The sequence below is a fragment of the Haliotis cracherodii genome, unplaced genomic scaffold (genome assembly GCF_022045235.1).
Source record: "Haliotis cracherodii isolate W230 unplaced genomic scaffold, xgHalCrac1.p SCAF_7, whole genome shotgun sequence".
Taxonomy (NCBI): Eukaryota; Metazoa; Mollusca; class Gastropoda; order Lepetellida; family Haliotidae; genus Haliotis; species Haliotis cracherodii.
The window spans coordinates 22,228,792-22,300,880 of NW_027266330.1; the positions used below are offsets into that span (position 1 = coordinate 22,228,792).

Below are 72,089 nucleotides of genomic sequence, written 5' to 3' on the forward strand. Positions count from 1 at the left end.
GCTTCACGGGTCTTATTTATTATTTATGGGTACTAAGTTACTTCAGCCCGTCATGGTTACAATGCCCCTGGTTTTAATGCCATGCCTTTCTCAAAACGTATTTCCGCAGTAACCTTTCCTGGTGACAAATGTCACCCTTGTCATAATGCCAATGCCAAGAGTTTTCAGACCAAATGTTTCAATTATCTGGATATAATTCTAATTTCTTTTTTTATAATTTTCACAACCAATTGGCAATGAAGTCATTCTTTTGCTGATAATTCCCGTTGCTAATACCCACTTGTTGCAATGTTCTCAGGTTTTTTTCACGGTCAATCCTCACACGGTCTAATCCCTAAGCAGTTGTCACATGTTTAAATTCATTTCCTGCCACCTGCATCAAGGCACCTAGTATCTACAGCCTTTGATGCTGTTATCTGTCAATCGTCCCAAGTACCTATACCGTAAACTCAGGCTTTATCATCTGACAGGGTACACGGGTGTACCTGTCGTCTAAGACGCCGCGATTCGCTGTGCAGAGTTGCGCTCTTGGGCACGCCAGAATCCCGGTTCGCCCTGATTATGTGTCTAGGTTTGTCAGCACCATGCCCGTGCTCGTTGGTTTCACCGAAGAGGAAAACGTCTGAGACCTGCATCAGTTCGGGCTTTCTTCCACATTAAGATGACACGCCGTTATATAACTGTAATCATTTTAAAAGCGGCGTTAAACCCAACTCACTCACTCATCTGACAGACTGCATTGACAATATCCTGACCAATATGAAGTTGATGCCATATTGCCTACGTGAAAACGCTATATCATGGAGGCGTCTTGAGGCACAAGCGAGGCCTTCTCAGTAGCGATCATACTTGATTGACATACGACACAATTATCAGCGGACTCACGTAACGTATTTAATCTTCCATATATCATGCCAGTAAGGTCTGGTTTTCACCTGTCTGGTTATAATGCTACTCCGGTTATTATGCATAGTTCCAAATGAGAACAACGGTCTCACCCAAAAGGATATGCAAAGGAATTGGGACATATTCTTATTGAGTGATTAAAGTCTAAATCTTTGTAGGGATAAGTTATATGGATGAACAGTTGCTTTATTATATTTGAGAGCGACGTTTCGGTGTACAAAGTGCAAGTGATGTGATTGGGGTGTATTCAGAATAAAGTGGAGAAGCCTGTTCTGTACACAAGGCGGGTGATATAGTATAAACAAAATTAGTATAACTGATTGGAGCCTTAGGTGCGTTTATGTACGGAGGGTTGGTTGGTTGGTTGGTTGTTTTACGCCGCACTCAGCAATATTCCAGCTATATGACGGCGGTCTGTAAATAATCGAGTCTGCAGCAGACAATCCAGTGATTGATATCATGAACATCGATCCACGAAATTGCGATCGATGACATGCATCAACCAAGTCAGCGAGCCTGACCACCCGATCCCGTTAGTCGCCTCTTACGACAAGCATAGTCGCCTTTTACGGCAAGCATAGCCTTGATCACTGTTTTTATTATTGATTGATGTTGATTACCTCTTGCTGTTTTTGAAGTTTGTAAGGTTGCTTGGAATGGTTTTGATTTATCCCACTGGATGTTGTTGATGGGTTGTCACGGATGTTGTCTGATAGAGCTGACTTGGAGTTAACTTTGGAAACTCATCTTAGATGTTTGTTTAACATTATGATCTCGTCTTGCTAGGGTTGAGATGATTCCTATCTTGACTTGAGATGGATGGTTAGGGACAGTGTTCTGTGTGGGTTAGTTTGTGGTAAACCGTCGTCTGAAGCTTGTCGATATTGGTTTCTCTACAAGTACCTCAAGGATGGGTAGTTGTCGATTAGATTCTTCTTCCATGGTGAACTGCCACACTGCCAGAGTGAGGCACCTAATCGCCAGCACACAAAGTCAGCGATCTAACCCACTCAGCCACATAGGCTTCCACAAAAATGGAAGTCCGACAACTGTAGTCTAGACCACGTACTTTGAGTACCCCTCTGACAAGTGTAAATTGGCACGGCTCTCATGACCGAAAGCGGGACTCAACCCCCCAAAACGTACGAGAATCTGTACTTTACTAAGAACGTGTTATCCTAAATATAACATTTGTTACATTAATTTTGAACACTTTCTAAATGGCATTGTGTATTCATATAGCTTGGATGTTGCTGAGTGCAGCGGTAAGCAACAAATAACTAGCTTTATATATACTATACTGGTATACTAGTATGGTTGTCGTGGTCGGCATATCGACCTTGTTTTTTTCCTTATCGCAGCTGCCGCATGCAACTATAGCAACATATTTAGAGTTTGATCGCATTTATGGTAGATAGTCAATAGTCGCAACACACCTTATGGTCCAGATTACTGTAACACACGATGTTTTTCATATTTCATGTGGTTTACATTCGTGTGCTTTACTTTTTTGTTCAAGAGCTACACGTATGAGTATTAACAGCATTGTGCAAAAAAAATGTGATTATTGAAGACATGTCTTGAGTATAAATGGAGGCTATGATATATGGCTGGAGGCTATGATATATGGCCTGTGCCTTTTTTCACTGCTGAACTGATACATTGTCTGATTAGGGTACTCTTTAACTGCTACAAAGTGTCATACACATCATATGTTTTAAGTTTACATATACTCACACGCAAAAGAAACGCAAGTGGTTTTAAGCAAATAGAGAACAAACGCGGAACCATAAATTGATACGAGTTTTAGCATGTAGTGAAGCCTGATAGTGTTATCAATATTTTTGGTTGCATTTTTGAAGCCCCGAGTAAAACCGCAACATAAAAAACGAACCGCAAAAAAACAAATCATTTCAATGAGTATGGGTATCATGCACCCATTTCGAAAATGCACGAACTGTAGTGGGTATAAAACTGTGGCCGATTCTTGGACCTACCTCTCCTTGGTCAACAATGCCACGCCTAACTCAAATATTCATTCTCCATATCACACGGTCATGCGTGAGTAGTGTACAGTATGGACGGGATTAGCAAACAACCAAATCACTGTTTATAGAAACACTTCTCCATATAATTTGAAATAACATAATACAAAGAAGGAAAATAAAATAAAATGAAAATAACAAGAAATATGATGTCCGTTTATTATTCCACATATGGCACTAATAATAAATATAATACACTAATTAACATGCGCTTATCACACACTCACTACTCATACATGATACTGTGACTAACAGTGAAATCAACAGTTAGCAGCAGCGTTCAAGAGGCAACGTGGCCTGTGACACAGGATATGTAAATAAGGGGGCACGGGTGGCCAAGTCGCCGCGATTCGCTTTGCAGAGTTGCGTCCCTTGGACACGCCAGAAACCTATGATTGTGGGTTCGAATCCGGTTTGACCCGATTATGTGTCTAGGTTCGTCAGCACCTAGTAAACGTCTGAGACCTGCATCACTTCGCGCTTCCCTCACACATTAAGCTGACACGCCACGATATGACTGGAACACTGTTAAAAGCGGCGTTAAACCCAACTCACTCACTCACTCACGAATATGCATAATAATTATGTAGTATCCAGTTAACTGATCAAATCAAAACTCCAACATTGTGTTAAGAACACATACATCTAATCTCCAAGCAAACACCACCTTATTTACCTGCCCCCCTCGTGTCTTACATGGGTAAATTAAAATAACATATAGTTTATTACAGTGTCAAATATTGGACATAATAAAAATACATAACATGCTATTTAAGCATGCATGCTATGTAAGGAAAACTACGACGACGTATACATATAAACGTGGTGTCATACAAACATAATACCACATTTACAGAAATCTACTACATATGATAAGATTAAAAGTATCTTAACATGATAGTGTCAACGTACACAGCCGTAAGTACGTATGATTATCTACAGTGGTGACATCATTCATACACCTTGAAATGCTTTAAATGACCTGATGTTTCACAATTGAAAGAGAAGTTTAAAATTACAACGTTTTGGGAAATAGAAAGATAGTTATCAATTTACAGGATAAGAGTTTATAATATTCTCCACAGTACAATTGGCATAACACCAAGTCATAAAGTTAAACATCATGACCGCTTTATGCTCAAGTGGCCAGTGCTAACGTTGCTTTATCCATTATTCATTTGATGGCAGTCACAGTTAGTCTAGGACGATTCTAAGAGTCTCACAATGTCACTGAACTCCTTCTCTCTCGCAATATCCACAGCAGTTTCATTGTTCAAGTTCCTGAGATTGCGATCAGCGTCTGAATTCAACAAAAGCCGCACCATGTCGGTGTAACCCATATCGACAGCCACATGGAGCGCAGATCCACCATCATATCTTCTCAAATTGATATCCTTCCCAGGTGTGCTTTTGCACCATTTCTCCACATGCTTCGTTATGATAGATTTCTGCTTTGGTGATATCCCTTCAAACAGTTTCAGGTTTGGATTTGCATGATTCTCAAGAAGACATTTTAGGACATCCATTGCCCCCATGTAGGCAGCTCCATGTAAGGCGCTTACTCCAACTGCACTTACATGATTTACCCTTGCACCTCTCTGAAATAAATTGTTCGCAGCCTCAGGATGCCCCAGGAGAGCAACACCTAGAAGAGGGTGATATGACATGCCTCTTGGATGTAAGTCAGCTCCATGAGCTAACAATATATCTACTATCTTCATATTGTTCAGATATGAAGCAAATAGAAGGGGTGTTGAGAGATCTTCTGATAAAGCTTCTACGTTGGCATTGTGTTTCAGTAAAAGCAGCACAATGTCGGGTTGGTTGTGGATACTTGCCACATGAAGTGGGCTCCACTGATGATAACCTTTCATCTTGATATCTGCTTGATGTTGTATCAAAACCCTTGCTACATTTGCCTGTCCATACATTGATGCAAAGTGAAGAGGACTGAAACCATTCGCAAGCTGGTCAACATCTGCCCCCCTACTGATGAGCTTTTCAACGACTGAAGAGGCGCCAGTAATAGATGACCCATGTAAGGCTGTGAATCCGCCTTCAGAAGATTTGTTCACTTCGATCCTTCTTTGTAGGAGCTCGTCCACAATGTCTTCATGGTTTAAAATTGCTGCTAGATGGAGAAGTGTATATCCTTCGACATTTGAGGTTAAACTTTTCTCATTGTCCTCAAGCAATTGCTTCACAGTTTCCAGCTCTCCCTGCAATGTTGCTATTATAATAGCATTAGTTTCTGACCGTTTATGGAGAACAACCTCTTTCAGCATTTCAGTACGGCCATATTCATATGCTGCAGTGATAACGTCACTGAAATCTACTCTCACATCATTTAGGAACAGCTGAAAGATACACAATTCATTTGCTTTTGCAGCAAAAGCTACAGGAGGTCCCAATTCAGCCTTCAAGTTGACGTCAGCTCCTTCAGTTATCAGAAGGTTTACAATGTCATAATTTCCTTCATAACTTGCCACATGAAGAGGAGTAAAACCTTCATCTGATACATTAAGCTGCTTAACCAATGCACGACCTTCGTTTCTGGGATTTGTTAATGACACAATTCTGCTTTTAATTTGTTTATTCATAGCAGCACCCTTCTCAAGCAAAAGTTTAAACACTTTCATGTGCCCATTTTCTGCAGCCACAAACAAAGGCGTAACTCCCCCATTGCTTTCACGTTCAATTGATATGTGGTTTGACAGCAGATTCACAACTGCAAGGTGACCAGCTGCAGCAGCCCAATGAAGTGCATTTGCCCCCATGCGTGGATCTGGGGTGTATACATCCACTTGGTGTTTGATCAGAACTTTACACACTTCAATGTGATTCTGATTGGCTGCTATAATTAGGCATGGCAACCCTTCTTCAGTGATTTCCCCAATGTCCCGTGAAGTCAGTTTCAAACTGGTAACAATGAACTCCAGTGCAGAATGATTGCCCCATCTGCTGCAGCCCACAACTGCATGGTGATACATTTCCCGTGTCATTGGGTACTTCTGCAACAACGCTTTCATCATCACATCTGAACCATTGCTAGATGCCCAGTACAATAGTTTCTCGACAGCTAAGTCATCTGTGGATGTTGGGAGTCGACACATAACTTGATCAACAAAGCTTTGAATTCGTAGCAGTTGATGTGGGCAGCAGCTTTCAAATAAACCAAGTTTTATTTCCTGTGAAAACCGTTCTGCTAGTATAATGAAATGACTGTCTTCAGAAATACTGATGCTGTATTTTTCTTCTCTCATATTTCTTGCCTTTTCAAATAGTTCAAGGGGTCCATACTTTATGATGAACTCAGTGTCAGATGCTGCTATGATGTTTGATGATACTTCAAGAAAGGATGGATGAGAAAACTTTACACAACCTTCTGTTGTAAACAGGTATGGATCCTCTGCAGCAGCGGTGAAAACCTCAGACATAGATGTTTCCCTCAAGCTGAATTGACTCATTACCATCCGCCGTTTTTCATTTGAATCACTGGAAGGATCTTTCAAATCAAGTGTGCCTTTGAATGCTGTTAAGAGATAGAGGAGGCACTTCATGGTCGAATTCTTCAAAAGATGTTGAATACTTTCTCCAGCAAAAAACAACGGATTGTCAAAGAACTGTTCGGCGTTTGTGTTCTCCTTTCCTAAAGTGACGAACAACTGACATGAGTGTGCAAATCCATGAATATTTCGCTTCCAGATTATGCTGTGTTTTTCTTCATCAGAAATATGCCTGTTTGTGGCTTCTAAGTATCTGTCTAACATTTTAGTCTTCTCACTTGTCACAGTTTTCTCGGTAAGATTCACTTCCCTGGAACCTGCAAAATGTGACTGAAGCTTCCCTAAACGCAAGAGTGCGTCTGCGTAAACATCACATCTGCTAGTGAATAACGTTTTAATGTTTGTCTTAGTTTGGAGCCGACTGAATATGTTTTCCAAATCGGGTGTTAACGTAAATGTGCACCTGAACCTCCCAAACACGTCATCACAAAGGATAAACGTTTCTTCAGAGTTTTGAATAGCGCTTTCCATCTCCACGGCACTGGTCGCATGTACTACTCGTATTCCTTTTGATCTGTAGTGTTCCAGAAGAAGAATGCCTATGACTGTCTTTCCTTCACCTGCTGATCCGAGAAGAAGTACATGGCGATGTGTTCCAAAGAGGACAAGTATGTCATCCATAATTCGTGGTCTGATGAACTCTGTGGTATATAGAAAGTGACCATAAGAAACCCCAGATGTGACATTTGTATATGTAGGCAATGACTGAATTTGAAGTTACATATTTGAGAAAGCAAATCAGAGAAATAACACCGTCCTTACATACCCAGGTTTAAAATCTACTGTCCGTGACAAATGCAGGTGCTACTGCTTTATCTGTACTAGAACGCGCTGTAGTCTTTGGTGAAATTAGCTTTCAAATTGAAACTCTCTTAAGACTGAACGTGTATATGTTGTCATGCGGCAAGGAAAAATCGTTTACAAAACGATACCTTTCTTTTATATTTGTGATTTTGCTAATCAGAAGTGCATGTTTATTTATTGGTACAATTGTGCTGCAAATATTTTTTTTCGAGTTGCATTGTGAAACATTTCTGAAACATACCTGAACAGAAGGTCCATGTGATTTTGTTGGTTTTAATTGTTTCTGTGACAGCTGCTTTTTCGCACCATTCAACTGTCATATTGGCAGGACATTCAGGATGCAAGGTCGTTGTAACACTCTCACATACTTTTCTGAAACAAATGTACGATATAAGGAGCCCAATAGTAATATACTCACACACACACACACACACACACACACACACACACACACACACACACACACACACACACACGCACACACGCACACACACGCACACACACACATGTACAAAGACAAATTCGCTACATAGACTGTACGTTCATTTTAACATTACTGTAAAAAAAAAGAAATGATCTGCTAACCTGTGTTTGAAAATGTCATTCTCTGATTTGACAATGAGATGAGTTGGTAGAAAATTCTGAAGTCTTCTGGCCACTTCCAACATCAGAGTAGTCCCACCACTTTTTGGAAGGGTTGACACAAAAACATAGTTGAAATTCATATTTTCTACCAACACTGTGCACTGTTCTCTTGTTAAGAAATTAATCACGTCAGTGTCGGGAAACTGATCTCCAGGCTCTACCTTTGCAACCACAGCCCAAAAGGAAGTGATAACTTTAAAATATTTCCTTTCTGACATATAAAGGGAGTCAAGCGTAACAAACTTGCTACATGATTCTACAAGTGTCTTTAAATGAGACTGCAATGTATCATGGGAGTCTAGATGGGACATGCACACAACACCAAACACTGCTGAAAAGTCATCATCAATGAACTTATTGAGGGAGGTTGTCACCCCTCTAGCAACACTGACGTTGTATTTCCTTGCTTCTGGTGTGTCCTTATCCACTAAAGTCAGTACAAATGCTGGTTGAGAAGGTAACATCAGGACAATATCGCAGTGAATATCAGATGGTAATTCCCTGCATGGGATATTTAAGGGAAAACACAAGGTCTGTGCAATGAAGATGAAACCCTCTGTTCCTTGATGAAGTGTTGGTTCTAGCAAACTATTTTGTGACATGACATGATATTTGCCTTTTTGAAGAAACAGTTGAAGTTTCTCAGTGATCCTTTTAAGATTGGTAGGTAGGATGTTAGGTACAACGTTGAGTTTACCTGTAAGTATAAATAATAAAATATAACCATTTTACAATAACCCTCAGGACTAAGGCTTTACATGTGACATCTACATCAGATACATTAGCTCTATATTTATGTGTCTGTGTCGAGGGACATGCCACATTGCCTTCATAATATAATATATATGTATACATATATGGTGATAACTTACTGTGCATTTTGCAATCCGGAGATTGCAGGAGAATATGAATCAAAAACATTTTTTTTAAATTATATGCCTCGAAGAAAAAGAGAATATACCTCGAGGGGAGTAGAACTCTTGTATGTCGTGAATACTGTCTCCTATCTGTTGTAGTGTTGGTAGAAAAAAGTCTCTTGTTTGAATGGTGAATTTGTGATTTTGGTCCGGGAAGATTCTTGTCTGAAAACATGTACAATTAATCATTTACACCAATACATGCGTGCAGTAACGTGTACACATTTGTGAAAATGTTTATGTGGCACAAACAAAGCTTTCATAACAACTCCTGATAAACTTTATCAGTGTGTTTCAGTAACGACCAGTATTGATGTCACCAACAGACTACACATTCACAACATCAGTTACACTAAAAACTGGCCACAACACCGCAACTACATGTGTAAAACAACTGATATAATTAAGCACACTATAAGGTATGAATGATATTTTTGATCAGAGTATCCTAAGGATCAAAACCTACCTTAAGCTCAGTTGGGGCCAATGCAAAGTTTTGGGTGTCAAATTTTCTTGTCCTGAAGAAGAAGAAATAAGGGTCCAATATAGGAAACCATAATCTATGTCATGACAATATTGATGTTTTGATGATGATCATGATGCTGATGATGACAGGTTACATCGATGTAATATATAGGCTGTCATTGTGATTTGCAGAAAAGGAAATATATTTCCAGCAGGTCATGTCTACTAGTGACTGAGTTAAGCATAACATAACTGCATTACCGCAACCGTGTTTTAAGTGAAAGATGAAGAAAATTGACACAGGATGTATTTTACATCCCTTGTGGTTAAGCTCAAAACATTTCAGACACTCCTCTGCGTGCTCTTTTCACTGCTGTTTAAAGCATCGTTACAATTCATCTTTAGCATTTACAGATTCGCCTGTGATTAAAATAGACACCATTATGATAAGAGAGATGTGTATACAATGATTCATACTTGACTTGTCCAATTTCCCCCTCTCCGTCTTTACGTTTTTCACCAATGTGTTTAAGTTTTTCGCCTGTAAGGAGTGACATCTGGAAATGAAATAATCAAGAGTTACATATATCTAGTATTACCATGACCATTTGAGACCTGAAAAAGATTAAGATAATAATTTCAATACATAGCTATAACACGATCTGTTTTGACTTTTGTAAGCACACAGTATGTCCTTGTTTGTATGTCAGTACCTGTGAAGATCCGGGGTAGAATAGGTCTTCAACAACCCATGCTTGCCGTAAAAGGCGACTATGCTTGTCGTAAGAGGCGACAAACGGTGGTCAGGCTCGCTGACTTGGTTGATGCATGTCATTGTATCGCAACTGCATGGATCGATGCTCGTGTCAATCACTGGATTGTCTGGTCCAGACTCGATTATTTACAGAGTGCGGCGTTGAACAACAAACAAACGAACAAACAAATTGTACGTCAGTAGTCAGTTAAGACAAGACATGCTTTATTCTCTTGCCGCCTTATGAGTCAACCATGGTGCTTGGTTCGTTTGAAACGTGGAATGACGTGTTTTGAATACTAACATAGAGTTCCTTCATCGGAGAATTTCAAGCCTATCTGAAAACAATATCCCTGGACAATCCAATGTGAATTAAGCCAGAACTCATAGGCAATCTCAAAAGTGTTGTGTACCAATGCGTTCCTTTTATTAAAGTTGTCCAGTTAAAAAACAGAGTGGAACTAAACAAAGATAAAGTTTATTGATCACTTGGAGGTCACGTGAAAAGAACAGTTTACATACTTTAATTTTGAGATATTGAACCACCAGTAAATATTTTTCCTCTTTCTGTATTCTAGATGTAGCAACAGTGTACGAGGCAAGGACTTTGATGCGTTCATAGTCGGATCCCTTGGAGGATCGAAAATCTTGTGATCATTATTTCTAACAATGATTAGATCAAAACAGCCTTCATGAAAATAGTGTGTTACATTTCGAATCATGATGAACAATCGAATGGATGCCATAAACTGTATTTGTTTCTTTATAAACCTGTCAGATGTTAGGGCTACTAAAATCATCCTTGTCACTGTCCACTTTCCTTCGTTTTTTTTTCCAAGTTACGTTCTAATAAACAAACCAAAAATGAATCTCAGCTTTAACATGATATTGGCCAATAACAAGCAGGCCCTTTGTTGCCCATTAGATAAACAGGAAAGTGAGTGAGTGAGTTTGGTTTGACGCCGCCTTTAACATTATTCCAGTTATATCACGGCGTGGCAGCTTAATTATGGAGGAAAGCCCGAAGTGATGCAGGTCTCAGACGTTTACCACTTCGGTGAAACCCACGAGCCAGGGTATGGTGCTGACAAACCTAGAAAATTAGAAAATCAGGGTGACCCGGGTTTCGAACCCACAATCATAGGTTTCCGGCGTGTCCAGGGGACGCAACTCTGCACAGCGAACTGCCTTAGACAACTGGGCCACCCGTGTCCCCTTCAAAGGCTTCAGGACGGTTTGTCTTTCCTGGTATCTACTTTACGCTTGGCAAATACCCAAAGTTCCACTGCGTTTCACTTATTCATTTCCACCCACCTGTGACGACTGCACACACTTTGTTATCCTATCTGTATGACTCGCCCCGCTTACCAGCTTTTAATATTAAACGAAATCCTATCTCGACTTTTTGCACTGCACTCTGTACCCACAATACAACAATGAGAAAGCGAAGAAGGAAGGTGATCGTCGTTCAGAACAAGAAAACAGCGTTATCACTATCCCCCGTGTCGGGGCACTTAAGAATATTGTTTGTTAAGTGTACTAAAAATCCTTAAGAAGAGATAGGCACTAGGCTAGCTTTATCTCATCAGAATTTGTTTTATTAAAAGTGAAATTAATACTCACAAAAGGCCCCTTCTCAGGGAATAATAATGTATAATCCCATTTCACGAAGCTGAGCATGCAAAGCTTTATTCATGCGACGTCATTAGTTTCAGAGAAACGTTGTCCACATTTGTGACACTACACAATAAGTTGAAAAGCATGAAGCAAGGACCATAACTCTGTACAAAAACAATTTTGGCAACAATTTTCGAGATCAGTACAGACAAGTATCTCTAATATAAGCACATTCATGAAATTTCAGTAGTTTCTGAGGAAACCTGTCCCCATTTCACGCAGTATGAATTATGTTGAAAAGCTGGGAGCAAGGGCCACAACTCTGTAAGAAAATAATTTAAGACACCCTTTTTCGAACTCATTTAAGAACATGGCCAGTAATATTTCTTTTCCCTAACTTAAATAGAAAATGCGGTTCCTTTGAAAAGCGGACGGAAGGACAGACGGAAGGATGGAAGGATGGGAGAACGAACACCGTTCCCATAATCCCTGCCCCGCTTCTTGGCGGGGGATAATAACATCACTTGTGACTCATTGTTGTAAAATCTTAATGTCACATAACACCAATAGCTAGGCGGGAAAATCTACACATAATGACGTGCACAAACTGTGAGATATCCGTTGATATGAAATGCACATTTTATAACCCCCACACGTGCATGTACAACGACTGTAGCTAAAATATACACTCTGTAATATACACACAATGAAAAGAGATTTGACTGAGGAAGAGAATAGGTACTCACTGTCTGAATGTGGTCAGTATATGTGTTGAGGCGATGTTTGTGCCTCTGTGGGCACTCTCCATGTGTTATGAAAGACGGCTATTAGTGCAGCGTACCTTAGCGCGTACATGTAACGCAAGGCTGCACAGCGACAACGATACATTATAACAGCAGCAGTGTGTCGTAGTGTCTATCCGTTTCAAATCCGTCGACGTAAAACGACAGTAGCAAAGTGCTTCACACACGTTGAACTGATATGCAGGCTACATACGATGCAACCAAATACATGTATATGTATGTAATCCATTCAGCAATCTGATACTAAATTGACACATAATGTATGTTTGGGCTCTGATTATTGAACAGTACTTTGTGTACTGATGTGAGAACAGAGACGAACAGCAAGCTGACAAACGGGTGTCCCTTATCACAACTCTATTTTAAATGATACAAAGAGACGAAGGAAAGTCACTGTTGATTATGTGGCGCTTTGCGGTTTAGTTTTTTAGTTTTGGACAAGGACGATAACTGCTGTTGAGGGATATCAGACAGAGCATGTGTTTGGACATGAAATTTGAAAATGTGCATCGGTGAGAATATTAAACTGATGTACTACTGAAATTTGTAAGTACGTGTTATGCATAGCGTTTAGATGTCTCACATATGTATGAAAGAAAGTGTAGAAAATATATCCATTTATATAATTACCAACCTGTTGATGTTCTGTGTGCCTGTTATTACCATCTATACCTTATTTTGGACTTCCTCGGAGTGAGTTGGTAATTTAACAAATTGTGTTTCGTACATGAGTACATGAAAGTCAGTTGTTTCTTTTTTGTATAGTTGCATCTTGAACCTGCTTCTTGTTCTATACTGATGAGTATTTACCAACCCAACAGTGCGAATTCATGTGAGGATAAGCTATATGGTTTAACAACATTACTTCTTTATTGAAAATTAGGTGCGACGTTTCGGTGTGTAGGTTCTAACACCGTTATCAAGCAAGTGACGTACATGGTTGAGAAGTAGATATACATGTAAGAGGTAGTTTTTTTACACTTGAGTAGATGGTGTGTGGTGATAATAGCGTGCGAAAGCATGTTATGTAGACATCGAGGGTGATATAACGTGAGACCAGTAGTATAAACAGAACGATTATGACTGACTGGACTCTTTGATGAACACGTTCTTATATCTGTACAAGTTCCGCAACCATAGTCTGTAATCAATTGCTTGATAGCAGTGTTAGAACATAAACCCAAACGTCGCTCCTAATTTGTAATAAAAAAGTGTTCCTCCATATGAGGTATCTTTACTTAGTCAAGTTTCTAAATGCCTCTCAAAGATGTACGAATTTATGCAAAGAGTTTCATTTCTAAAACTGACCGTGTATGCATCATGTTACAGAATTAATCAGTGTGACCAGTGGGAGTCCAATATTTATTGACTTTTAAAATTACAGTTTGCAATATTAATAATATGAAATATGCTTAAGATGTTTACAAGATTGTACAAGAGAATGATCATGATTCCGAACGAGTTAGATATCCTTGTGGAACGACAAAAGCAATCATACATTTGTATCCTGCGCATCAACAAGAGAATGAATTATTGACGAGTGATGCAAAATATTCAGTTTGTTTAGTGTCGAGGCATGTGTATACGATGCTAAATTCAGTATTTGTCAGTTATATTTTGTGAATGTACTTAAGTCATGTACTTAAGTTCACATTGCAGCTATTTGTAAATGGAAACATCACTGGTCCGGTGTATATGTAGAATAAAGAGACATGATGATCAATGTTTACGCACAATACTTAAGCATACTTTTACAGTGCCCAAGGCAATGTGACAGAGTTATTTTGATATATGTGTCTGCAATATGGGACACCATGCTGTTATCTTGGTTGTCAACATGGTGGAAGGAAGTAATCAGTCGAAACAGGTGCGATGTTGATCGTCTTAGCCAAGACATAGATAACCCTTCAGGAAACCACAATAACTTTGACTCATTATCTTGTGCAAATCCCAACTCAGCAACTAAAACCCTTACATGTACCTCTTCAAACCGACCTCAAACCATATACAAGATTACCCTTTCTATACCCTTAATTTACCTGCGTATTCCCAACCACACTTAGGAATACCAAGTACCGCAACTTACACACCACATCTGACACATATACACAAGATCACCCACTGCATATTCTTACATAACCCATTTTTCCCAGGTTTACACATGATCACAAACAAGCGCATTCAAAGGGAAATTTTTTTTTTAACACCAAATGATGTATTAGTTGTAAGGTCAAAGGTAATGCATGGTGTTGTTTACATAATCTGAGGAATAAAAACACAATACCAATCGCTGCTTATTGAAACAAAGACTTGGTTTTGAATTATGTGGTCTGATGAACAAACAGGTAATATTTATATTGATATTATTATATTTATATTTAGAAATTTCATATTGTGAAAATGACAACACATGTACATGTATGTCAATTTATTTTGTGTCTTTATATCAATGAAACTTGTCAAGTTGTGTTAGTCATCAAAACGATGTTTGTGTGGGCATGGCAATCTTTTCGAACCATGTTTTCACATCAACAGGGGTACAAATGTTGTTGATGATTCGGCATGATACAGGGCCATGTTTGTCATAAAATGCTACTCCTTTGATTGGGCGAACCAGTACCTCGACAATGTAGTACTGCCTGGTTTGCGAACCATGTGTAGTACTTGATTGCACATATTCAGAGGGTACAAGGGTGCATTTTACGTTCATTATGTCCAACTTACGATCAGTGTGCCCCTTAAAGTCACACACCAGGCTCTCGTCATGGACAAGTTCTTTGAGGTAGCCTCTGAACTCATTTTCGTCCTCAAGTGGCACTCCTTGTACAATGAGATCTTTTGACTTATACACACCATTGCTCTTATCTTTTTCCCCAATTCCTAGCAGGAAGGATCCACCCTGCTTGTTCTTGGTGAAGGCACTGACATACTCCCTCAGTCGAAAATCATCCCAAACTGTTCGGGCTTTGTTATAGCCCGATAATGACTTCCAGTCAACTCCAAGTTTATTTTCAATGAAGCCCTTTAGTTGTAAATCACGTTTCTCTTGCAATTGTGAAATCGTTTCAAAGTCACCATTAAATTTGAAATCAATTTCTTCATGGTGAATGGGATTCCAATTGTTTTGTTCGACAACAAACCTTTTCATTGTGATAGGTAAAGGGTTTATAATTTCCCAGTCTAAAGATATTTTAGTTTTAAAATCAGCTGTTGAAAATTCTGTGCCTTTTGTAACAAAAATACTGATGAAATCATGGAACTGATTGCATCCTTCAGCCTCGCAAAGCCTTGCTTTCTTATACACGCTTTCAAACATTCTTCCATCTTCTATCATTTTGTAAAGGGTGTCATCTGCAAACTCGTCAAAAGCACCAATGTAATTTTCATTTTGAGTTAAGCCTACAATGTGAACAAGTAAGTAGCCACCATTAGAATTTCTTAGCGCTGAGATATGCCTTGTGAGCTCGAAAAGCTTCAAACTCCGTTTCTTCTTTTTCTCGATTTTTTCTCGATCAGTTAAGTTCCTGTCGATGCCATACAGATAGCGGACGTGAATACCCATAAATTGTATGGGTGTGTCAGGCCCGCTGACTTGGTTATTACATGTCATCGTGTCCCAAATTCGTGGATCGATGCTCATGATGTTAATCATTGGATTGTCTGGTCCAGATTCGATTATTTACAGACCGCCGTTACATAGCTGGAATATTGCTGACTGTTGTGTTAAACAACAAACAAACAAAGCGCTACAACAAATTGGCCGGAATAATTACATCAATAGAATATCACATCTGATGCCCATTAACTCACACAAAAGAAATACTGGGTGATAGTAAATATAGAATATTGCAACTGTGTCACGGCAGCCTGCAAATATTCGAGTTTAAACCTGCCAACGACTTGCTCTTATGGCAATCATTGAGTATTGTCACCCATGCTACCCCGAACCACACAGCAGGCAGAAAGTTATGGAGGTTTCTATGTATCTAAAAGAAAACATACATACTCTGTGCAAGCTAAATGGATATCCTTTTCAGTGGATTCAAGTTTCTCTCCACAATGTCTGCATACTTCCAAAGTATTCATTCCTCTGTGAAAAAAAGATTGGATGTCCATTTACAGTATTCCAGTCAAATCGCGGCGTGTCAGCTTAATGTGTGAGGAAAGCCCGAAGTGATACAGGTCTCAGACGTGTACCACTTCGGTGAAACCCACGAGCAAGGGTATGGTGACGAAAAACCTAGAAACATTAATCGGGACGAACCGGGATTCGAACCCACAATCATAGGTTTCAAGCGTTCCCAAGGGATGCAACTCTGCACAGAGAATCGCGGCACCTTAGACGACTGGGGCACCCGTGCCCACGACAAGGCACGAAGTACATACATACATATGTCATCCACACCATGTAAGCAACAGAGTGGAGTGAGTGAGTGAGTTAAAATGTAACGTCACATCGGCAATATTACAACCATATCGTGACGAAATAAAAGCATACATTTGATTACAAAGAAATTCCTACTTGTAAAATACCTGTCGCCAAAGGACATTACAATAACTAGAATATCACACACACAGATTTAAAACTAGTGGAGAATATATAAAGCAGGAAGTATTCGTTAACAACATAATGTAAAAGTGGTCTAGAGATCGTCAATCACTGAAAGGTGATCACCATACTAGGGACCATGGGGACTTATTCAACAGAGTGGAAACAGTATGTAAACATGTTTCTGTATGACGAAAATAGATTAACGCACCAATTACCTTCCTATCAAACAGTATATCAGAGTGGCATCTTACTAAGCGGGTCTCTTAAATCTAATCACTTCAGTGTTGGTCTATCACAGCATGAGCAGGGTGTTGCCACGTATCAACATATCAACTCTTTTTTATCCTCAACATGTACAGTGTCATGGTACGTCAGTCAAGTTGTTCCTTTCATAAAGAATCATTCACTGCACGGCTACACATTCTTACATGACATGTAAAGAATGCACAAACCTGGTTTAAAAAGGTCCCAATTATGAAACGGGTATGTGAATTCAAAAGCTACGAGTGATTTGTATAAAGTAAGCCATGCATTAATTGTAATTTGATGCAGCCATTTTTTATGATTATTGTATGCCCTAATGCCGTGCGTCAGGCATATTATTATGTAGTTAAATGTGTGTCATCTTACCGCGACTGTAGTAGATCGTTCGTCATGCTGTCAATGACTCGTCTGTTTCTAATATTTACAAATTACAAGCTGTCGTAATAAACCTGGCTATTGCAAACTGTCACAAAATACAACATTCTATCACCCAACAATATACAGTAACGTTTCGTCATTCAGTGAAACATGCGGCCTAGAAATTACTCACCAGCAAAGACTTCATTCAGAACATAGATGGCAATGCAAGACAACTCTGTGACGTGGTTACTGACAACCACTCCTGAGATGCTGTACCTTATGTTGCGTGACAACAAGTGATATCGATCGAGGTGTAATTTAAACCGAGTTGTGTTTGGACTCCTGTTGTTTTTAATAACATTACAATGCAGACAGGAAGTTTCTGGCCGCCTTAGGTAAACAGTCAATTCAGTAATGTTACGATTGTATAAGAATGACACATAAACTATGTGCATTAACTAGCATGTTGAATAACATGACAGAGATATGGGTAGACGGCATTATGCAATCTTAACAGACCACTTTATATTTCATTCAAATTTTGGCACCTGGAGTATTTAACTCATTACCTCTGAACGTTATTTTTGAATTTATATAAAAATATATATGTTTTAAATTGTTTGATAGGCATTACTTAGAAGTTGACGGATGACAAAGTAGACACAATTTATGGATAACAACTTATTTAATACTGTGAAGGAGACGTTTCAGTGTAGGTCCTTATACCGTTGTCAAGCAAGACTGTCTACTGTGTTTATCAATAACTCGATTATAATATCGTATAACACATATCACTAGTTTGAAATATTGTATCCAACATCCGTATCCACCTTGTATGCCTTGGTATTCCAAAAGCAATTATCACCTGTTTGGAACGTCCATATTGAACGGGTAAATATAGCTTCGCAATAAGCAGCACAGTTCACTGCAGGCGAGGGGAACCCATGGGACAATTGATGCATTGTTATTTGATTGCATTTGCAAAAAAAAACTTTTCTTGTCTGTCTTATAAATGCAGTTACCATTGGCTACTGGCAAAACCTTAACATAATGACAAGGGAACAAAGGAAGTTACTATTGATTTACTCACAACTTCAATAAGATAATTATGTTGTTTTGAATGAACACTGCATGTGGAGAATTGCACAATGAAGCGCATGGCTGAATAAGCAATTACTTAATCCATAAATCAAAACACGCAACGGTCGGGTAATGGCTGTAAATAATATATACTACGTCGAACTTGGTGTAGGCTGTCACGTGTGTGCACAGTGTTTCAATCGATTACCTTATACATAATTCAATACATAAAAATGATCTGACAACGGCTGTAAATACACTTTAGAAACCATGTCCAACAAAAGTCCTGTATGAGGAGATGGCAGGTAATTTACCGTCATTCTCTGTAAACGTTCGTTCGTCGTGGTGTACCTTTGTATAAGAAGAGCGACAGAATTTCTATCCCAATGGAAACTTGTTTCAAATCACTTGATCATATAACCATAGCTTTTAAAAAGAAACAATGGCGTATGAGGTCACATATCTGAAAATCTCATGTCGTTTCTAACAAAAAAAACAATCAAACAAGAACTCAAATTTCTTGTGATCGAACGATACTCTTGTGAGTCAAACACTGTGAGGGATTGTTCTGGCAGACCGCCCATAGTCTACATCAGACTGAGATATGTATTAAAGCCTTTTTATCCGAAATACATTTACACTATCAACAATGAATCCATACTCAGATAAGGTGGCATAATTGACGAGTCTCTCTGTTACCCTCCTCACTTTTAAGGTATTTAATATGATGTTAAAAAGGAGTTGTGGCAAGAAACAAGGTTTTATCTCACCGGTAACCATGATAGGAACGTCATCTTAGGGACTTTCCCTATTTTCAAATTACCATTGTCCTTTACTTTTAACAAATTAAATGTAAGACCATTTTTTACAACACCATGGGTAACAAAACCCAATAAACTTGACATGTTTATTCTAACATCTACTGGAGGAATGTACTTTTCAATAACTAAGATTGTGGATGATGGCCATGAGTAGCATAACTTTGTAAACTGACGAAAAAAAGAAACTGTACCAAACTGAAAGTTGGAAACGTTGGGTCTTAACCCCGAATAGTGTCACAAAATGTTTGAAAATCAAACAAACACAACCATAACAGTTTGCTGAGTAATGCACATGTTACAAAAGTTTGAAGTAAAACTTTTGCTACATTTGCTGCATGCCAGCCTACAAAGATATGAATATATAATAAACTATGTACTGGTCATTCACACCCAAACCGTTGGACAGTGACAAATAACATGCTAAGATTAATGGTACTGAAGAAACAGGCCATAGGTATGATACACCAAGAAGCAACGCATGACCAGGTTGCAAGGAGTTTTGGCTGTAGCCAAATGACAGTCAGCAGGGTGATGGTCCATTATAGGCACACTGTATGGATGGGAGACAGGCGATACGTCAAAGTCCACATCGTTGGTGAGGCCAAAGCCATGACTAGCCATGCAGCATAACAATACCCCTGAAAGTCGTGGAGCTTTTGTGTCCAAGAGCATTTTAAAAATATTGAAAGTCCAAGTATTCACAATCACAAAGACCAGTTTTTGCCTTATATTACAAAAGGTGACACCAGACCAATTAGATTCCCTTTTTATGAGCAAAACACCACCCAATAGGAAATAATATTCCAGACAGGTGCAAGGAATGTTTGAAGCCAACACCACACTTTTCTATAGCTCTTACCGCTTTGCCACAGATTATAGACACCTCAATGCAGTTACCAAACCTATCTGTTTTTCCTCTACCACCACTGCCAATATCTTTGGTGTGCTTGATTGTAATAGTGGCTTTTGGCAAATGGAATCTGCTTCATTCTTGCCTCCAAAATGCCCCTATGGCATTTCTGCAAACCATTTCAGATGCAATAAAGAAATTAATTGGCGTTACATACTAATATATGTAGATGATATAATACTTTCTAAAACACATGAAGGCAGTTTTCAAAAAGATGAAAGAAGCAGGACTCACTCTAAGACCAAGCAAATGTAAATTGGAAAGGATTTTCTCACTTCTATTTAATGTACCATGACTTATTTAAATGAGTGAGTTAAGTTTTATGCCACTTTTAGCAATATTCCAGCAATATTTCAGCATTATCACAGCCCCCAGAGATAGGCTTCACACATTGTACACGTCAGGAATCGAACACAGGTCTTCAGCGTGACAAATAAACACTTAACTACTAGGCTACCCGACAGCCCCGACTTCTGTAAGTGGCATTTAGAAGCTGATATTATGACCAATAGTTCTATGGATATACCACCTCTTCATTACAAAGAATGCAACGTTTCGGGTTAGATACTAACACCGTTATCATATGCAACCTCTTTATAACCATGAATGTGACGTTTCGGGTAAGATACTAAAGTACACACAGAAATGCTAGAAAACTGCTTTTCTGGCTTCATTTATTAACCCCCTGGGTGCCACAGGGACATATATGTCCCTCCTCTACAACCCTCACTTTGAAGTCGAATATGGAAATACATCACCCACACAACTACACTTTACAGTTTTGAATAAGATGGGAAATTCGCTGTTCTGTGATATCATCCTCTGGCATTTAAGGCCAAGCAAAAGTACTGAACATGACCTCTGAAAATTAGGTACATCGTAAATTTCGCCATTTTTTACACAGTACTAAATCACCACTCTTGGCGTTATTTACAGCATGTTTTGATTATAAAAAGAGCATATATCAAAATAACGTGAATTGACCTAATCTAGCCTGTCCTAACTGACATTGTGATTACCCTTAAAATGTACTTTAACAGGTAAAATGATGATAAACTTATTCATTTCATGCATGTATGAAATGTAATTACCTAACACCTGTCCCGAGGTGATGACCTCACAACGTCAGGTGCATTCTCACAGGTGTAAATGTCACTGTGTTGGGGTTGGTCTCACAATATTGCTGTTATTGTACTTAATTGACATGTGTTGAGTATTGGAAGGTTGCGGTTTTGGAATCCAGAAGTATTTGTTGTTCTTGATGGTTTCTTGAGTCAGGGTTACCTTCTGCTCATAAAGCTTGTACACTATACGCCTTATTACACTGTTTCAAAGCTGTCTAGTATCCTTTAACGTCACAGTTTTGTGTTTGAGACGACCCCTATACCTGTTTTGTTTTCTTGTCATACCGAAGACTTGGTGATATGAATGGAAAACCCTATAGCTTGGGCTATTCGGTTATAGATAAAAAAAATGTCTTTCTCTCTAAAGTGTAAAGAACTTGTGTACATTTCCCAGTACAGACTCCATATCGTGTACAGGCAAAAAGCATTTCCTACAGTACTTTAACGCCGTTATCTTATACAACCTCTTTATTACAATGAATGCAACGTTTCAGTGTACTGAAAAGTCGGAACTACAAAATCCATTTCATCACCACATGCTTGTTTGTATTGTTTTGTGACAATGCTGATGATGTTATCGATTTCAAATGAACGTCCTGTTGCTTCATTTCTGTCAATGTTGATGAAGTCATTGGCAGTTTTGGTTTTATTTTTGTGAAAATGCAGCATATGTTCTCATGGCATCTCTCAAATCAGAAAGTGGAATTCATGTTCCTGGGTCAGTAATTTCAGCTGCAGTCAGTTATAATTGGATGACGTCAAACGAGATGTAAACTGTTCCTGATGGTGGTGGCTGAAACGACATTCCATGCTGGCTTCATCATTGGTAGAGATTGCCTCATATTTACCTGTTGCGCCTCGTTGTTCTTAGTACTGTCTGGGAGAGGTCTCACACGATTCTTTCGATTATAAGCCTTGAATGCACTAATAATGCCCGCATCTATCGGCTAAATATGTGCAGTAGGTTTTGGTTGTAGGAAATGTAGGTTCACATTTGTCTGTTTTAGATTTGTATAACTCGCAGCATTGTGCACAATATAAACACATGTTTGGCACCTGATCGCATCTGTGTCTCAAAGGCAATCAACCAATCATGGAAGAGGTCAGAGGTCATTCACGCTTTTGTGTTTTTTCTTTAGTGGGTGAACACTTCTTGATAACAATCTCTAACAACACAGCGTGGTGCTTCGGATTTTATGTTGACTGTATTCCGTTTCCGTTTCCGGATATCTGGGGTCTGGACAAGCGGGGTTCTACTGCATTATTTGAAATACATTATTGGAATTTTAGACATTTGGTGACAGTTTTCATATTTCAAGTGTTGTTTGCATTAACTATTCTTGTGTAGACTGGGCCGGTGGATTAACCTTTGGTGAAACCCACAAACACAAAGCCAGAAACATAATCGTGGCGAACCAGAATTCGAACCCAGAACAAAGATGGAAGACAAATACTAAAAGACTAAAGACATAAACATTTGAGTCCATGATACATACCAAATAACAGACATGGTGCTGTTTTTGCCCGCAACATTTGGTACCGTTTTTGCAAGGTAACTTTCTTGCCGTTTGTGCGGAGTGCAGTTTTAGCCTGCACCCGTAGACTATTACTTCAAAATGTCATGAATGATATAATAACTTCCATGACAAACGTTGACAGTCCACTATATACAAACTGCTAACCACAAAGCATACAAAAATTAAACTCTATTTAAACTCTGAAAACGGTTCCAGCAAATATGCAGAAAGAACAAGAATTGAGAATTGAAACAGGAATTCATTGCTGTAAAACTGGAATACCTTTTCAACCCCAGAGAGCAATAATGAAAAGTGTTATTTCAAATTATTGGGAAGCTTGAGATGTTAACGTGGTGATAGTTGACTCAATGACATAAACCTTAAATAATCCCATGTGATTGTGTATTGGTTTCAGCATACTGTAAACATAATATCGCTATCCAGCAAACAGCGTTTAGAGAATTCTGGTATCGACTTGTCACACCGTCTTATGAGCAACACGTGTGCCCAAGGTAAGTCAATTTCATTGGCATAACCTGCACGTGCACAACATGCATACACCCTCTGTAACAAATCAAATATGTTTGTCCAAATTCTGTGCACCGCCTACTTGTCTCAAACGCGTTTTGTGTGTTGGTTCAACTTATCCTGGATTACCAGTAGTTTGGATGGATTTGTGAATTTAAACTACAAATATTGAGTTGTCTTTACTCCATATAACTCATAACAATTACGTTTATGTCCAACTATTTGTTTCTGACCAGTAAATATCTACCAGTTTGTGTCATGACACAACATCAGGGCAGCGGCTTCACAATCATTGCTTGCTTCTCCTCTGTCATGTTGATGTCGCTGCCCAGTACAAGTCTCATGATGACAATGGCAGCAGATGGACAATACACCCCAAGCATCGGCCACAGTGTCCAACATCGACACCACTTTGTTCTCCTTCACACCTATTAGGACAATCTTCTTCCTGGCGTCATCAAAGACAACGCCGTAATGTAGTGTGGTTGATGCCCCTTCTGTGTTGGTGCACATGCTTCTTACCATTCTTCCATGTCCTCCTGCATATCCCGCCATGTGTAGGACAGTGGGAGACGGTCATAGAAGAGGCATGAAGACAGTCGTGTACACTGGGATACCTGTCCCTATCTCCTTCAGTACAGATACCAACCTCCAGGATGAGTTGGTTGGTTGGTTGGTTTGTTGTTTAACGCCGCACTCAGCAATATTCCAGCTATATGACGGCGGTCTGTAAATAATCGAGTCTGGACCAGACAATCCAGTAATTAATATCATGAGCATCCATCCACGCAATTGGGATCGTTGACATGCATCAACCAGCGAGCCTGACCACCCGATCCCGTTAGTCGCCTTTTACGACAAGCATAGTCACCTTTTACGGCAAGTATCGGTTGCTGAAGACCTATTCTACCCCAGAATCTTCACGGGTCTCAAGGATGAGCTTGTTCCCGGTGAGTGGTTAATCCAGGCCGACCTTATATTAGTCACCATCTCCCAGTACTAGGGACAGTCAGCCCAGGGAAGGGGGGCAGTGCTGCAGGTGCCCCAGTACTTCTTCAGTCTCCCCTCCCCTGCAGGTCTGGTATCTGACTCCCTGTTAACCAGGTCTCCTTCTGTGTTGCTGTGGATTGTGTCAAGATTGGCTCTGTCTTTGTCATACTTCAGATGTACACCTGCAACACATGAATGTAGGTTACAAGTGAATAAAACTTCAGACAAATAGTGATAGTAAATCTGAAGTATGATGTTTAGATGACAGTGATCGCCAGTGAAAAATGTTCACACAAATAGTCTAACAAAAAACAACCACATTGTAGTAGTAATGACATTAAACCCACTGTGTAGGTTATTTTGATCCAGTTTACTTTTGATTAACTGATAGCGAATGTAAAAGTCTGTAAAAGTACAACAAGTAACCAGCTTGTGGTATAATATGCTGTGCAATGAGCAGTGGTGTAGGGTAGGTAACTCTGTTGGGTAACTCTTAACGTGCGAGGTATGGAACTTCACCTGCGAAATAACACATGTGCTCGCCGGGGTCAGCCATCTTAAATCCTATGCACGGCTGTAATATTCCTGAATAAATATTTGAGCCTTCTCAAAACTTCTCATACGACTAATACAACACAGTATAGTCCACAGTCATTTAGCTATCACTGAATTAGAGCATTTAATTGTATTCTATCTACATTAGTGGATGATGCGACTGTGTCTGAACTATTTTCTGTTGAGATTCTTAACTACTTATTCAAAATATTGAGTAGCATGATAATAGGCATAGGAATCACCGCGACGTTCCTGCTCAACATCCGCTTATAATAAAGATACGGGTGAACGCGGTGCAGCGAGAAATTGTATAGGAAACAGGCGTAATTATTGTTTAGATTGAGCTCCTGTCCACCTGAACTAATAGACAGGCGGCGGCCAATTTATATACTGAACCAAATTAAAAACTTTACAATCCTAATCCTGACCAGTTATCATTGTGGGCCCTTATTGTGTATTTAAACAGTAATGGCCACGTATTGTCTTCAGATAACACCCGTTTTTGTGCAGGTGGATCGATCAAAATCATGTGCACAGCACTCTAGTGGCAAAAGTGGTTTTTCACGTGCAACTGGTCACGTGGTCATAATACCGCGCGTGTTTTCAGCCATACTTGTTAGCAGTCATTAACAAATAAAGAAAAACACAAGAAAACAAAAGTCTTTACGGCCATTTGTCATGCCACGCCTTTTTAAATGTGCAACGTGAACGTGCCATCGGCATGTTGCAAACGGGAACGTCCGTAGCTGAAGTCGCAAGGACGATGGGTTGTAGTCGACGGACTGTTTATGATTTACAGACGCGTCTACAGCAAACGGGTACCACCGCTGATCGCCCTCGGCCAGATCGACCACGTGTGACGTCACATGCAGAGGATCGTCAGATTGTCTTACGTCACCTCCGTAACCGATTTTTGACGGCTACATCAACCAGAGATGAACTGTTTAGGGGTAGACTGAGTGCGCAAACTGTTCGAAACCGTCTGAGAACTGCTCACCTTCAAGCACAACGGCCATACTGCGGGCCGATTCTGACTCAATTACACAGACGTCAACGTCAATTGTGGGCTCAGCGACACTTACGGTGGACTCAGAGGAATTGGAATCAAGTCTTTTTCAGGGATGATTCCCGATTTAATCTTCGATTTGCTGATGGTAGGGCGAGGGTGTGGAGGCGCCGTCATGAACGTTACGCCCAGTGTTGTGTACAGGAAGTCGACAGATTTCGAGGCAAAAGTGTCATGGTGTGGGGTGCTTTCTGTGGCAATGCACGTTCCAGGCTTCTTGTCATCCGTGGCAACCTCAACGCTGCTGCTTACCGCGACCAGGTACTGTCACCAGAACTTCTGCCTTTTATGGCAGCTTATGGACCCGGTTTGATCTTCCAACATGACAATGCCAGATCTCGATCCCTGATGATACACAAGATGAGATCTACAGGATAACAGATTGACACCTTACCTGTTATTGCAGGATTGTACCATAATCGATTTATCTGTGCTTCAAGACATCCCAGGGTGGGGGGCGTACCTCGACACAAACTCACTCGAGGCTGAGTCACGGGAATATCTCTACACACCCATGACCACATGTAGTAAGTATGGGATAAAGACGCTATTAACATCTTTCCTTGTGAAAAGTAGGGTCATTGTAAGTTCACAGCTATACATGCGACACTCTATACATTATCATATTTCATGTATCAAGGTGAAATCTAGGTGCAGTAGGGGAGCGGTGTTAGGCCAGAACAAACACAATACACTATATGTGTTGAAAAGAGCGACATGATTGGGCGGGTGGTCAGTCTGGTGTCACGGTTGTTTAGAAATGATGTTAATCAATATACGAACCATGATATCGCCATGATATATCAGTAACAATGTTTGTTTTTTAAGTTCATTTTCAATCCTCAAATTAATTACATGTCATTCATAAAATAGGCAAATGTGTATGGTTTAACATGCCTGTGAGAAAACTTGATTTGAGAGAAAATAAGTAGCATAGGTAAGGCTTCTATTGCTTGGTGAAACTCATGAACTTATATACAGTAAACCAAGGCTATAACGAACTCGAAGGGACCACTAATTTTAGTTCGTAATAACCGTAGTTCGTTATAAGCATATACACGACATTTATACAACAAATGGTCGGAACTGAAAAATAAGTTCGTTATATCAGTGAGTTCGTTATATGCGTGTTCGGTATAACTGTAGTTTACTGTATTGTGCCGGCTGTCGAGCGTACCCGCCTTATTCCTGCACGATGCCTCCGCCAAGTACCTGTAGTGATATCCCATAACTTCATTGAACACGCCCATAGATCAATCCGCATACAGTCCGTACCACATGACATACGATTTATGTATTATGGATTGTGATAGTATCTTTGACTTGAAACTTGGGTATGCAGTTCTATTATGGCTTTTTGATACTGAGATAACTAGGGAATAGAGGTGGGCCGAGTTCTACTGTCATGTAACGTCCTATGCTTGTTCAGTTGTCGCCACTGACTTCTACATGCCTGAACAGGGCTATGTTGTACATTACTATAATGTGTGTTTTGTGACATTGGTGTAAGTACTTGACCGTGACAAATGAAACAATATTTTGCTGTATACTGGAGTTTGCAGGTAAGGAGATGTTGAATAAGCCTACATATATTTGCCTTTGTTGCCAACGGCCATGTTACCCACCTGATATGGCTTAGTACATGTTTGTAATGTTCATTCATATTCATATGTCATATGTATAAATTATCTAGATGTGGACGCTTTGGTAAATATGTGCTTACCGCAACAGACATTGTGGTCTTAACACTGTGGCAGTATTGCTTTCGAAATGATGGTAAAGCATGGTTCTTTGTGAAACTGAATGTCTGCATCAAATATTGTATTATCCATCAACTACTCTGCTTACTGTATTCATAAATATTACTTATGGCATATCTCATGTTATAAACCACGTGGTGAAGATACAGGTGGTAAGACATTAAATCGCACGCGAGACGTCATTTATTTTGCAACAACGAGGCATAACTGAAGCAATCTCCTGAGAGCGAGAGATATTTACAAACCATTTATTAACAAGATAGTCACACGCATCAAATTCGGTTTGCACTCTGTATAGGTTATGCATAGAGCTTCTACAGACATTATAAAATCGAGCTATATCCATTTACAATGTACGAATACCGATCAACAGATCGAGGGTCCCTATCAACGTGAAGCACCCGCCTACTTTCGCACTTTTCAATTTGATTTAACGTAAAAGGATAAGCGTGGTGAAATGAAGTCAGTTTAAACTATCTGGACAGATATCTAGACTTACTTGGGATGATCCGGTTGTGCCATCAGTGGCCCCTTCGAAGCGTATTTTGTGGCACTGTTTCGGGAGTCGTTTGTTCACGACTCCACCAGATCACTCAAAGTGAACACTTCCGATACAATTCATTGAAAATTCCGAAGAAGTGTGCCTGACTTCTGATTTTGTGGCCCAAAATATCCCAAATGTGAACAATGTTGTTATGTATTTACACTTACATACATATTTAACGTGGGTAATAAATAAAATACCACACTCATTCTCGTCAGATACCATTGTTACGAACGTGTAAACTTTCAGTGGTACCTTACATCGCTTTCGCGCGGTCAGATACCATAGAAAGTCCACTCGTGTCGTAAAAATGGTATCTAACGAGAATGAGTGTTGTATTCTCTAGTATGTGTATCAATGTCTGGGTGGAGGTGTACGTGCTACAACCTAAAAGATCCAACTTTTCTCCCATTTTGATTTTATAAGCCTGTTGTAAAGAGAGTCACCAGACTGTCAGATTATTCTTATCTATGATCACTGGTTTGACATAAACATTCCCATGCTCGTGGGTGTCACTAAGAGTTAGACCTGTGAAGATCCGGGGTACAATAGGTCTTCAGCAACCCATGCTTGCCATAAAAGGCGACTATGCTTGTCATAAGAGGCGACTGCCGAGATCGGGTGGTCAGGCTCGCTGACGTGGTTGATGCATCCCTATTGAGTGGATCGTTGTACATGATGTCAATCACTGGACTGTCTGGTCCACACTCATTATATAGCTAGAATGTTGCTGAGTGCGGCGTTAAAAAAACCAAAAGCAAACACAAAGAGTTACTGTGGAACACTTCCTCCTCTGTTGGCCTGCACGGAGTTCCTCCATAAGTAAGCTGACACTATTATAAATGCTCAAAGCGGCGATTCAGTCGTTTCACGCATTTGCTTGTATTCCCATAAATATCTAAGGGTTTGCCAAGCCACATAAACACATGCACAGAAGATATCTTATAAAACCCTAAACAGGCCATGGTTTATTATTAAACACAGTCATTAATAGTCAGTTGAAAGTCATATTGAGTAAACAGTTTAATTTGCTGTTTTTTAAACGAAATCTTACATTTCCCACATGTATGTTTCAATGAACGATCAAGTCTTTAAGCATAAAATGAGTGGCCCACTTCAACACATGTTATCAATCGTAGGCTGAGCTGAGTATCTCATTGTGGGAAAATACAAGAGAGTGTTGACATTGGTTTATCTGAGCTACGATTAGACTCGGGAACTGACCTACCCGGATAAGAAGGCATAACTAGGTTATCGCCCAGGACGTATTTCACAACAGCAGGTAACACTAAATCCTTGTTAAAACCACAAGAGCCTTCCAACATGTGGATGGTGGACAAGGCTATTGGTTGGACTGCGAACACTACATACACGGTATGTATGGCCCGTGAAGATCCGGGATAGAATACATGTAGGTCTTCAGCAACCCATGCTTGCCGTAAAAGGCGACTATGCTTGTCGTAAGAGGCGACTAACGGGATCGGGTGGTCAGGCTCGCTGACTTGGTTGATGCATGTCATCGATCCTAATTGTGTGGATCGATGCTCATGATATTAATCACTGAATTGTCTGGTCCAGACTCGATTATTTACAGACCGCCGTCATATAGCTGGAATATTGCTGAGTGCGGCGTTAAACAATAAAACAAACAACCAAATCGTACAACATTTCAAATTACCTCTTCTCTACACTTGCACTGATCCTCCATGCGCTGATTGATATCAGCTACGGCAGGTGGTAAAATATCGCTGGTATAATCAAGTGTCGCCGTGTCGCTCTGACTTATAGTGAATCGCACATCGGTGAAGAGTTCTGTCCTTTATCTATGACAGGATTTTATGATCTCGGGATATAAAAAAATCTCTGATTCACCCTGTTTATGATCCTAGTTCAGCCAGTTGTGATAAGTGATCGTGGTTTTCATCAAAGGGACAGGGTATCTGACTGCCGTTATACTGATTGTCCTTTAAGCTTGATTCAAAACTAACATAAACCGACTCCGTGGTCTTGTGGTAGGGTGTCTGCCCGGGGCGTATCCTTGCCAACCGGCGACATCCTTTAAAGCCCCACCCTGACTATAAATAGCCAGCAAGGTGTCGATGTTTCAGTTGCGAACAATGACTGACAATGTAAACACAACCGAGTGTCGGGAGAAGTTTTTTGAAAACCATACGGGAACCAGGTCACTATTGACCGTCAAACTTCGTAACAGCTTGAATGACAAACCATGGATACAACAAATGGCTCCATACCAAGATATAAGTCAATAGAGTTTCTGTAGTTTTATCATGAAAAATTGAATCGATCGTGTTTGGCGTCTTCATCAATTACAGTGGGCGGAGCTTATTTACGGTTGCGCTATAAATAGCCAAGCACATGGTCATGTGTACATGTCTCACGTTCATTGTGGTCGAAATTGTGTTGTTTATGTTTATTTTTACGGTAGAACAGCAGCAGAACGTCAGTTTCGGTTAATGTAACAGTAACGATACTTAAATACGAAATTGACGACACGATTCTTTCAGTTCAATCCGACAATTACAGATATTTGTTTAGTTTTGGTCATTTGCATTCAATAGTTAGATCGGTGCCACACAATAATCAGATTATATTTATAAAACTTAAATTATTACACAGATATTTCAACTAGTGTTTAGGAAGGGGCCTATTTTGAAGCACCAAAAGTTGCGCCAATATTTCTCAGCTTGACAACAATAGATGAATATGTCACGTGTATCAACATAACAATGCACATAAGCAACTTGTAAATAAGTAACGAAATATACTTGATGTTTTGACCTACATAAGGCGTATCCATATAATATTTTACTTACGATAAACGAAAACTCAAGTACACATATTCCAAGATAACTTTAATTATGAAAGACCGAGGGTTTCTGCAAATGATAATGCCCTGAAAAAGAGCGTTACCGTTATTATAGCTAAAATGGATGGAATTTGTTATCAAATAAAAAGAAACAACAACATTGGTTTTGAAACATTTACTGCAATCAAGACGAATGTCACTGATCACATTTTACAAATATGGAAACGTCATAGAACAAACTAGATGACGTCACTTTAATACGTGACGTCATTTTCTCTACCCTATGTCGTCACCTAACAACGGGCTTGATAATGGCGCGTCGTCAAGCAATATGAGGGCATTATCAAGTTACAGTGGCCCGCTCTTTTCTGATAACTTGCGGGCGGTTTAATGATAATTCTATCCATTTTAGCTATAATATAAGGGTAAGGCTATTTTGAGGGCATTATCATTTGCAGAAGCCTGAGGTGTTCCGTTAACAGCCCGACGAAGGAGGAAAAGACCGAGGGCTTCTGCAAATGATCCTGCCCTGAAAAATAGCGTTACCGTGATTATAGCTATAATGGATAGAATTTTTTATCAAATAAAAAGAAACAACAATATTGGTTTGAAAACATTTACTACAATCAACACGAATGTCACTGATCCACTTTTACAAATATGGAAAGCAATTAAGCAACATGAATAGTGACAAACCATATGACGTCACTATTCAACGTGACGTCACCTATCCCTATCCTATGACGTCACCTAACCACGGGCGTGATAATGGCCTCTCGTCAAGCAATATGAGGACATTATCAAGTTACATTGGCCCGCTGATATAAGGGTAACGCTATTTTTCAGGGCTTTTTCATTTGCAGAAGCCCGAGGTCTTCCATTAACTGCCCGACGAAGGAGGTCAGTTGAAAAGACCGATGCTTGCTGTAAAAGGCGACTATGTTTGTCGTAAGAGGCGACTGCCGAGATCGGGTGGTGATCGGGTGGTCAGGCTCGCTGACTTGGTTGATGCATGTCATCGTATCCCAATTGCGTGGTTCGGTGTTCATGATGTCAATCACTAGATTGTCTGGTCCAGACTCGATTATTTACAGACCACCGTCATATGACTAGAATATTGCGGAGTGCGGCGTTAAACAACAAACAAACAAACCTTCTGTTGGAGAGGATTATCTCATCAGAATACGATTATGTGTTATAACCGTGTTACGTCTTGAATCTGTGTGAGAGAAACAGATGATTAACAATGTCCCACTGTATATATGTTGACAGCGAAGGAAAGAGGCCTGACAGTGTCACCAGACATCATGGCTGGACAGAGGGTCCACATAGATCAGGGCTACTCTTGGGTGGTGCTCTCGGCAGCCTTTGGAATACAGTTTCTTGTGGGCATGTTGGTCTTCAATGTCGGAGCCATGACCAGCGCCATCTTAGAAGAAATTGACAGCGATCTGACCCGGACGTCATGGGTAGGAGCGACACTGAATGCAACCATCACTTTACTGGGTACATATGTTTAAGCATTTGTTTATTAAATCAAACCTATTGTCACTGGGCAATGACAAATAGTGACAGCTTGAAGATAATTTAGAACAGTAAAATAACAGCCATCTAACCAATAATGTCAGGACCAGCATACGTAATACATGTACCGTGTGAAAGTTCTTTTATATGGTAATTCTATGATCCATGGATATGAAGCTTGATTGTAGTCTAACTATAACATACCCCTTGTCCAATACAACTTTCACAGACAATAATTCTTCCATTTCTGGGGAAGTTATATACTGAACCGCAAACGAAACGTCACCCCAAGTAACATTGCATGAATAGTTGTCATTTAAATATCTGGGTAACTTTTGTCAAAGTTTCTAAAATTTAACATTACCTTGTCCGGTAAAAAGAAATTTGATGATAAAAAAAGCAGATGACGATAAAACCGATCGCCCAAACGAATCACGACAACGGCCATGTTAACCCGAAGCACGTGAGTTCTGTGCAAATTGAAAAGCACATGCGTTCCCCCATTTCTTGCCCTATACAAATCCACCCAGATCGGATAACATTCATTCGTTGCTGAATTGCTACCACATGCCAAGATTGAAAAGAAATCAGCAACACCAAACCCTTGGACGATTGCAAGCTGGACAAATCGACGATTGATGAGCAGACACCTCCACTGTCACAGGCCACTCCCAGGACCGATTCCGACACCACATCTTCAGTGGGCAACACAGCACCAGCATTGGAGATGAGTCTTCTCAGACGAGAGCCGTTACTGTATCTCAACAGCAGATGACAGAGAGAGGCCGACAACTGCAGCTGAACTGCATCAAGCGTTCTTCAGAGTGTGGACTCAAGTCATCAACCGCCTCATCCATTTCATGTATCGACGTTGCACAGCAGTCATCAATGCACATGGCGGACAAACGCGATACTGACTTGTGATGTCATTTTCTCAGAGACTAGCGTTGTGTTTCACGTTAAGAACATTTGACACTTTAATTTCAACCTTGATGATCAGTTTTGCTAAGTTTCATCTTTTGAATATGTCTCAAAGTATGTTTACAGTGTTTGGACAAATAAGGTTTGAAATTCTCATATATCTATACAAGGTGACGTTTATTTTGCGGTTCAGTATATTTCGGCACAAAGACATGCACTTGTCTATTTACAATTACATTGTTCCAGGTCCATTCGTGGGTATTTTTAACCGCAAATTTGGAGCAAGGGCAACAACATGTCTAGGTGGTTTGATCACATTTGGTGGACTTACAGCAGCATCGTTTGCTACAACTGTACCCGGCCTTCTTGCAACATATAGCCTACTTTCAGGTAACTCACTGATATTTTGGCCATTTTGGTTCATCTATAGATACATTTTGTGTGGTTGGTATTTTGAGTTTTCGTATTTGTTTTAACAAAAATATTGCAATTTAGTCAATTATTGAATAGTTCATGTAATAATTGCATAAAATATTAAGCAATTCATAATTTTCACGCGCCATGACCTTAATACAGTTTCATCAGGTTTCTGTTTATTCAGGTTGTGGATTTGCCTTGAGCGTCAACGTTGCCGGATCCGTTCCTGGTCACTACTTCGACAAGAAGCGTCCTATTGCCTTTGCTGTGTCTATGTCTGGAGGTGGATGTGGAATGTTTCTAGGAGCTCCATTAATCCGGTATCTCCTTGAGACGTATAACCTCAGCGGGACAATACTCATCCTGGGGGCCTTGTCATTCCATATATGCATTGCCGGGCTTATCATTCGGCCCCAAGAATACGATGGTGCTGAAACTGCAAAAGAATCATTTGAAGAGGAACAGCTACGTTCCAAGTGTGCAAAGGATCAAACCAAATTGTTCAGTAGTAATTCATCAGTGGTGCATGAAAGTGAAACAAAAGGTTTAATGGATGACGAGGAAACAAATATTGATGAAAACGATCAAACTGAACCCAACAGGTTTAGCAAAATGAAGAGCGCGTCAAAATGGACAACCTCAAAATCATCCGTCGAGTCCCCAGATCATATTGATGGTCGTAAACATGAAACTACAGGGTCTGCTCATAATGGAAAATGTAAACCGCTACAAACTAAAATTTCTGTTCTTGTACGAAGTGGTTTTATTGTGTATGTGGTAAGCATTTTATTTTGGTCTATAGGAGAATCGTCTTTATACCTTCATCTACCAAACTATGTTGCTTCGAAAGGAAGTTCACCAAGCGATGCTAGTACACTATTCACAATCATGGGCATCATGAATGTCATTTCCAAGCTTCTAGCAGGGTTTGCTGCGACAGACCCGGCAATTGGTTATTACCTACTTCACATGGGGACGCTAGGCATGGGAGGATTAATCACCTTGATATTTCCTCTCATGGCAAACCAGTTCTACCTACAATGCATATACGCAGCAATATTTGGACTGCAAATGGGAGGACCAAATTCCCTTCTTAGTCCAATAACTATAGACCTTATCGGACTCTCGGCAATAGAAATTGGATTCGGAATGCTGATGTTTTCTTTTGGAGCTGGATTTTTGATTGGAGCTCCTCTAGCAAGTAGGTATTGTGACTGTTGTCCTGTGGTTATCTATTTTTTGCACATTGTGTACTGCAGTGACGATTAATGTACAGCAAAGTACGTTTATAACGAACACGCTTATAACGAACTGACGGATATTACGAACTGATTTTTTGTCCCGACTATTTGCTATAGTTATGCTGTATATATGCTTATATCGAACTACGGGTATAACAAACTAAAGTTAGAGGTCCCTTTGAGTTCGTTATAACCATAGTTTAATGTACTGACAAAATCTCTCATCTTCCATTGTCTCCTCTTTACGTTTTACATAGATAGAAAAGAAGCAAGTTGGTGTTTGTTATGAACATTTCGAAGAGCGTCAAATAATTCTTGCTCAAAGGTTCTGTGTTCAAGACATTTGGGGTACATGTTCTATTTTGACGCTTCAAATAAAAAAAATGATGTCCGATATTTAATTAGAAATTATTGATTATTGAGGGTTTGGTACTTAAATTTGAATTCTTTTGGTTTATAACTGACTTCAAATTTTACATGTATGTTGCAGGTACCATCTTTAAACTAAGTGGAGAGTATGACTACACATTCGTTTTTGCAGGTAAACTGAACATTATTAGTTGTCAAATATTAATACATAAGAGTTGTTGCAACATCCTTTTCCATGTATATTTAGGAAAAGTCATCTTAGGAGTGCAAGTAACTATTGCAGAGAGACCTCTTTTCATTCCACAATTGCATCGATAGAGTAATGTTTCTCGGCAACATACCTGTGCGTTTGGTTTTAACAAAGTGTTTAAACGCCATTGGATATATGTGAAATTGTCTCCCACATTAAGCTGATACTGTGTCCTATTAAAGGAAACCAATTCATATATTTTGAAAGCACTACTAAGAAAATGTATTCATGTATAATGTTACAATTATTGTTTAATATCAGCTCATGTACTTTTTATTATTTCCTGTATCTGTAGCAGATTCTCCATATTTATATTGATATATATTTACAGGTCTGTGTATGGTGCTCAGTTCCGTCTGTGGTGCCCTCCTGCCCATGTTCAAAAGAAGAAAATCTGCAGAACTTGAAATGTCTTAGATTTTGAAACTGCGTGTATGAAGCAACATTGACAAATCTATTAATATGTGAAGGAGTGTGAAAATTATAGACTGTGTGTTGTTCCTATGTTTTATATTATTATCTTGGATGAAGACCCTGACTTCCCAAGGTTGAGTGAGTGTGAGTGAGTTGGGTTAAACGCCGCTTTTAACAGTACTCCAGTTATATCACGGCGTGTCAGCCTAATGTGGGAGGAAAGCCCGAAGTCATGCAGGTCTCACGTTTACCACTTCGATGAAACCCACGAGCACGGGTATGATGCTGACAAACCTAGAAACATAATCGGGGCGAACCGGGATTCGAACCCACAATCATAGGTTTCTGTCTTGCCCAAAGGATGCAACTCTGCACAGCGAATTGCGGCGCCTTAGACGACTGGGCCACCCGTGCCTCCTCCCAAGTTTGAGACACAAGGAACATGATGCCCGCTCCATAGATACATCCTGCACATCTCAGGCTTGACATTTACATTGAGCGATCTTTCTCAACAAACATTAAGATAAAAGGAAAGTTCACCAATCGAGAATGTATTTGTTCACGTACACAACGTGTCATCTTTCAAAATTGATCGAGTTTTACTGACGGATATAAACATTATGATCAAAACCGTCATGTTCTTTGGATTAGTCATTTTTCATAGTTATTCTGTTGACAGTATGTTGTGGACATCGGCAGGTTTTCATTTTATTTCTTATCAACGCTAGTATTCAGTGTTCAAACTAACATGATCAGGCATACGTGATATAAAAAATTGCCGGAACCAGTGTTGGTACTTAAGTTAAATAGATTCCTAATTACCGGCATGAGCAGGGGCTCGCTGAAATAACTTTTCAGTTGGGTTCCCTATACCGATGTCCTACCATTTGCTTTGTGTGCGATCGTACTTAGTGTTTGAAGCATCCATTTGCGAAATTTTGTTTCCTTGCTTGTGTCAGCACCATACATCTCCACTATAAATGGGGCTCTAAGAAGCGGTAAACGTCTAATAAACACAAGCGACAAGACCCGTTCCATATTTATGATAAATCTCTGCCAAAACCAGAGTCGATTGTACGATTCTGAGCATATCATGAATATTTGTTTATGAAGGTATGCATCACTTTGAGCTTTTCTCCGACTCGAAACTGACACGTCGTGACTGAAATCTAAAAATGTTGCAAAAGTATCAAGTAAGTGTGAATCTACAGTTCCCTTTGAGAAGCCTTCGGCTTAGAATTTTTTTATTCATAGCATTAGCATGATGCTTTGTATATTAGATGTGTCCGCAGCTGTGTTCCACCGACCTGGGCTAAAAAGGACAATCAAAGTGTCAAGCTGCTACTCTGTTCACAGCAATGGGAGTTGTTGTTGCGTTGTCAAGAAGAACTACGGGGATAATTGCTTCAGGTCCGTACATTCCATATACGGTGCTCCATGTAGGCCTTGCAGGGGACCCGTGAAGATTCCGGGGTAGAATAGGTCTTCAGCAACCCATGCTTGCCGTAAAAGGTGACTATGCCTGTCATAAAAGGCGACTAACGGGACCGGGTGGTCAGGCTCGCTGACTTGGTTGATGCATGTCATCAATCCCAATTGCGTGGATGGATGCTCATGATATTAATCACTGGATTGTCTGGTCCAGACTCGATTATTTACAGACCGCGGTCACATAGCTGGAATATTGCTGAGTGTGGCGTTAAACAACAAACCAACCAACCAACCTTGCATGGCTGTCTGGAATGGTACTTCAGTTTGTTTCCTCTTTAGTCTCACTGCTACAACTAACAGTTGGTGTTTGGTCTGCTGTATGGAACGTACAGTCAATGCCTAAATGCAGCGATAGGAACATCAATCTTGCACTTGGTTGCCAAAGAAAATTTAGTGGGTTCTTTTCCAGTTGAAACGGGTTAGTAGGTGGAGGAGAACCTTCGGCAATTGTACAAATATTAAATCCACATTTAAGTAATCTTTGAAAATATGTATGAACACTGTTTGCTTCCGATAAGATAAACAATCTCTGGTTCCTACTTTTGGAATAATGTAAGGAACACATCTGAATGAATAAAAAGCACATCCATTATTTTCATGATTTATTCTTGAACAATTATCAACGTGAGAGAATGAGTGAGTAGTTTTACACGTCGATTTGAAAAGGGTTTGAACTATATGACGACGTGTAAGGATGTTTGTGGAGGAAAGCCTGATGTGATTCAGCTTTGTTGACATGTACGAATATTGTGACATCCACGATGACAGGTTTTGTGCTGACAAAGCACGAAACATAATCAGTGCAAGGAATCAAAGAATCTAAGATTAAAACCAACCATAGGTTGCTGGCGCACCAAAGTACTGAAATCCTCACTGAGCCACAGCACCAATTATTAATAATCACACATAATCACACAAGATTTGAGTGGAATTCATAGTTATATGTCTGCTGTATGTTAACATCAAAACACAATGGAGATAACTCATTTAAACAACATGTCCTCAAACGTATTAATTACATCACAAAGTCATGAGATGCTCCTGATGCAGTTGAATATTGTCTGTGACACTGGCAGCATGAAGACACACATGTAGTTGAAACAGGTTCAATGAAATAGATACTACCTGTGGGTTTTTCTTCTTTTGAAGAGTGTATATTGCGTGTAAATAGACACATTAAGCATGTGGGATTTGATCCTAGATTGAGTCAGTTCGGCAAATTACAATTTCTGCATTTTTTTGTGTATTATTAACAGAAATAGCAACACTTTCAGACTTGCTCTAGGTTGTCCACTTCCTGAGGTATCCGTACAGCTGGTACGAATCATAAGATTGGTTGTGTTGTAGAAAGACGCTGGAACCAAGTCTTTATATCAGCAAGTGAAAACTTTTCATGTTCTGCTTCACCGTTGCGTCGATAGATTCAGGCTGCGTTCCCGATCACGCGGTCTCCGCCAAGGGAAAACGTGAACCAGCAACGACGGATGGATGTGTTACCCGCGATGTGCTCAGCGAGTTTTCAACAGCGTTCTTCAACGAATGTACGTTTGGCAATACGTCAAAGATTCCGTGTATAATGCAAGACTATATGGGCAAGTTGGAAGCTGTTGCATTTGTTACGGTTGGAGGCTTTGTGAATATTGGCAAATACAACTGTCTTTGGCCATTAGGAGCAATGTCTGTTTAGGAATGTGTTCACAGACATCAAGAGTGACTTCCTACATTGCCTACATTGCCAAAGAGTGATGACAATATTCTGCAGGCTCCTCTTTCCGACATTTCGGTGGTTGAACAGGATGACCTCCAAAGAACTGTCTAAGATAACCGTCAGGTCAAAGTATCTCAAACACAGAAGAATATTCACCATGTTTTTGGGGAGATTGCGCTCAAGGAAGTCATTCAGTCTAGTATATACATTATAGATTGCTGGGGTCTAATTATTAGCATTATTGGCATTTTCGGAGGGACATTCGTCAATGTTACTCCAACACAGAAGAATATTCACCACTTTTTTTAGGAAGTATGTACATTATAGATTGCTGGGGCCCAATTAGTCCTTTTTCCTTGATTGAATATGTGTCTCCTCAAAAAAGGAAACGCAAAACGGATATCTTTGGCCACAGAAGCAAAATAAGCGGACAAAGAGATGCAAAAGGAGGAGGTTTAATGTGTTAGTGTCAGTGACAAATTTCACGGATCACAACAAGGACATACAAAATATTAGTCGGGAAACACGTACGATTCGGAAAAACGCACCCAGTGCATTAACAAAAGGGCCATGGAGCTGCACATACGGCACGTGCAGCAGCACCATGAACGGTATTAAAGTGCAGGGTTTTTGATTGCCTGGCATCTGCGTCAATCGAACAGTGACAGTTCAATAACATGCCAAGATTGCAGGCAGGGTTTTTAATGTAGCGCCCAGCACCATTACAAGGCTATGGGTTCGGTTTCAACAACATGGGTCAACACATGATCGGCCAAGGTCGGGACGACCAAGAGTGACCACCCCCGCCCAAGATCGCTAGATCTGACTGCGGCACCTACGTAAAAGGACGACCACAGCCACTTCAACCGTATCCCAAATACCCGGACAGCGCAAATCTCCGACCAGACCGTACGAAACCATTTAAGAGCAGCAGGTCTACGAGCAAGACGTCCTTTTCGACGCGTCATATTGAGTCGACAACATCGTCAACAGCGACTGCAGTGGTGTCATCAACACAGGGTATGGCCTCAACTGCGATGGAGAGATGTCTGGTTCAGCGACGAATCAAGATTTCTCCTCCGTCGAGGGATGGAAGAGCACGGGTCTACACACGTCGGCGAGAACGTTATGCCGGAAGCTGCACACAGGACGTGGATAGGTTTGGTAGGGGTAGCGTTATGATGTGGGCTGCTATCTCCCATCATGGCAGGACAGGTTTGGTCCATATCCAGGGCATTCTTACGGCTGAACGATCCATCAACGAAATTCACTTAGCACACGTCCTCCCAATTGCAGCCAACGGCAACTGTGTATTCCAGAAGGACAACGCTCGACCGCATACAGCATGGATCACAAGAGCCTGTCTACCAAACAAGAACGTTGATGTTCTCCCCTGGTCCTCCAGATCCTTAAATGAAAATACAGAAAACCTATCCACTGCGGTGGAAATAGATTTCTGTATTTTCATTTTAGTTTTTGACATTTTCGCTTTTGTTTTTGACATTTTCGTTTTCGTTTTTGACATTTCGATTTTAGTTTTTGACATTTTCGCTTCACAATTCAGCGATTCAATAGCTACTTGAAAGTACATTTTCCATGTTTTCGGTTGTTTTTATACATGATTTATCACATATTTGTATGACAAATTGTGTTAATTTGCAATAGGTTATGATAAAAGTAAGTGAAATATCAAAATATTGAAAAACAGACTCCATGTCCTTTATGGGCCACCGTAGGAATATAATTGTAAATTGACATTTTACACGTTGACTGTTTTTACACATGATACTGTGTATCACATGTACAGAAGTTTCTATTTCTGTATGTGGCCTACTTACTGCAGCCCCGAAAACGCCTTCATTGTGTGAATAGAATATCCTAAGGATATAGGACACAGCAGAGGTCTGACGAGGGCCATTGCACGGTCGGAATAAGGTCATGAACTAAATATACCTAGCAATGTGTAACCTGTGTGTTGGGTTGGGTTGGGTTTGAGGGTTGTTGTCGGAGCGGCCTGGAGTGGGAGAGGTACATGTATGTTGGGAGACAGGCAGTGCAGGAAGATTGTGTATTTTATTTATCCCCAGTGTCCTCAAACTAAACGTCGCTGCATGGTTGACAAATTGCCATACCAAAGCCCTTGGCACCATTCTATGAATATGACTCCGCGATTTTACTGCTCATGAATCTGTTAACATCGACCAGTGTTATGTTTTAGACAAAGAATGCACACCACTGGAAAATCAAGACGCCATTATTATGCCAAGCCTGTGGCTCTGATGCAGTTGTAAACGAATATAATGTTATTAGCTCTAAGGTTATGATGCCTGTGTACCTTAAACTTTGTAATACAATTCTAGACACAGGTGTTTCCCTGACCAGTGGTTTACCTGTAATATTAGTCTATTTTTTAAAGGGACAGGAGATCCAAACAAAGTGATCAGCTAATTAGCTGTCTCAGTATATTAGTCACGGGTGTTCTTGGGTCCAGAATAGGCACTTACTTGGAAAATGAAAACATTCTTTCAGAAGCACAAGCAGGATTTAGACATACATATTCTACCATTGATCACATATTCATACTCCATAGCTTAATCGAGTTGTTCAAAGTACGAAAAAAAGAAAGTGCTCTGTTGTTTTATAGATTTAAAAGAAGGATTTTGATAGTGTTTGGAGAATTAGTCCTTGGTGTAAATTATAAACCCAGGAGATTAATGGAAAATGCTTTCGTATTATACGATAAATGTTTAATGGTTTCAAATCTGTGTCTGTTAATGGTTTAAAGTCATTTCATTATAAGGTTGGATTTAGACGAGGGGCAAATTTATCGCCAATTCTTTTTTCTCGTATTTGAATGATTTAGAATCCTATTTTAAGCAACATGAATGCACAGGGTACTGTTTAGTAGATATTGCTCTAGTTTTATTTGTACTCCTGTATGCCGACGACACAGCTCTTTGGCGCTGACACGTAAAGGCCTACAGAAATTTTCAGTGATGCTAAAATTGAGAAAAGAAGGAAATTTAATTTGAATGAAAATCATTTGACCAAGCAACGAAAGTAATGTATTTTGTCTTACGCAAGGCACGTCTACACGGTAATGATTTGGGGATGTGTTTCATTGAAATGCAAACTTGACTTGGCCACTGTGAAGGGTAATCTGAACGGACCTCGACATCATCATGCCAACATGGAGATAGCAACTAGAATAACCCAACGCCAAGCGCAAAGTCTGATTCAAAGGATGAGTAGACGTCTTTCCTTCTTGTGCAGACTTGTTACACTAAGTATTGACGAGAACTTTGTTTCTTTCATCTACTGAGATTAGTTTTAAAATTTGGATTCCGTTGACACAGAATTGTTTCAAGCAGTTCAGTCTTTATTGTGCAACAGTACTCATTTCCACTTTACTTTCGTGAATATAACGTCTTTCTTTTAAATATCGACAATTCAGAGTAAATATCATTGTTCCAATTCAAATCCTTCTTTTCTTTTCTTCGTGAATGGGGGACACGGATGGCCCAGTCGTCTAAGGCGCCGCGATTCGCTGTGCAGAGTTGCATCCCTTGGGCACGCCAGAAACCCATGATTGTGGGTTCGAATCCCGGTTCGCTCCGATTATGTTTCTAGGTTTGTCAGCACCATACTCGTGCTCGTGGGTTTCACCGAAGTGATAAACGCCTGATACCTGAATCACTTCGGGGTTTCCTCTCAGATTAAGCTGACACACCGTGATATAACTGGAATACTGTTTAAAGCGGCGTTACACCAAACTCACTCACTCACTCTTCACGAATGATGACTCTGGTTAGCAGTAACAATCATTGGAAATTGTTATCTCGTACGCGCTCGGTCTCAAGTGATTAGACTCATTCGTGAAAATATAGATGGTGCTTAAATAATGGGCATTCGTCTTGGATTACATACTTAATTCATTCTGATTTTCTTAATTTGAAAACGTCGTGGATTGGCTCCATCAACTTTGGAATGTGTAGTTTACTAGGTATGAGTGAGTGAGTGAGTGAGTATGGCTTTACGTCGCTTTTAGCAATATTCCAGCAATATCACGGCGGGGGACACCAGAAATCGGCTTTACACATTGTATCCCCCGTAATATTGCTGGAATATTGCTAAAAGTGGCGTAAAACCATACTCACTCACTCACTCACTCACTCACTCACTCACTCTTCTCATTCGCACACCTTATTCATTTCTTTTCTTTGAAGATTTATTGTATTGATGTTAAAATTAGGATGAAAAGGGTGAGTACGTGAGTTTGATTAGTGTTGATTTTCAGTAATCAAATAATATAGTTTTCACCACTTTTTTGCCTTTTACGCCCAATCGAATCTGCTTCTGCAGACACGAGTAATCGAGACTGATTATTCTCTGGCCTTGTCATTTCATTTTTGAATTGCTTTCAGTTAAAGCTTTATGTGTCAACTTATAATAGAAGGAAATGCCAGGCAGAAGTTTATAGATCCTAGCTTTTGGCGATTTCTCGTCTTCACCTCCTTGACTATGCCCATTGTCAAAGTTGTAGATTGATTGCAATTGTTTTTTTCTGTAAGTGTTTACTTATTTGTGCATTACACAAACGTGTATATACGTTGTTTTATTCATAATGAACCTTTCTGCAGAGCTGATTATTGCTTAATGTTTTTGTAAAATGATACCAAGAGTTCTTAATTGCAGGTTGGATATATAAGTCAAGTGGAGTGTACGAATTCACCTATGTCTTTGCAGGTAAACTGTTCAATTTTCTGGTTACTGTATCAAATGTATTGTAGTCAGATTCTTTTGAATATAGGTGTGTCCGGATAACATCAGTTTGTGCAATTATTAGAGCGAAGGGAAGTGGCTCTATCACTTCAGGTTTGTGTAAACAAATACTTTGCCACATGATGTAGATACACGTATTACTTGGCGTTGAGTAATCATTTTAGTCACTGCATGATGATGAGAAGAAATGAAAACGATGTTAGCAAATTTATAACTAGACTTATGTACTGAGAATCCATTTAATATATGACATGATCATATCCCTTTCCAGGTATATGCTTGATCATGAGTGGTGTGTCAGCAGCGACAGTCAGCATAGTGAGGGTGTGACACATCGTGTGTGAGCATGTCAGCAGAATATATGTGACTGTACGAGACTCTCACCCATGCTGCTTAATAAAGACACGAATGCTGCAAGTGTTACTATTACAATCCACAAGACAACTTTCCAGTCGTCAATTCACCTCTCCGTTCGAGCAATATGTCAGCACCTCCAGCTTTTGATGTCTCTTTTTTACAACTTTTAGGTACAGTTGAACATGCTTAGCTGAACATGCTTTTCCGACCACGAGTGCCACACAACTCTTGCTGAAAAGTTGTTTGATCAACAATAACATTGAAGGTCTTACAAAAGCTTTCAAATCGCTTCACAGTAGAGATGTGGAAGACATTTGGTGCAAGAATGACCAAAAAAAAACATAGCGGCTATCCACAGGAGATGTTCGAAATGCGCGAAGACAGAGTCTTAGGCCCTGATGGTGAATTGAATCTATTTTTTGTAAATTGCTCTTAAAGGCTCCACCATAAACGATGGAGCCATAATCTAATTTAAAGCAAATCAGAGACCTATACAAGTGGAGGAGTCTTGTCTGATCACCTCCCTACTTTGTAGTAGCAACAACCTCCTACAAATCTAGAGCCGTCAGGCATTTAGTTTTGAAATAATCAATATGTGGCTTAAAAGTCAAATGATGATCGAGAATGAGACCCAGGAACTTGGTCTCTAAATTGGAGTGCCATGTAAAAATAGCTCTGGGTCTTTATAATTCTTGTATTTCCTACAAAATGAATTCAATTGGTCTGAGCTTTTAAAAACTTAAAACCATTTTCGAGACACCATTTTAAGATTTTGTTGAGACATAGCTGAAACTGTCTCTCGATGGTATGCATATTTTTTTCCACGACATGAAATATTAAATCGTCCACAAATAGGGAACCAACAATGGAATGTTTAAAAACCTTTGACAGACTATCAAGTTTTTTACTAAACAGTGTTACAGATAAAAGAGTGCCTTGTGGGACACCCTGATCCTGTTAAAAATGGTCAGAGAGGGTAGAACCCTCACGAACCTGAAATTGCATTTTTGACAAAAGATTCTAAACGTATCAGATGGTCAATGGTACTTATATTTTGATGGAAACCACATTGAATGTTACTTATAAGATTGTTTATTTCCAAGTACCACACCAGTCGATTGTTTACCATTCTTTCCATGGTTTTGCACACACAGCTGGTTAGTGATATTGGACGATAATTAGATGTATCAGTATGGTACCTACCAGGTTTAGGTACATGTATGGGAACAACTATTGCATTACTCCATGAAGAAGGAAAGTGTTCTGACGTCCAGATCCGATCAAATATATCGAGAAGTGTCTCTAAGCATGAATCGGGCAAATGCTTCAGGAGCCGACAGTGAATATTATCAGATCGTTGCAGTATCGTGCGCTTGACCTAGTGCAGTAGTTAGCTCGTGGAGTGAAAACAACTCATTATAATCTTCTCCATGTGGAGAAGTAAAATCAACCCTCTTCTTTTCCTGTTGTTTCTAATATTTTTAAAACTTTGGATCATAGTTCGATGATGAAAAGTGTTTGGCCAGCGTTTCACCCAAGTAATTTGCAATGTCAAATTTATCTGTAAACAGATGGTCACCTTCCTTGAGATGGTGGAAGTCGATTTTGAGCATTTTGCAATCATGTTCCAGACCTTGGATATTGGTGTGCGATAATTCATTTTAGTAACATAATCCCTCCTTATTCTGTTTGAATGTACCGCATGCCTTGGCATTTGTGATTTTAACATGATCCAATTGCAAATTATGTACAGTTGGATGTCAGCTGAAATATTTCACTGCTTTTTTCCTGCACTTCCTAGCCTGTTTGCACTCTTTATCAAACCATGTTTTCCAAATGTGTGGATTAGCAGAGGACCTAGGAATGATTATATCAACATTTTCATTCAGCTTATCCGAAAACGATTGAACATGATCGGTAACATTCCTGTACATATCAGGTGTTAATCTAATCTACAGAGTTCCAGAAAGTAAGGCCAGTTGGCCTTGGTAAAATTGTAACATGTGGAACATCAGATTGATTATTTACTGTTAATAATGAAGGAAAATTGTCGCTTCCACACAAGTCATCATGGACCGGGCACCTAAATTCGTTTGATAGATTTGAATCTGTTAGTGGGAGATCTAAAGCGGAATAGGTTCCAGCAGCAGGATGTAAATATGTGTTCGATCCATCAATGAAAATGCATAAATTGTTATCAGAAATAAAATCTTCAAGTACTTTCCCCTTGGGATTAACGTTAACAATTCCCCTTAATGGGTTATGTCCGTTTAAATCACCCAGGATCATGCATGGCTTAGGGAGCTGATCATATATGGACTGAAGCAAAGAGGAGTGAGTGATTGAGCGGGGTTTAACACTGCTTTTAACAGTATTCCAGTTAAATCACGACGTGTCCGCTTAATGTGGGAGGAAAGCCCGAAGTGATGCAGGTCTCAGACGTTTACCACTTTGGTGAAACCCAGGACCACGGGAAACATAATCGGGGCGATCGAGTTTCGAACCCACAATCATAGGTTTATGGCGTGCACATGGGACGCAACTCTGCACAGCGAATCGCGGCGCCTTAGACGACTGGGCCACCCGTGTCCCCGAACACAGAGTAAAGGTTATGTGTAAAGTTATTTTCACTACAACAGCTTGAAGATGATTTGAAGTGAAACAGGGCTGGAGTGGATACTCCAGTAGGTTTAACACAGAAAAATGAAGAAAATGAATGATAGGAACTGTACCGATACAAATCAAAGGTGTCTGACAGTTTTAGACGTGTCTCCTGGAGACAGATTGCGGATGGCACAAAATCTTGTATTAAAAGTTGTAACTCGTTACAATTGGTCCTGAGACCTCATCAAGTCCACTGAACCTCTGGAGTGGAAATGTTCATGTTACTTGTGGATGAGCAGGAGATCTATTTCGCGTGGAGACTTATTTCTGTTGCGCCTTCGAGAGTGTGGAGAGACGTCCATGTCCTCCAAAGTTTGATATCGAGTATAAATTTGAATAGGGTCACGGTGACCCTTTGGTACACGATCTGATTGTTTTGAGTAGCTCTTTTAACAGGGTTTGGTTTTGATGACGGTCCTGGCACTGGTGCTAATATTGCCATCGGTGCTGTTGACGCTGGAGCTGATGGTGATATATCACCTGTTTAGGATGATGAAGTGGATAGTACAAAAGAATAGTTTTCTATAGAGACCCAAGTAATATCTTCTCTGGCATTCAGCAGACATGACAGATTTGGCAGGGATACGTGTCACAGCTGCTGAGTAGGACACAGCTGAGGTTGGAGAAACAGAAGCCATGATCAAACGCTTGGCTTCGGGGAAGGTTATATTCCTTTTGTTTCACTTTCACAATCTGAAGTTGAATTTTGGACAGGACTTCGAAGAAGCCACATGGTCACCAGAACAGTTTGTGCAATGAGGGTTTTTTGTACATTTTGAATCGGTATTATGATCATCCTCACCACATTGATGACATATCTTGCGACAGTTGCAAGATTGTGCACTGTGCCCGTACTGCTGGCAAGTGGGTTTGAAATGTCCCGCTTTCATATTTTTGGGACGAGTTGCCTTTGAAAATATCATGAGGCAAGTATTTGAGTTGAAGATTGCGTTATCTCTTTTATATGTGAAACGTTTCACATGTGTCACCCACTGATCTCTCAGCTCATCAGCTATTTCAGTTTCCGTCATATCAGGGAGACAATGTTCCCTATCTCTGATAATACCTTTGCTAGAATTACAAGTTTTGTGAGCTGGAATCAAAACTTGAGAATAAACTTAATGTTTGGCAGCTAGTAAAGTTGTTGATTGTTTTAAAGTTTTGCACTCAACCAGCAGTAATCCAGACCTTATCTTTTTGACATTTTGGACACCTCCAGCAATGCCATAAAGTGCCTTAGAAATGGCAAATGGATTTAATTTCAAAGGTGTAGCATCAGTGGCGGAAACCACTGAAAATCTAGACTAACTACCCGAAGAACTCTTCAGGATGGTAGTCTCCTCATCTGAGGAATCTTCCAAAGAACATTTTGGTTTTTTTTGGTTGTGCCATTGTGAGGTTGTAAATGATTTATCATCCCAGCTCCCCACCCACCATGGAGTATCTCCAACTGGCACCACCAAGGATACTGGAATGGTATACTGAAGCAGACGAATTAAGTAAAATTAATGAGGCTACCAGATGGGCCCATGAATCACCGCCTTCTGGGCATACCACCCTAGGCATCTGAATGATTTGACAATCAAAATATCAAGTTTTATTATAGAAACATTTGGCCCAGTCCTGAAGTATAAGTGAAATTTGAATTCAAAGTTTTGTGCATACACAAATTATGCGCAGGGCTCGGCATGGCCAGCCGATTAATGGGACCGGACCCGTCCCACCACCCGTCTGGGCGAAGTAAGGGTCAAATTGGTGTATTTGGGCAAAGGAACGCTATTCCTGGAACCAGTGCTCTCAACCACAAGACTGGTGCCAGTGAGTGAGTGAGTGAGTGAGTGAGAGTATGGTTTTACGCCGCGTTCACTAATATTCCAGCAATATAAGGGCCGGTGACACCAGAAATGGGCTTCACACATTGTACCCATGTGATATTACTTACAACTGAAGACGTACTTACCATTCAATATTTGGGAGATTTACACTCCATTTTGATGTATTCCAAAACTCGAAGTGGGACTGAAATGTGTATAATTTTCAACAAAAAAAAGTGGAGGCATGGAGCCCATTTTGTTTTGATGGAAACTTTTACTGCTTGTGGAATGTGTAATGACAAACTAACACCATTTTGGTGGAAATACATTTCACCAATCTGATGTTATTCCTTTGATCAGGGGGCCAAGGGTGCAGAGTTGTGTCCCTTGGACATAAACTATGTCAGTTGCCAACCTTAATACATGTGGTGTAATGGCTTGGAAATACACAGTCCACGCACTATTTTAAACATATATACAACAATGGGCAGAGGTGTATTTGATTTTCCCTGGATATAAACATCTAATATTGTGACGGACAGTGCACGTGTGGCATACTATCAGTTAGTCACAAGGATCATAAACCAACATAAAAACATGTAACAGACCACAATTAAATTCGAATGAGAAATATTTGACCAATAATTCTGTAAACAAACACATGTGGGAATCAGGTCATGGGCTGGATAGGATAATATCACCAACACATTAATATCAGAGAAAACCAGATGTGGCGGCTCTTCTATGTCATGTGTTGTTGTAAAAAAAAATTCAATCAATAATTACACTCACACGGACTTATAAGTGAATCACATATGTGACATCTGTGTCCCTAACGCCAAATGACAAACAGTCAGTCAAAACGCAAACGCTGTCACACACGCTACAACTAGCAGATCTCCATTGTTGCGGTCGTTGTTCGTGTTGCTTGAAAGGAGTGACAAAGACACGAAAGGGTAGGTTGACTTTATACGATAACGTAGCCACATTTGTGCCCATCAAAAGAAGTTATTGTTTTGTAAACTTTGATTTATCTGCACCACGTATATTCTATTCACAACTGCTACCACCATTAAGAGGTGGGTCGCTAAATGAACACATGCGCTCTAGCGAGACCAGTACATGTTCAGGGTTCGTGGGAGCATTGAATATGATACGGTAGGCTTTTGATACCACAAACCGTCATTACGTCCATAAACATTTGTACACAGAACTTTCCTTCAACGATCCACAACTTCAAGGATGATGCTTCTTAATTGGGCACATACATACATGTACATGTATCTTTGAATGGAGAAATGATGCTGTGGGGAAATGCGATCAGTAAGTTGTACAGAGCGATCAAGGACGTACAATTGTCATAATCATATTTCAATATAAACTTCTCAAAAGCGTCCGATCGTTACGTTCTTGTCACGAATTCGATTCTCCACATGAATGCAATGTGTCATACAGATTCCTCATATCCTCAACGTTATGTTGCTTCACTTGTGCTGAACAAATGCGTATAACGTCACTCAAGCACAATTTGTGATATCCAAAGCAATGAAACTTCATTTCAGTTCATGCCATGTTGCTAAATTTTGGCAACAAAGCGCGATCTACTATGCTGAACCACTCATCTTTTCAGAAAAAAGAAGCAAACTCCGGGAAGACATTGTAAGAAGGCTTGCGTGATACTTATAAAACGACCATGACTATTCCAAGTACAAATGTTGATCGTGGATATGCATGGGTGGTGCTTGCTGCCTGCTTCGCTATCGAGGTTCTCTATGGCGCAATGATTAGCTCTGTGGGGGTGCTTACACCGGCGATTCTGGAGGAAGTTGACGGTGATTTGGTCAAAGTGTCATGGATAGGATCAACTCTGTTAGGGACATTTACAATGTGCGGTAAGTTTATTTCTGATGTTAATGGTTCTACGTTATGCAGTCCCACACTTATACATTAAGGTCAATGACCAGATGACCAGGTATCACTGTGATGTGATACAAAACAACTGCTAGAGGCTATTGGCATATCCTGCCCTACCACATCTGTCCTAAAGTTACTACCTTGATAACAGTGGTAAGGAGTACACTATGTCCACAGTATGATCCGTAGTTTGATCTCTGATGGATCTCTGATGGATCTCTGATGACAGTGTGAAAGCTGTCCTGACATATTTAGTTGGTTGGTTCATTTACGCCGTACTCAGCTATATTCTATCTATATGATGGCAGTCTGTAAATATGACAATCCAGTGATATCATGAGCATCGATCCACGCAATTGCGATACAATGACATGCATCAACCATGTCAGCGAACTTGACCACCCGATCCCGTTAGTCGCAGAGCATGGTCGCCTTTTACGGCAAGCATGGGTTGCTGAAGAGCTATTCTACCCCGGATCTTCGGGGGTCGACACATCTAGTAATTAAGTGTCACAGAAGGTCATGACTGCCGCATGACACCGTGCCTTGGCCGATTGTTTCTCATCAATTGTTTGTCATCGTACCTCCATGACGTGGTTCGTTCGCTCCTATCCTCAGTCACTGGATACGATGTTCACAGATCATCAATTTACGGCCTAAATATTGCTGACCATGGATTTCAAAATTGTTACAAACATTATCCCTAAAACGTTTTATCTCTTAAAGACACTTTTAGTTAATGCTTTCTTTCAGGACCACTGGCAGGTATTATAAATGGTAGACTGGGACACAGATTGACGGGTATTGTGGGTGGCATCCTGATACTTGTGGGACTGACAGCTGCATCCTTCTGTGGAACTGTCACTGGATTAGTCATCACGTTAGGACTTATTACGGGTGAATATTGCCATTTTGTAAATGTTACACCAGTCATTAGCTCCCCTATTGTCCGGACTTCCTAGTGCCGCCATTGAACGCCTCCGTGGTCTAGTTGTAGAGCGTCTGCCCGGAGAGCAGAAGACGTTAAAAGATGCTACTTGTTGCTACACTGTTTGGCGCTCGGTATTAAGGGGCTACAACGAGGACTGGTCGGCTCGGAATCAGTATACAGTGTCTGAGTGAGGTTTTCGTGTTAAACTGTGGAATGCTATCTCAGTTGGCTAGCACTATAAATCGGTATCAGTCCGAACTAGTATAAGCAGACACACACACACACGCACACACACATACGCGCACGCGCGCACACACACACACACACATACACACACACACATACACACGTGCATGCACACCGCTATGTCAGTGCAAATATTTTAGAGGCGACGTGAACCCCATTTCACTTCACCTCCCTAGTGCCGCCCTTTATACTGCTCAATTACACATATATTTTAACAGGTCTTGGATGTGGTCTGGCAGCTATTGTGAGTGGCGTGGCTCCCGGTGATTACTTCAATAAGAGGCTCCCCGCAGCTTATGGTATTTGTATGTCTGGAGGTGCATTGGGACTACTTACAGTTGCGCCATTAACAGTGTTTCTCTGAGACTTGTACCACCTTTCTGGAACGTTGCTTATTTTGGGTGCCATTGGATTCCATGTGTGCTTAGCTGGAACTCTCATAAGAACATCGTCCACGTTGATGCATCAGAAGTCAGTTTCAATTGAACTTGATAGCAAAGACCATATCAAAGAATGTTTGAGTACACAAGAAGACTGCGATTACCCTCATGGTGTAGTGAACACTGATTCATCGACTCAAAGGAGGAGCATTGTCATAATTAGCAGCCCGGACGATGATGACAGACGCGATTGTTCACTGACCGATGATAATCCAGACATATTTAGTCCCCATGTTCCTGGTAGCATCATGGCAGAAAATTTAGGGACAAATATTACAACTGTTGCACCTCTACTAGAACATCAATCACGTGTATCGAATAAACTATGGTGTAGTATTCTAAGGAAATATGTAGCTTTATTTGGTACAAACGGGTTCTTCTTGTACATCACCAGTGTTTTTTTCTGGTCTCTAGGGCAAGCAATCTGCATGGTTCATTTACCATATTATGCCGAATTAAAGGGAAGCACATCAACACAGTCTGCAAATCTATTCACTGGAATGGGTGTTACTGCTCTTTTTGCCGGAATGCTGACCGGCTTCGCCTCCTCTGACCCAGCTATTGGAACCATTGTGCTTCACGTTGGACTACAAGGAATGTTAGGGGTATCACTAATGGTGCTTCCTTTGCTTTCCCATACATACTATCTTCAAATGGTTTTCAGTGTATTATTTGGTGCATACAGCCAGGGGCCATTTACGTTAGTGAGTCCTATATGCATTGAACTCATAGGCCGATCCAAATTGGCCTTTGGCTATGGACTGTGGTCTTTTGTATTAGGAATTGGCTACATGGCTGGACCACCCATTGCAAGTGGGTAAACCTTAAATAAGTATTTCTCTGATATCTACTTTGTCAGTATGTTTGAGCGAATTTTGTTAATGCCATGATCACAGCAGTCTATGGATTCATATTTAGTATTGATAGGACCAATACATGCTTGACAGAGTGAGCATCGGCATGTTTTTATATAATAAAATAAAAAATAAAAAATATATATATTGCTTTGGACCTATTCTGCAAAGTAGTCCTCACTGTACTAGCCTGAGGTATATGTGGCTCATTTCCTTTTGAATGAAAGTATAAGGGTGTGTTTTCGTGCTAGAACATACACAAACATAGTACGTTAAGAAAATGACAGTGTTATTCCTACTTGTCATTCCGTTAGGCAACATACAAACAGTTACCTTTTTATGCAGGTTGTGTAGAGGGTGCTCTATGTAGAGCATGTCATCACTGATTTGGAGTGGTCCATCCCTACATTTCTCACCACTATTTAGCCATTTGTGCCTAATGGAATGTTTCGGCTGAAAATCGAGACTGATTATTCTGTGACGTTGACGTCTACATTTGCTGAATGGCATTTGTCTTTCCTTTCAGGTCTCATTTATGAAAGCTGTGGAGTGTATGACTACACGTTTATTTTCGCCGGTAATTCGAATACCATTATTGGAAATTATAGTATTTAAATGGACTTAATGGCATGATTCAACTCTTCCTCGCTCACTCACTATTCGCGTGAAAAAGGTTTATTGTATTATTTCGATCCATATATAACACTCGACATTGGTGTTGTCAAACCATGATACATCTTACTGGCGCAGTGGCAATTATCACGACGAGGATTAAAACATGGTCACATTGTTAATTTCCTTCCACTGATTTACCCACCTGAACTATGTCTAAAAGAGACTATCTGATCTATCTGCCCCAGCATTTTCATGTTTAGATCTATATGTACAAAGATTTAGAATGACAACATACACAATACCGTAAGTGAAATGACTTAAACCTTCCAATAGTGTTCTTTCCCTCAATGGGGGCGGTCGGGTAGCCTAGTGGTTAAAGCGTTCGCTCGTCACGCCGAAGACCCGGGTTCGATTCCCGACATGGGTACAATGTGTGAAGCCCATTTCTGGTGTCCCCCGCCGTGATATTGCTGGAATATTGCTAAAAGCGGCGTAAAACCATACTCACTCACTCACTCACTTTCCCTCAATGCAGAGGAATATATCAGCAGTTCCAGCCTTCCGTGTGTACAGTTCAAAACTTATGAGGTACAATCGTGCATGCCCCATCTACGAATATTTCAAAGACTCTTGCTCAAATGATGCTTGGCCAGGGTAGAGTTAAAAAAAAGTGTTGTGGAAGACATTTGGAGAATATTTCAACATTTGACGCACCAGTCAAAAAAAATAATGTCCGATACAATTCTCTATTTTGACTTGTGCCCTATGTTCTCGTGTTCCATTGAAAACTTGACAAACCCTTGCATGTATTTGTGAGGATGCCATAGGGGGGACAGGACACGCTCATCTTTTCGCGAACACCAAGTATCATCACCAGTTGATAGTGATTCACCAACGTATTGGTCTGAATATAGTCGAAATCGTACAATGGACTATGCTTTTAATAGAGACTTCTTGTGATTACGAAATGATTTTTGTCGCTTTTATTTATTAATATTTTACTATAAACTGCTGTGAGCCTATCCTTGCCTCTATTTGCAGTTTGCACACATAAACTATTGTGTCTGATATTCAGTGCATAATCTTACTTTCATATTATTTCTCCTTTCAGGATGCTGCAACCTCACCAGTGCCTTTTTTGCCATGTGTATACCTTTATGCAAGAAAAAAAACATGATTTAATGTACATTAAAATCAGTATTATATTCTATAATTAAAGATATTTAATACATTATTTAGGATCTGATTGTATGTAAAGATATTTATTTAGACGTGTCAACAGTACACAACGAAAAACATTAGTCATCAAGTCTGGTCCACACAACGAGATTAGAATAGGATTTTAGGTCATTTACGCTACATATTGTGAACATATGAGTGATCACATTTCAACTTAATGGCTGTTAGTACCGATGGTATAATTTGATATGCTTCCAATCATACAAAATCGTCAGATCATCTCTCTATATATAAGAAGCATTACCCATAAATATATACGCAGTTCGTGTTCGTATATATATTTGTACACGTGTACCTTACATCACCTATCACGTCCCATGAAGATTCTGGGTTAAATTGGTCTTCAGTAACCAATGCTTGTCGTAAGAGGCTACCAACGGGCGATGGTCAGGCTCGCTGACTTGGTTGATTCACGTCATTGTAACCCTATTTCGAAAATCGATGCTCATGATCCAGACGATTGATTATATATATATGGAATATTGCTGAGTGCGGCGTTAAACAACAAACAAACATTGCGTATCGCCAAGTATGATGTGACCAGATACACTACTACACGTTTTGTTTTCAGAGTGTTGTCATAGATTAATGTTGTGACATGTGCTTGTCACATCATCATTGCGCTGTTCCGAAGCTTGACTCCTGAGGGTTTCCATTGATTCGGTCTCGTTCCATACGGAAGTACATGTCTCCTTAGGCAAGCGACCATGCTTAAAGCATGCCTCTGTTCACCAAGCAGTGAATGGGTACCCGGTAGAATGAGATGCCATAAAGTTGAATCTGTTTTTTGTTCTGTGGTTATATTGCTTGTGCTGCTGTCACACAAATCCTACATGTGGTGCATAACGATGATCATTTCTTAACAATATTACTATACTGAACCGCTAAAGAAACGTCACCTCAAGTAACATTGCATGAAAAGTTGACATTTAAATATCTTGGTAATTTTTGTCAAATTTTCAAAAATTTAACTTTAACTTGTCTGGAAAAAATGAAATTTGATGATAAAAATCAAAGCAGATGACAATAAAACCGATCCCCCAAACACATCACGTCAACGGCCATGGTAACCCGTTGCACGTGAGTTCCGCGCAAATTGAAATACCCCCATTTCTTGCCCTATAAAAATCGACCCAGACCATATACAGGCTCCAGCAATGGAACTAGACCACCAACACTACAGATGACCGACCACATAGTGGAAGACCAAGGGATACCACCCGACGTCAGGATCGTCAGATTGTGCGACAGTATCTTCAAGATCGTTTTGTTATTGCTGCAGAAACTGCTTGACAGACCACGGGGACACACCAGCGACACATTAGTGAGGACACCGTGCGTCAACGAGTGACGAGCAGATACCTCCACTGTCACAGGCCACACCGAGGACCCATTCTGACACCACGTCATCAATGCACATGGCGGACACACGAGATACTGACTTGTGATGCCATTTTCTCAGAGACTAGTGTTGTGTTTCACTTAAAGAACACATCAATGCACATGGCGGACACACGAGATACTGACTTGTGATGCCATTTTCTCAGAGACTAGTGTTTTGTTTCACTTAAAGAACATTCGACACTTTAATTTAAACCTTGATGATCAGTTTTGCCAAGTTTCATCTTTTTAATATATTTCAAAGTATGTTTACAGTGTTTGGACAATAAAGGTTTCTAATATATCTATCCATGGTGACGCTTCGTTTGCGGTTCAGTATATATATATATATACCCTCGCGTAACCTTGATTCGTGGATATAAGGAACGTACACCCAAATTCGTGGTTTAAATGTCCGATTTTGTTTTGTATACTCACTGATCATTTAATTCATCTATTAAACTATAAGAAAATGACGAAGATTCCACTCGTGACTGAAAAGTTTGTTTACCGAAGCCATTTGCATTCATCAGCCATTCATGTGCACACAAAATGTGACGTCACCTTGATTCGTGGATTACGTAGTAGATTATTGTATCGCTATATACGAAGCCCAGTACCGTTTACTGTGTAATATTTTTTTATGAATTCGAATCTATACCTACCAGCATGTCTGTGTCGGCTGATAACAGTTGAAGAGCATAGTTATTCAACACACAACTCCAAAACGAATCTTGTCAATAAAGTTATGTACACAATTTACAGGTAAGTTTGTGTCCTCTTTCAGTCCTACTCTTCCGATGGTGTGCATGGCAGACCATGGCAAGGGCAATAAAATGAGTAATGCGTCCTGAGCACGCGCACTGGACAAGAGTTCTGTAAGTGCACCATATGGTTACAGTCATGATACATGCACTGTCCCCATTGTACGAAAAACAGTGATGTGCATTGGACCAGTTTAGCGGGCTGAAAGTGATGACACACGCAACATGTCTCGTCATCGGATATTGGTGAATCCTCACTGTCACTGCTGTATTGTAGATTAATCGCACCGGATGGTCCCGCTGCTGGCTCGGGGGTACTTTTAGGTTTCTTTTGAGATTGTTTAGCTGATGTATGTGACTTTGCTGGTCGTTTCTTGGTTGGTACTGGCTGTTTAGAAGTTGAACTTTTAACATAGTTTTTAACTTGAATTTCTATCTCTGGTTCAGTTATGGCGTTGCCGCTAACGATCTTGTGGATAGATCTACGTTTTGTTCTTTGCTTCTTCTGAATGACGGGAAGCTGGTCAACAAAGAATTGGGTTTGGTCAAAGTTAGTGACGAGATTTTCCTTCTCAACGTTAGGGTTGGAACGTGGGCTGTGTATGTCGTCAGTAGCTGGTACTTGCTGCGACTTGTCTTCAACGTGTGATGCGTGGATCAAAGCAGCTGGTTGGAATGCAAATTTATCAATCATATCTGGCGAAAAGGGATAGATTCCAGACTTTTTGAATGCCGACTGCAAGTGACCAGGCGTTAAAGCAGCAGAATATGCCCTACAGGCTACGGAGGCGATGTTATATCTGTTGACTGTGGTACCATCAGACTTCAACAGCTTGTGACATTCGGCATTGTAGATTTTTGTAAACGGACCGAAACATCCCACGTCCATTGGCTGCAAAATATGACTTGTGTGAGCCGGGAGGAAAAACAACACAATACTGTGATCTTTTGCCCAGTCTATCAGAGACGGAGAAATGTGCGACTTGTGGCCATCGTACAGAAGAAGCAAAGGTCTATTCGACGGTGGTGGAGATGCATATCGAAGAGAATGCCTGTCCAAGTAATCTTGAAATATAAAACCATTTGACCATCCCGATTCAGAAACAGTTCCGTCACTTCCCGCTGTACAGCCTTCAAGCAATTCACTGCGCATTCTAGCACCCGGAAATACAAAGAAAGGTGGAATAAATGTGCCCAGAGCATTTCCACATCCCAAAAGTGTGACGACAGACAATCTCTCCGAAGAAATCTCGTAGGCCACGGAATTTCTTGAGCCAACAATTTTCGGTGCGACATGGGACTGGTTGATTCCTTTCTCGTCTATGTTATAAATTGCTTCTGGTCTTGATTGAAAACCGTATTTGTCTATAATCATGGCAAGTTCATCAAAATATTTGTTGATGCATTCCTCTGAACTTGCTTTGGCACGAAGTTCCGTGAGAGACTTGGTACTTCTAACTTTCAACTCCGGCCATCGCTCCAACAGACCATATAACCACTTGACAGATAATGGATGGGACAGGTCACGTTTTCCTAACTGACAAGCAAAGTTAGACCCTAATTGGACAACCTCTTTCCTGGTATATCCGTATCCGATGGATGCCATGTATGTTACATGGTCAACAAGTCTAGTTTCCTGATCCGCATCAAAAATTGGAGTTGCACCTGACTTGACAGTGTCAACATTGATCTTGCCTTTTATCCTGTCTCTCAGTGTGTGCTCGGGTACAGAGAAGTTTAATGTCGCTCTATGAACTGCAACTTTATTGTTTTTGACTTCCAAGTAAGAATTAGTCAAAGCTGTAGGCGAATAACTTTTGTATCCCTGTCGCGAAGGCGTCGGTAAACCCTATGAAAATGAAAAAAAGCTATACGAGATGGCCCGAAAATGTTTCCATAGATTTATAATTTAAACAGACGGCAGCACCTCAAGTCACGTCACTTATGTTTATTGACATATAGACAAGCAGACGACGAGCGATGAGAAGAGTGGTGCTTACGGTATATATTTTACTTGATGTTTTGTAACACCCAGTGACAGGAAACAGATAAAAATGACTTTTGATGAAATGCCAAATATTGGATGAGCATGAATCAATATGTATTACAAGTTATTTATTACTTCTTTAAGAGATGCATTATTTGTAATTTGATGTGGATATCAAGAGTCTGACCATTTTTCAAAAAGGTAAAAAAGAAACCTGCTTTGAAATGCAACTTGCACAGCTGCCCATTCAGAAACATATAACATGTCAGGTATGGATACACTTGGTCCAAATTACACCAAATTTGATACACTCACGCTACTAGCAGTCAGGGTTCCGGGGAGGAATTTAGTCGTGAAAGGTGAACTGAATGGATCGGGTGGTCAGGCTTGGTGACTTGGTTGACGGCATATCATCGTATTGCGTGGATCGGTTCTCATGATGTCAATCACTGGATTGTCTGTTCCAGACACGATTCTGTACGGACGGCGGTTATAAACACATATGCCATACGTTCCACTTTCATGTTCGAACTTAACTTTACTATACAATTACAATTTAGGTTGTGAAACAGTTAAAGCTCAACTTTTAGGAGGAAGCGGATGACCAAACATTTTGAAATAAAATCCCCCAAAGCATCAAATGAATTGGCCGAGAAAGAAATGAGGTCATTGCCACCGCGAAGAGAAGTAATGCAAGACGCGTTATACCGAGGATGGAATTTATCATTACTGCAACATAAGTCAACAAGATTCGAGATTAAGTCATGTTGATAAACATGATTGCATGACTATATACTGCATTCTTTTCTTTGTTTTCGGGTGACCGGAAACATGATAAGCGTGGATACATATTCGCTTTGAAGCAGACACCTTACACAATGGTATGCAATTGGTGACCACGTCCACACCTATACTACGCCAGCGTGAATGCCGTACATGAGACCGAAAGGTTAACCAATAGCGGGTCTTTACTGTTCCCCATATCACTTCACCTCCTAGTTCCGCCCTTTATACTGCTCAATTACACATATATTGTAACAGGTCTTGGATGTGGTCTGGCAGCTATTGTGAGTGGCGTGGCTCCCGGTGATTACTTCAATAAGAGGCTCCCCGCAGCTTATGGTATTTGTATGTCTGGAGGTATGTCTGTACTTACAGTTGCGCCATTAACAGTGTTTCTCTGAGACTTGTACCACCTTTCTGGAACGTTGCTTATTTTGGGTGCCATTGGATTCCATGTGTGCTTAGCTGGAACTCTCATAAGAACTTCGTCCACGTTGATGCATCAGAAGTCAGTTTCAATTGAACTTGATAGCAAAGACCATATCAAAGAATGTTTGAGTACACAAGAAGACTACGATTACCCTCTTGGTGTAGTGAACACTGATTCATTGGTTCAAAGGAGGAGCATTGTCATAATTAGCAGCCCGGACGATGAAGACAGACGCGATTGTTCACTGACCGATGATAATCCAGACATATTTAGTCCCCATGTTCCTGGTAGCATCATGGCAGAAAATTTAGGGACAAATATTACAACCATTGCACTTCTACTAGAACATCAATCACGTGTATCGAATAAACTATGGTGTGGTATTCTAAGGAAATATGTATCTTTATTTGGTACAAACGGATTCTTCTTGTACATCACCAGTGTTTTTTTCTGGTCTCTCGGGCAAGCAATCTGCATGGTTCATTTACCATATTATGCCGAATTAAAGGGAAGCACATCAACACAGTCTGCAAATCTATTTACTGGAATGGGTGTTACTGCTCTTTTTGCCGGAATGCTGACCGGCTTCGCCTCCTCTGACCCAGCTATTGGAACCATTGTGCTTCACGTTGGACTACAAGGAATGTTAGGGGTCTTCAAATGGTTTTCAGTGTATTATTTGGTGCATACAGCCAGGGGCCATTTACGTTCGTGAGTCCTATATGGATTCATATTCAGTATTGAACTCATAGGCCGATCCAAATTGGCCTGTGGCTATGGACTGTGGTCTTTTGTATTAGGAATTGGCTACATGGCTGGACCACCCATTGCAAGTGGGTAAACTTGAATAAGTATTTCTCTCATATCTACTTTGTCAGTATGTTTGAGCGAATTTTTTTATGCCATGATCACAGCAGTCTATGGATTCATATTCAGTATTGATGGGACTAATATATGCTTGACGGAGTGAGCATCGGTATTATTTTATATATATTGCTTTGGACCTATTCTGCAAAGTAGTCCCCACTGTACTAACCTGAGGTATATGTGGCTCATTTCCTTTTGAATGAAAGTATAAGGGTGTGTTTTCGTACTAGAACATACACAAACATAGTACGTTAAGAAAATGATAGTGTTATTCCTACTTGTCATTCCGTTAGGCAACATACAAACAGTTACCTTTTTTATGCAGGTTGTGTGGAGGGTGCTCCATGTAGAGCATGTCATCACTGATTTGGAGTGGTCCATCCATACATTTCTCTCCACTATTTAGCCATTTGTGCCTAATGGAATGTTTCGGCTGAAAATCGAGACTGATTCTTCCGTGACGTTGACGTCTACATTTGCTGAATGGCATTTGTCTTTCCTTTCAGGTCTCATTTATGAAAGCAGTGGAGTTTATGACTACACGTTTATTTTCGCCGGTAATTCAAATAGCATTATTGGAAGTTATAATATCTAAATGGACTTAATGGCATGATTCAACTTTACTTTGCTCACTCACTATTCGCGTGAAAAAGGTTTATTGTATTATTTCAATCCATATATAACACTCGACATTGGTGTTGTCAAACCATGATACATCTTACTGGCGCCGTGGCAATTATCACGACAAGGACTAAAACATGGTCACATTGTTAATTTCCTTCCACTGATTTACCCACCTGAACTATGTCTAAAAGAGACAAATCTATCTTCCCAAGAATTTTCATGTTTGGAATACAAACCCTCTATCGTTATCTATCGTTCTGAGTGATGTATAGTTTATATCCGATATACATACTCCCCCGCGTCTTTCATTTATAATGATGTATATAACATGTCTGATATACAACACCCCGCGTTTCATTCTGAGTAATGTATATTTTATGCCCGATGTACCTGTGTACTTCACCGTAACTTTGTAAAAAGAATTAGAAAACACTTTCATCTTGTGTAATTTTTGCCTCAATCTTCTGGCAAACCATATACAATTAACCCATCGAACTAATTAAAAGAAGTGGAAAGAGCTTGTCTAAATGCAGAGGCAAGTGAAATAATTGTTTTAAAATTATATAAATCTGATTTCTCACATCTACTCATGTGTGAATTACAAGCTTCCCTTCAGCACAGTTGCATTAAATGAATTAATGAGGATACATGTTTTGAATTTCTATTCACATCGTGGAATTGGAGGAGACCGCACATTAAATTGGGCCACAAACAACAGAATACGGAAAATTGTTTACAGTTACAAACAAAACAAAAACTAAATGGAATGCATATTGTGTCGAGGCATTTTTATTCTACGGACACAATCCGAAATATTTCAGAAACCTCCCGCTTTTACTTTTGTAATATGGCCGATTCCATTACATTATATATATATATATACTATTGTGACCACAATGTGATGTAGAAACACATCCTTGATTTAATTCTAATTCTAACATAATTTGTTAAAAGAAATATCGTACAAACACAGTGACATTTGTACATAAATTGCCGCACAGAAAGGCGTGTGAATATTTGTCAAGTACAAAATAACAAAATAATAATAATAACTGAAGATGTTTCCAATTTACAGTGAATAATTTAATGTGGGTTATTTATTTGGAATGGAACATGGAAATATACAAAAGATCATATTCAGTACGCCCCACCAAAAAACAAACAAAACAAAAACAAAAACAAAACAATATAAACTAAATCATATTCCGCATATATATCGCCATGCGTTTTAGAGCTAACCGAAAGCATTACCGCAGTAAATGGGGTTTTGCGAAATTGTGGACTGTTTATCCCAGTTCGGGTCGTATCCCAGTTCTGGTCGCTACACACGTCCACACCTATTCTTCGCCATCGTGAATGCCGTACATGAGGCCGAAGGTTAACCAATAGCGGGGCTTTACTGTTCACAGAAGGAGGATACGTCCCTTCAACAAAACGACAAGGACCGGAGGGGTAAGTTTGTCTATGGTAATACACAACAAAGTCATGCCACTGACCTAGGTATTACGTGAGAGACATACTTGGTCTGCTGTGACATACATGAACACCTGCACTGACAGCCCACAGTTACAAGTGTGTGTTAAATGCAAACAAAGTCTGTAAAGCCAACAATGTACTTTATGTGCCATAGTTATTCAGGGTCAATGTGACCTACACATGCGCTGACAGCACTGGTTACAAGTGAGGTGGTGAGGTGCAAGTGAGTTGCAAGACGCACATGTAAAGCAAACAACGCACTTAATGCGCCACAGATATCCAGGGTAATTGTGACCTGTTCCTGCGCTGTTTCTGTTTCATGTTGTTTAACGCCGCACTCAGCAATATTCCAGCTATATGACGGCGGTCCGTAAATAATCGAATCTGAACCAGACAATACAGTGATTGACATCATGGGCATCGATCCACGTGATTGGGATACGATGACATGCATCAACCTGGTCAGCGAGCCTGACCACCAGATCCTGTCAATCGCCTCTCACGACAAGCATAGCCGTCTCTTCCGGCAAGCATGGGTTGCTGAAGACCTATTTTACCTCGGATCTTCACGGATCTGATAGTTGTGTGACAATGGTGAAAGTGCAATATATTTTATATGTAAAGCGACAAGTTCTTTATACGTCTTGGTGCGTCCCCAATAGTGAGTTATTAACAAAGTAAGCGACAGTACGAAATGGTACAAAGTTCACTGGACAATGCATGATAAGGTAAAGTTAAGAAAAGTCGGTCGCGAAGAATAGTTGGATGGGTGACCGCATTCGGCAGCTTGAATGCTGAGAGTTTCTAGGGCTCTTACGACAAGCATAGTCGCCTTTTACGTCAAGCAAGGGCTGCTGAAGGCCTACACCTATTCTATTGACAGCACATCTACAAGTGCTTACAAAACGTGTAAAGCAAACAATGAATATGTCATACATGTAATGAAGGTCATATCCCAAAACATATACATGTTGTAAAGGTGGATTACTCAATTTCGAGCCAGTCAGTACTTGTGAGGAGAGAGAGAGAGAGAGACGCTCTATAAAATATGAACATTGAGACGTTAGAGCCATTGTCATGTTAGAAGGAAATAACACCTTCGTTTTCAGAAAAAAATATATTTGTGCTTAAAAACAAGGAAACCGGTTTCTAGTACACGGTAACCAGCGTTTGGATCGTAGTTTATCTTCATAAACGTGTCTGTCTTGTTGCTTTGTGATATCGCAAAACATAAATACGTCACGCCTAAGGCCTAAGTGCAGATCCTAACATAGATACAATGTGTGAAGCTCAATCAACGCCGTCATATGTTATCAATCAGTTTAATTAACTGAATTAATCAAATCTTACTGCGAAGTGTAACATCATAGAGTCTCATCCACTCATCATTTGAAGAATGAACTGCTTCTTTTGTAGCAATCTACCGCTAAACAAAGATCTGAGGACATCCCATAAGGGGTCACGTCAGAACGACCTTTCATCCGACCAGTGAGAGCGTCGCTTACCAGATCATGAAAGTGACAGTCGGAATGTGATTTCTAATGTTGCAACCTCGAAAACGTTAACACGGGGTATTCCGAACGATAGTCACGGGCTTAACGACTGACTCCATACAATCTAGACCATCTATTAGCCATTTCAGAATGTTCTTTTGTTCAGGTTTCTAATGTTTAATCAATATATTTGTCAAAATATGTTTCGAAGCGTAGTCGCCAATATGAAATTAGTGCCGAAAAGCACGAAAAGCTGCCTTCTGATTGGCTAATGTCGACTTCTTGTTAGTCATTCAATTGGTCGGTCAAAGTTCGCGCAAGGTCGGTCTTGTGTCCCGTGATGGGATGTCCTCAGATCTTTGTTTAGCGGCAGCGAGAACTAAAATCTGGTTTTAATGATATTGCTTTTGTAGGAACCGCTTTGATACGCCAGAAATGTTGAACAACACAGGTACTAACCGTACTCTTCATATGTAAAACCAGACATGAAAATTCCAAAAGAAGACGTTGATCATGGATATGCCTGGGTGGTTCTAGCGGCCTGCTTTGCTATTGAGGTTCTCTATGGTGTTTTGATCTGCTCTGTTGGGGTGATAACACCGGCGATTCTGGAAGAAGTTGATGGTGATTTGGTCAAAGTGTCCTGGGTAGGATCAACGGTGATGGGAACATTCACGATGTGTGGTAAGTGTGTTTGCTCTGATGTCTTAGTAACATCACAAGTGAGATCGAACTAATGGGCTTCAAGTTAACCTGCGCAATGATACCTATTTTCAGGACCATTGGTAGGAATTATTCAGGAAAGAATCGGACACAGATGGACGGGAATTGTGGGTGGCATACTGATGCTCGTTGGTCTGACGGCTGCATCCTTCTGTAGAACTGTCACAGGTTTGATCCTCACGTTTGGAGTCATTACCGGTAAGCATTACCGTGTTTTATGTGGAAACTGAGGTGATTGTAACACTTTTACACTTAATTCAAGCAGCGACAAGTGTGAAAATAATGTGTTATGCAATTATAATATTTAAATGTGTATGGAAAATTCAGGTAATATTAAATATATTTACCTATAAGTGATATGTTTGGTTGGAAAGTTTGGGTTAATTAGTTTATTTTTATTGTTGCTTGACGCCGCACTCAGCAATATTACAGCTATGTGACGGTCGCCTGTAAATAATTGAGTCTGGACCAAACAATCCATTGATTGACATCATGAGCATCGATCTATGCAATTGGAATACGATGACATGCATCAACCATGACATGTCGATCCTTAGACTTGTGCTAACCTGGATCTTCACGGGTTTTTATGTAATGTTTTTTGATATCTGCTTTATTCAGCTACAGCTATGTCCCTGATGAAATTTATTAATAGTAAAACGCTTCCTTCTTAAATAAGGTTTTTCAATCTGCTAACATCCATTGTTGTCATTTTCCCTTCACTCTTGAGGAGGTCATCATACCATAAAGTGAATAATTAATTGAGTAGGATTCCCCAAAACGTACAATACAAAACCGCATTAACGCATTGTCCAGATCAGGTCCCATCTTATGACATTCGCTTATTAAAATTAAAAAGAGGTAACTAATCCATTAACTCAATGCTACATACTTTAATGTTACATGTATTCACTCATTCATTGATAGACGTATCTCCGATGCATGTAGTTGTGCATCTGTGTCCTCAGGTCTTGGTTGTGGCCTGGCAGCTAATGTGAGTGGCGTGGCTCCCGGCAAGTACTTTCACAAAAGGCTTCCAGTGGCATACGGTATTATCATGTCTGGTGGTGCATTAGGATTACTTGCAGTTGGGCCATTAACAATTCAACTTTTAGACCACTACACTTTATCCGGAACGTTGCTTATGTTGGGTGCGATTGGATTCCATGTGTGCTTAGCTGGAGCTCTAATTAGACCATCGTCTACACTGATGCCAGAGATGCCAGTTTCAAAAGAACTTGACCGCCAAGAATACATAGAGGGGGGTTTCGATACACAAGGAGACGATGTACAGCATAATCCTGTAGATTATGGTGATTTAACAGGGGAAACGGAGACCGACTTTGTTGCACAACAAGACGTTAACAATTGTTCCCTAGCCACTTTGCCTGGAATTGTTAAAGAAAGCGGTTTAAGGGAAGAAAATGCAACGTTTGCACCTTTGCTTGACCACCGATCACATTCGTCAAATAAAAAACCGAAGTGTGGGATGATATCCGAAAGTGTCAGTTTCATCGGCACAAATGGATTTTTCTTCTACCTCCTCAGTATCCTTTTCTGGGCTCTCGCTGAAGCAATATGCATGGTTCATTTACCAAATTATGCCGAATATAAAGGTAGCACACCTGCACAGTCTGCAAGTCTGTTCACTGGAATGGGTGTTACTGCTCTTTTTGCCGGAATGCTGACTGGCTTTGCGTCCTCTGACCAAGATATTGGAAACATTATACTTCATGTTGGACTACAAGGAATGTCAGGGGTGTATGTTATGTTACTCCCAACGTTATCACAAACGTACTTCCTCCAAATGGTTTTCAGTGCCCTGTATGGTACGTACAGTCAGGGACCCTATACGTTGGTTAGTCCCATATGCATTGAACTGATAGGTCGATCCAAACTGGCCGTTGGCTATGGCATATGTTCATTTTTCTTTGGACTCGGTTTCATGGTTGGACCACCCATTGCAAGTAAGTAAACCTTGAATTTCTATTTACCAGTGAATGGGCGTTTGGTTTTGCTTGACACGATGAGTGAGTGAGGGAGTGAGTGAGTGAACTTAAACGACACATCGGCAATATTTTAGCCATATCGTGACGAGGAATTTGTAATGAATATATAAAGATTGAATAAAAAGCTGTCAGCGATGGATTGACACGATGAGTGTGTGAGTCTCGTCGGCAATATTTCAGCCATATCGTGTCTAATCGACGCGATGAAGTTTTAAAAAAGCAATTAATAGCTGGCGAGTATACCCCTACAATACTGGTGTTCGACAGTATGAACATATCATGCAATAGTCAAGGGCACAGATGAAACACCCAAACATGCAGTTTATTATAATTATATTATGAGACGTCTTATAGTATTTATTTATATAAAAAAAATAACTAATCATGTTTTGACATACGTTACCCGAAGATGAACCATCTTTGTTTTTCAGGTCTTATTTATGAAAGTACTGGCGTGTATGACTTTACGTTTGTTTTCTCAGGTACGTAATCGTGAGAACGTTATTAAACAAATGTACTTGTGTAAGGAAAATATAAGCATACATTTTCTGCAATCCGCCAGATCATTATGTTCAAAGAGAAAAAGCAATTAAATGATCAAACATAATAGCCAGGTCAGGTAAATATGTTTTTACAATTAGATGGTTGCCTTTGATATCTGTTTTTCAATCAGTGCTCCACACACAATTAACCTGCAAGAGAGAAAAGGACAAACATTATTTTGTCTACAACATGTTTTCTTACAGAACTTCCACTGTTGTTGTCTACTTGTTGTATACAAATGTTCACACATGTTCGTTGTTTCAGTGCGGAACGTTTCCTCGTCACCAGTGCCTTCTTTATTGTCTCCTTGTCGTTATACAAGTGTTCATACATGTTCGTTCTTTCGTTGCAGGATGCTGCTACATCATCAGTGCCTTCTTTGGGTTGTGTATTCCATTATCAAAGAAGCTGATATGAAAGTTAGTTTCATCAAATCAGTACCGAAAAGAAATATTGTGTCTTGACATTTTATGACTACATATAGTACATTCTGTAACCTGTTTATACACTTAAAGTGTCCAATTACAGTTAATAATGTTTGATGTATGATTACACACGTTTTACACAACTAATGTAAATGTTGGGGTCCACTAACTTGACAAGGCATGTCACGTAATTATGTTGTTATGATATGAACAACAACGGTTGTCATATTTGTGAAACAAAAAGGAGGGAAAACTAATTATATTAAATACGTTAACCACGTCGGGATTAAAGCCAGAATAGGACCCGAGTTTATCGGATGAGGCTTCTGGAATGGATTTGATTGTCAGGCTTGGTGACTTGGTTGACGACATGCGGCGTTGCTCATAATATCAATCACCGATTTATCTGATCCGCAGAGTCTCTTATTTATAGGCTACAGACATGCACACTATATTTGATATAATGTTAAGCGCTTATTTCATTTTATATTCTGTCGTACATTATCATTAAAAAATCCAAATACTTTCATTTTCCCTTATGTGAAATGACTTACCATAAACATAGGACGTGTTCAGACGATAAACAAGTGTACATAGACTATTTGGAATTGCGTGTTGCCTAACTGGCCAATGAATATAAACCAAATTAAATATTTGAAATGAGAGCGCATAAATCAGTCATGGCGCAATTTGGTTATTACTTTTAATAAGGTATATGCTCAAAGTGGTAACATTATTGCCCCGTTCAATGGATTAATGTGCATTCATCGTTCTTTTTCATTCTCAGCTCCATGGGGAGTATGCAACCCAAGCTGCCTGTGAGGCGCTCGAAAGTTAATAATCCTCACATCCTACCGGGTACCCATTCACTGCTGGGTGAACAGAGGCTCATTTCGAACAGTCACTTGCCTAAGGATACACCACATGTACTACATATGCTGAAGCCCTAGAAACTCTCAGGATTCAAGCTGCCGAATGCGGTCACCAGTCCAACTATTCTCCGAGACCGACGTTTCTTAACTTTACCTTATCATGCATTGTCCACTGAACTTTGTACCATTTCGTACTATCGCTTACTTTGTTAATAACTCGCTATTGGGGACGCACAAAGGCGTATAGCGAACATGTCGCTTTACATATAAAATATATTGCACTTTTACCATTGTCACACAACTATCAGATCCGTAAAGATCCGAGGTAGAATAGGTCTTCAGCAACCCATGCTTTCCGGAAGAGACGACTATGCTTGTCGTGAGAGTCGACTAACGGGATTGGGTGGTCAGACTCGCTGACTTGGTTGATGCTTGTCATCGTTTCCCAGTTGCGTAGATCGATGCTCATGATGCCAATCACTGGATTGTCTTGTCCAGACTCGATTATTTACAGACCGCCGTCATATAGCTGGAACAAACAAACAAACAAACAAACAAACGCAACTCTCACCACGTTTAACGGAAGGAGAGAGGACTTAGTGAATGAAGCTCATATTTATATACAGTAAACTACGGTTATGACGAACTCAAAGGGACCACTAATTTTAATTCGTTATAACCGTAGTTCGTTATTAGCAAATATACGGAATATATACAGCAAATAGACAGGGCCCCCACAATAGTTCGTTATATCCGTCAGTTCGTTATAAGCGTGTTCGTCATAACAGTAGTTTACTGTATGTATACCCGCAACCTGTGGCAGAATCCTGTGTAACACAGCTTAACACATGCAATAGGTCCAAACGAAGCTTTCCATTCCTGAAGCTGTTGTCATCTTATTATAATATCCAGCCAATGACACATGTGGATATCATGCAGCAGTGTCACACCTGGATTAAATATAATTTGCACAGTCCTGTGGAGAAGCACACACTTCCATATCGACGTCATTCGTTCACGACACTTCCCACAACCGGGCGCCTTGACACACTTTACGGCGGTGATTCACCTATCCACCTATTTATATCTCCGGGTCATCTCGAGGTTATTGTAGTGGATAGCGTGTGAGAGGTAAGGGTCAACGTTTTATACCACTACATAAAAATCCCGAAGATCTTCTTTCTGATCTGTACATGGTTGTTCTTGTGTGTATAGGTGACCCGCTTTTTCAACAATCACCATTACTAGATGCAAAACAAACTGGTGTGTATTGCCTTGCCTACCTCGTCTCTCGCCTCCATTTCACGACAACAATCAGTGTTCTTTCTACTAATGCTGAATATGTTGATTCGGCTTGCGGACATGTAAACATTTTGAGATGTGTCAATGCAACGCATTCGATATGTCTATCCCGGTTTTATCTTACGTTCATTGGAACGCTCCCACGTTGATTAATTTGGGGACCAGTTGATCTGTCAATTATCGATATAAAATTCATTGTATGACAAATAAAGTAATATGGTATCCTAAGGGAACAAAGGTACACAGTGCACTGGTCATAAGGGTGCATGCGTGCTCATAGGGTTTCTGGTTCGATAACGGGCTTCCCTTCAATATTGAACTGACGCTCCGCGATAACTGAAATACTACCAAAAGTGGCGTTAATCCCAACTCACTCACACTGGTTAGATCATTGTTCAAATTCCGATGGTTTCCCACGATAACTTTATGATTGCAATTTCATAAGGAAACAAAATATTAATACAATTTGCGTATTCGACGTAATACGCGCCTACGGCGCTCTTAAAATTAGGAATAGGGGGCTCTTAGTAGAATAATATATTGGAGTAAAAGCAAATAGTTGAAAGATAAATTTCGTGGTTTATGCTGACAGCCTGAAATGTTTATGTACGACAAGTATGTTTTTTAATTTAATTGCCCATAATTAAGGGTGCATATAACACATAAGTGCGTATTATACGCGAATAAATCAGTCTTGTATACATTAATCAATCGGAAGGGGTGCTAATTGGGATTGTTCACTCGGCAATATATTTGCAAATATCGCCGTGGGCGCTTATTAGAGAGGGGCGCTTATTGCG

The 72,089-nt window shown here is 40.1% G+C and overlaps 4 protein-coding genes and 3 pseudogenes across 4 annotated transcripts; 4 read left to right on the top strand and 3 right to left on the bottom strand.

The window, feature by feature from the left end:
• Nucleotides 1-3,109: 3,109 nt before the first annotated feature.
• On the bottom strand, nt 3,110-12,521 carry LOC139449107 (uncharacterized). Its single transcript, XM_071230591.1, has 7 exons — nt 12,466-12,521; nt 9,826-9,905; nt 9,350-9,401; nt 8,928-9,048; nt 7,907-8,663; nt 7,563-7,693; nt 3,110-7,158 (listed from the first exon to the last, which is right to left on the bottom strand). Exons 2-7 carry the CDS (start codon nt 9,903-9,905, stop codon nt 4,151-4,153), a joined length of 4,149 nt encoding a protein of 1,382 aa, XP_071086692.1. The 5' UTR covers nt 12,466-12,521; the 3' UTR covers nt 3,110-4,150.
• Nucleotides 12,522-14,967: 2,446 nt separating this feature from the next.
• On the bottom strand, nt 14,968-16,132 carry LOC139448737 (uncharacterized). The gene has a single exon (XM_071230278.1). It carries the CDS (start codon nt 16,130-16,132, stop codon nt 14,999-15,001), a length of 1,134 nt encoding a protein of 377 aa, XP_071086379.1. The 3' UTR covers nt 14,968-14,998.
• A 13,749-nt stretch (nt 16,133-29,881) lies between these two features.
• On the top strand, nt 29,882-36,737 carry LOC139449109 (monocarboxylate transporter 12-like). Its single transcript, XM_071230593.1, has 6 exons — nt 29,882-29,967; nt 32,693-32,926; nt 34,112-34,255; nt 34,467-35,483; nt 36,014-36,064; nt 36,474-36,737. The coding sequence occupies exons 2-6, from the start codon at nt 32,728-32,730 to the stop codon at nt 36,557-36,559; spliced, it is 1,497 nt and encodes a 498-aa protein (XP_071086694.1). The 5' UTR covers nt 29,882-29,967; nt 32,693-32,727; the 3' UTR covers nt 36,560-36,737.
• A 14,072-nt stretch (nt 36,738-50,809) lies between these two features.
• On the top strand, nt 50,810-55,554 carry LOC139449108 (monocarboxylate transporter 5-like; annotated as a pseudogene).
• A 3,026-nt stretch (nt 55,555-58,580) lies between these two features.
• LOC139448738 (uncharacterized) lies at nt 58,581-59,989 on the bottom strand (annotated as a pseudogene).
• A 15-nt stretch (nt 59,990-60,004) lies between these two features.
• On the top strand, nt 60,005-62,417 carry LOC139448739 (monocarboxylate transporter 12-like; annotated as a pseudogene).
• A 3,483-nt stretch (nt 62,418-65,900) lies between these two features.
• Nucleotides 65,901-69,107, top strand: LOC139449110 (monocarboxylate transporter 5-like). The gene is made up of 5 exons (XM_071230594.1): nt 65,901-66,099; nt 66,193-66,336; nt 67,107-68,105; nt 68,579-68,629; nt 69,043-69,107. Exons 1-5 carry the CDS (start codon nt 65,901-65,903, stop codon nt 69,105-69,107), a joined length of 1,458 nt encoding a protein of 485 aa, XP_071086695.1.
• Nucleotides 69,108-72,089: the final 2,982 nt, after the last annotated feature.

What these genes read in the sequence shown, in the direction of transcription:
- LOC139449107 (XM_071230591.1), bottom strand. Translation starts at nt 9,905, where the DNA reads ATGTCACTCCTTACAGGCGAAAAACTTAAACACATTGGTGAAAAACGT. An exon ending in AGAGTTCTACTCCCCTCGAG is followed by an intron (nt 8,664 to 8,927) that starts GTATATTCTCTT and finishes TTATACTTACAG; the next exon opens with GTAAACTCAACGTTGTACCT. An exon ending in CACATGGACCTTCTGTTCAG is followed by an intron (nt 7,159 to 7,562) that starts GTATGTTTCAGA and finishes TATATACCACAG; the next exon opens with AGTTCATCAGACCACGAATT.
- LOC139448737 (XM_071230278.1), bottom strand. Translation starts at nt 16,132, where the DNA reads ATGACATGTAATAACCAAGTCAGCGGGCCTGACACACCCATACAATTT.
- LOC139449109 (XM_071230593.1), top strand. Translation starts at nt 32,728, where the DNA reads ATGGCTGGACAGAGGGTCCACATAGATCAGGGCTACTCTTGGGTGGTG. An exon ending in AACATATAGCCTACTTTCAG is followed by an intron (nt 34,256 to 34,466) that starts GTAACTCACTGA and finishes CTGTTTATTCAG; the next exon opens with GTTGTGGATTTGCCTTGAGC. An exon ending in GATTGGAGCTCCTCTAGCAA is followed by an intron (nt 35,484 to 36,013) that starts GTAGGTATTGTG and finishes TGTATGTTGCAG; the next exon opens with GTACCATCTTTAAACTAAGT.
- LOC139449110 (XM_071230594.1), top strand. Translation starts at nt 65,901, where the DNA reads ATGAAAATTCCAAAAGAAGACGTTGATCATGGATATGCCTGGGTGGTT. An exon ending in GGGAACATTCACGATGTGTG is followed by an intron (nt 66,100 to 66,192) that starts GTAAGTGTGTTT and finishes ACCTATTTTCAG; the next exon opens with GACCATTGGTAGGAATTATT. An exon ending in CTTTACGTTTGTTTTCTCAG is followed by an intron (nt 68,630 to 69,042) that starts GTACGTAATCGT and finishes CTTTCGTTGCAG; the next exon opens with GATGCTGCTACATCATCAGT.